At 41.0% G+C, this 72,089-nt stretch overlaps 1 protein-coding gene across 3 annotated transcripts; it reads right to left on the bottom strand.

Moving 5' to 3' along the window:
- Positions 1-54,490: 54,490 nt before the first annotated feature.
- LOC112235485 (endoplasmic reticulum junction formation protein lunapark-A-like) lies at positions 54,491-66,555 on the bottom strand. 3 transcript variants are annotated; one of them, XM_042306894.1, is made up of 13 exons: positions 66,453-66,555; positions 65,469-65,569; positions 60,649-60,690; positions 59,866-60,053; positions 59,719-59,777; positions 59,592-59,632; positions 58,178-58,258; positions 57,849-57,900; positions 57,491-57,739; positions 56,375-56,465; positions 56,150-56,220; positions 55,696-55,848; positions 54,491-55,569 (listed from the first exon to the last, which is right to left on the bottom strand). In XM_042306894.1, the coding sequence occupies exons 2-13, from the start codon at positions 65,493-65,495 to the stop codon at positions 55,400-55,402; spliced, it is 1,224 nt and encodes a 407-aa protein (XP_042162828.1). In that variant the 5' UTR covers positions 65,496-65,569; positions 66,453-66,555; the 3' UTR covers positions 54,491-55,399. The 3 variants fall into 3 exon arrangements, with proteins under 3 accessions (XP_042162828.1, XP_042162830.1, XP_042162829.1); XM_042306896.1 differs by having other exon boundaries at positions 54,491-55,542; XM_042306895.1 differs by lacking the exon at positions 66,453-66,555 and adding an exon at positions 66,332-66,430.
- Positions 66,556-72,089: the final 5,534 nt, after the last annotated feature.

Raw genomic sequence — 72,089 nt, 5'->3', positions numbered from 1 at the left:
TGTGATACAGTGAATTACAAGTGAAATAATGAAATAAGTGTCTGTAAACAATTGTTGGACAAATTACTTGTGTCATGCACGAAGTAGATGTGCTAACGGACTTGGCAAAACTATAGTTTGTTAACAAGAAATTTGTGGAGTGGTTGAAAAATGAGTTTTAATTACTCTTTAATGAACCTAAGTGTATGTAAACTTCTGACTTCAACTGTACATGTGCAGTGCCTTCGGAAAGTATTCAGACCTTGATTTTTCACACATTTTGTTACATTACACTCTTATTCTAAAATTGATTTTTTTTTTTATAATCCACAGCAATCTACACAATACCTCATAATGACAAAGCGAAAACAGGTTTTAATAAATTATTGTATTTACAAAAAAAGCATAAATACCTGTTATTTTTAATCAATTTTATATTCAGGCTGTAACGTAACAACTGTGGAAAAAGTCAAGGGGTCTGAATACTTTCCTATTGTACTGTATGGTGTTCAGTGGCTTGCTTAAGTATTCACCCCTCTTGGCATTGTTCCTATTTTGTTGCCTTACAACCTGGAATTAAAATACTTTTTTTGAGGGTTTGTGTCTTTTGATTTACACAACCTGACTACCACATTGAAGATGCAAAAAAAATGTTTGTGAAACGAACAAGAAATAAAGCAACAAAAAAAAACTTGAAATGATTTAGCCATTTAAAAAACTCTATTTATGACATAGCCCTCACTGGCTATCATGTGACCTGAGCTTGTCCTAGGTGTTGGACTCAAGGACAGTTGCTGCTATCCATTGGAGCGCTGCAGTTGGATTCCCAGAATTCTGGGGAGGGGTTTCGTGAAGGGTCAACCCACGCTTTCTCACATTAGAATTCGCCCATTGTTCATTGTTTAGCCCACAAAACAGAATTCTAATTCCAAAGGCTCAGCTAGTCCACTTTATCTTTCTCAAGACATCCCCAAAGAAATCCCTAATGTTTATGGGTTTTTTGACGAATGCAGTAATTCCCATTCCACTTTGTAAAAACACTAGGAAAATCAGCTCCAAGTGATTTTAATTTTCCAAAGTATTCCCACGCATGATAGAGATGGTGCCGGAGGAGATGGCTGCCGTTTTACGGGCTCCTAACCAATTGTGCTATTGTGTGTATTTTTTCACGGTATTTGTAACTTTCTTTGTACATAATGTTTCTGCCACTGTCTCTTATGAACGAAAAGAGCTTCTGGTGCTGGCACTAAGACGACACTCAACGAGCTGTATAAGGCCATAAGCAAACAAGAAAATGCTCATCCAGAGGCGTTGCCATTCAACAGCAGGGAAACTCATATCCGTTTAACTTAATTTCTATCAGCATGCTAAATGTGCAACCAGAGGGAAAAAAACTCTAGACCATCTTTACTCCACACACAGAGACACATACAAAACTCTAGACCATCTTCACTCCAAATCAAATCAAATCAAATTTTATTTGTCACATACACATGGTTAGCAGATGTTAATGCGAGTGTAGCGAAATGCTTGTGCTTCTAGTTCCGACAATGCAGTAATAACCAACAAGTAATCTAACTAACAATTCCAAAACTACTGTCTTATACACAGTGTAAGGGGATAAAGAATATGTACATAAGGATATATGAATGAGTGATGGTACAGAGCAGCATAGGCAAGATACAGTAGATGGTATCGAGTACAGTATATACATATGAGATGAGTATGTAAACAAAGTGGCATAGTTAAAGTGGCTAGTGATACATGCATTACATAAGGATGCAGTCGATGATATAGAGTACAGTATATACGTATGCATATGAGATGAATAATGTAGGGTAAGTAACATTATATAAGGTAGCATTGTTTAAAGTGGCTAGTGATATATTTACATCATTTCCCATCAATTCCCATTATTAAAGTGGCTGGAGTTGAGTCAGTGTCAGTGTGTTGGCAGCAGCCACTCAATGTTAGTGGTGGCTGTTTAACAGTCTGATGGCCTTGAGATAGAAGCTGTTTTTCAGTCTCTCGGTCCCAGCTTTGATGCACCTGTACTGACCTCGCCTTCTGGATGATAGCGGGGTGAACAGGCAGTGGCTCGGGTGGTTGATGTCCTTGATGATCTTTATGGCCTTCCTGTAACATCGGGTGGTGTAGGTGTCCTGGAGGGCAGGTAGTTTGCCCCGATGATGCGTTGTGCAGACCTCACTACCCTCTGGAGAGCCTTACGGTTGTGGGCGGAGCAGTTGCCGTACCAGGCGGTGATACAGCCCGCCAGGATGCTCTCGATTGTGCATCTGTAGAAGTTTGTGAGTGCTTTTGGTGACAAGCCGAATTTCTTCAGCCTCCTGAGGTTGAAGAGGCGCTGCTGCGCCTTCTTCACGATGCTGTCTGTGTGAGTGGACCAATTCAGTTTGTCTGTGATGTGTATGCCGAGGAACTTAAAACTTGCTACCCTCTCCACTACTGTTCCATCCACACACAGAGACACGTACAAACCTCTAGACTCTAGGCTTTACTCCACACACAGAGACACGTACAAACCTCTAGACCATCTTTACTCCACACACAGAGACACGTACAAAACTCTAGACCATCTTTACTCCACACACAGAGACACGTACAAACCTCTAGACCATCTTTACTCCACACACAGAGACACGTACAAACCTCTAGACCATCTTTACTCCACACACAGAGACACGTACAAACCTCTAGACTCTAGGCTTTACTCCACACACAGAGACACGTACAAACCTCTAGACCATCTTTACTCCACAAACAGAGACACGTACAAACCTCTAGACTCTAGGCTTTACTCCACACCCAGAGACACATATAAACCTCTAGACTCTAGGCTTTACTCCACACATAGAGACACGTACAAAGCTTTCCCTTGGCCTCCATTTGGCCAATCTGACCATAACTCTATCCTCTTGATTCCTGTTTACAAGAAAAAAATAAAGCAGGAAGTACCAGCGAGTCACTCAATGAGGAAGTGGTCAGATGATGCAGATGCTAAGCTACAGGACTGTTTTGCTAGCACAGACTGGAACATGTTCCGGGATTCTTCTGATGGCCTTGAGGAGTACACCACATCAGTCACTGGCTTAATCAATAAAGTGCATTGATGACGTTGTCCCCACAGTGACCGTACGTACAGTTGAAGTCGGAAGTTTACATACACTTAGGTTGGAGTCATTAATACTTGTTTTTCAACCACTCCACAAATGTCTTGTTGTAAAACCATTGTTTTGGCAAGGTGGTTATGACATCTACTTTGTGCATGACACAAGTCATTTTTCCAACAATTATTTACAGACAGATTATTTCACTTATAATTCACTGTATTACAATTCCAGTGGGTCAGAAGTTTACGTACACTAAGCTGACCGCTTTTCCTTCCAGTTCTCTGCTGCCAATGACTGGAACAAATTGCAAAAATCGCTGAAGCTGGTGACCTATATTTCCCTCACTAACTTTAAACATCAGCTATCTGAGCAGCTAACCAATCGCTGCAGTTGTATATAGCCCATCTATACATAGCCCACCCAATCTACCTACCTCATTCCCATATTGTTTTTATTTCGTTTTCTGCTCTTTCGCACACCAGTATTTCTACTTGCACATAATCATCTGCTCATCTATCACACCAGTGTAAATTTGCTAAATTGTAATTACTTCGCTACTATGGCCTATTTATTGCCTTACCTCCTCACTCCATTTGCACACACTGTATGTATACTTTCTTTTTTTTCTATTGTGTTATTGGCTGTACGCTTGTATATTCCATGTGTAACTCTGTGTTGTTGTTTTGTGTCACACTGCTTTGCTTTATCTTGGCCAGGTCGCCCATTCCGGTGTAGCAACGAAATCCCTAGTTTCAAAGCTCTGGAAGCTGTGCGGTGCGATTATTTATTTTTTTCCCAACATTTTCCCCCATGGGGCCAGCCTCCTAGAAAGTCAGTTTCAGCCAATGAGTTTCAGCCTCTCACCATTTGAGTGACAGCTAGCAAGATGCAGACACAGCAGAGCAAAACAGCAATGACGTGGTGCACATGTCTGCACATACAGCATGTGATGTATTAAGCCGTTTTTGGGGACCACGTTTGGCTCGTGAGCACTACTTTCAGAACTACTGGCTACAAAGTACACAAAAGGACCGGAGAATCTCTTTAAGGGGGTATATTTTGTCATTAAAATGTTTTTAAAAAAAATTGTATTTGTTATCCTAGGTGGCCTTCTATCGTGCCCTTCTAAAACCCCATTCTCTACTCTCCCTTTTCTTCTTCTCTGGTTTATCTGAGCTGTAATGTTCTCTCGTTAGACCAGCAGTGCCCTCACCCGTAGCAACAGAGGGAAGGCCTGGGGGCACCACTGGAATTAATTACATACAGCAATGGTGTTTGTCATGCCAAATGTATCCCTGGCCACGTAATGTGCCTCATGTGAACTGATCCACACAAGCTGAACTGTCTTAGAGCATCTAGTCTTCCTCTTCTGGGAGTGGGTACAGGGGGTGCTCAGTGTGTGTATGTGTGCGTGTGTTTGTGTGTGTACGAGGGAGTCCACGTGTGCTGAGGGGCCTGCCTAAATCCTGGGCTAGAGGCAATGTTTGCTAACAATGGCCCCAGCAAATCCAGCGTTTCAACCATAATGTATGCCCCCATCCCTCCAGAGAGACGTTCAAAGCCTGTCCTGACATCTTCCATTGTGTCATTTTGGTGATGATAAACCTTCAAGTCAGTAGCCATTTGTTCTATATCTTGGTGTACATGGCAGTATAACACATGTTCTAGTTAAAAGTTTAGCAGACGCTCTTATCTAGAGAGACTTAAAGGAGGAATTAGGGTTAAGTGCCTTGCTCTAGGGCAGGGGTTCTTAAACTTTTTCAGCCTGGGACCCAAATGAGACATTTTGTGTTTTCATGGGAACCAAGCTTAGGAAAATATGCAACTAAACATACATATCAGTACATTTCATTGCCATTAGGCCCAAAACAAATGCAAAATAGACAAAACCAAATAACAATTCAATTAAATATCCATATAAATACCTATTCATGTTTATTTCCCCCCATTAAAAACACTCTTACATATCTGTCTAGGTTGGAACTGTTGCTGTTAAAATACAATAAATAATTTTCATTCTGAACTGGAATAAATGGATTGATCACATCGCACAGATGTATAACAGAACACACACAGGCTTTTTGATAGTGCAACCCTAAGTAACAGTACAGATGAAAAATGATCAGGCCTACTGTAAATCTTACTGTAGAATTGTTGCTGAAAGTTAAGAATAGATTTATTATTGTATTTGAATAGCAACAGTTCTAACCTAGACTAGTTTTCAAAAATACATTCTACAGTAAGATGTACAGTAGACCTGATAATTTTTCATCTTAATCTGTACTGTTAGTGCAACCCTATCAGTAGCTACCTCAAACAAAAATGTTTCTGGATGGATTTTCCTCAGGTTTTCATCTGCCATATTAGTTCTGTTACACTCAAAGACATCATTTCAACAGTTTTAGAAACTTCAGAGTGTTTTCTATCCTATGCTACCAAATATATGCATATCCTAGCTTCTGGGCCTGAGTAACAGGCAGTTTACTTTGGGCACGTCCGTCATCCAAAATTCCGGGGGAAAAAACCTCCAAAACAGGTTTTAAGAAAAATCTCTCTGTGCCCTAGAGCAGCCTATCAGGGATTGGAACCAGAGACCTTTCAGTTACTGCCCCAACACTCAAAACCACTACTGTATTAACGCATGGGAGAGGTGTATTGTGGAACTTTCAGCTGAGCTGAAAAATACTTTAAAGGGGAAATTTGCAATTGTTTCATCCACTTTTGGACTTCTGAATGAATGATATGTACCCATTGATTCTTGAAATATATAACTTATAAATGCCTCATGAGCTTTGTTCAACTGTCACACCCAATCAGAACCCAAAACAGAAGCTTGCTTCACTCCAATGTTTGTAAACAAAGTAAATGTAAACAAACACTATAGGGCCCCAAAACATGGTTAAAACTATAATGGTGATATCATGGATTGTCAGTCCTTGCATCCATAGCTTTTTACCAAAACAGAGGTGTGGAAAATACTTTGCCGTTTTGAAAAAATCTTCATTGTTTTCCTTAATCCAGCCATTTATATGGCTTGTTATATCAAAAGGACACGAGGCCCTCCCAAATGAACACAAACATAACACTTCATTATCTTTCCGCTTGTACAGCAGAAAACCTAACACCTTACTTCTTTAACCATATGAAAGGGAAAACACTAAATAAATCTGTGCTAGCCTATATTGTCAAGGCAAAAGAGGGACGAGTACAGTATTGTCAATCACATCTTCAATCCTACAAGAACATAATGGCTTCTTTGATTAAATAACCATCCAACAATTAGTTTACTGATTATGAATGAATGACCTATCCCTCTGAATGGCCTCTCCATTGATGCTTTGAACATGCAAATATAAGCACAAAATCTTTGTACACACACACACAGCTACTCCCAAAGGGACCGCGTTCAGTCCTAGTATTGTCATGCAAACCTGGTTGTAAGTAATAATGTGGCCTTTAATGACAGAATGATGAGCCTGCCAAAGACTGGTCCTGCCCTATACTGTCTGCATGTCCCTACCGGCAGCCGCTCAGATGCCCATCTGGGACATATTAGCATATCCTCGTCAATCCACAGTCCACTTGAACATAATCCATATTTTGGGGGCAATGTTCAACAGTGAACCTGCAGTACAACGGTCATATGATACTATGACACACTTCAACCAGCTCACATCAAGCATGCTTGGCAGCGAAGCAATTCAGAAATGCAAATAAGCAGGACACACTGCTCTCTAACTTGTACCTAGAGGGACAAATCCTTTTTTGACTTAAACATCTCCAGACTGTTGCTCTGGTATTCCTCCACGACTGTTCTTGTGATTTTTATTCTGAGTGCTAGAGAAAGAATTAAAAGAGCATGCTGTCTGTCTGCCTGAGTGTCACAGAGGCACGGGACAGTATGCTTCACCTAGCAGGGAAATAATGTCATATACTACTAAATACACATTTGCTCGGTCTCTTTTCCCTAAAAGGCACAGGCTGGGTAAATTACCTTAAAAGCCCTTTGTTAAATCATTAGTACTAGTAATCTAGTAGCCCTTACGTCACAAGGTGGCTTCTTACAGGGCATCTTCTTACTCTTTCGTGCAAACATCTCCATTATAATATCTTCTTGTGATCTAAGCACTGAATCATCAAGCAGATTTCTATCATTGACAGTAAAATACAGCAGTGGGTTGATGGTATCTTTGTCATCTGGGAGGATGGTTACGTCAGCCTGTGTCATCACGTACGTCTTCTTGCACACACCAGTGTCTTACAAGATACAGTTTTCTTGTCATATATTCTCTGTTAGTATAAGTTGATCAATTACACATATGGATGGTCAAAGATAAAACATAATAGGTAATGGAAAGTTCACGGAAAGGTTGACACCCAACCCCAATTAAGAGTAAAGGGAAATGAATCACATACATGTTCAGTCATTGGTACAACACATCATGCATAAGCCAAGTGGGTAATGAATTTAACATGTATTGGATCAGTCCTGCACTAAGAGTAGAACACTATTCACTCTGGTCATTAAACCTTTTATTTTATTGCAATAAAAAAAACAAGGTCAGCCTGGTCTCATAGACTAGACGTAACAGTATACGTAAATCCGGGATGCTAAAATTATTATGATATGTAACATTTGGTATGGTTACATGAGACAGTAAAGAAGGGCGGGCATATAAACTGAACCTCTAGCAACCCAAAGGTTATCTCATCACGGACAACTTCAGCATTTTAGCTAATTAGCCATTTTTAGACTACTTACTACTTTTTAGCTACTACTGGAACTATGTTAGATAACCCTCCCCCTAACCTTAACCCTTTTTTGCTAACCCTTCCCTAACCTTAACCCTAGCCTTAACCCTTTAACCAACTCCTAAACTAACCCTTTAACTTAACCCTAACCTTTACCCTAATCCCTAGCCTAGCTAACTTTAGTCACCTAGCCACCTAGCTTGAATTCAAATCAAATCAAATCTAATTTTATTTGTCACATACACATGGTTAGCAGATGTGAATGCGAGTGTAGCGAAATGCTTGTGCTTCTAGTTCCGACAATGCAGTAATAACCAACAAGTAATCTAACTAACAATTCCCAAAAAAACTACTGTCTTATACACAGTGTAAGGGGATAAAGAATATGTACATAAAGATATATGAATGAGTGATGGTACAGAGCAGCATAGGCAAGATACAGTAGATGGTATCGAGTACAGTATATACATATGAGTATGTAAACATATCACACGTTTTTCATATTCGTAACATATGTATGTTTCGCAAGTTTGTAACATTGCACGTTTTACAAATGTGTAACATATAATATGAAATGGGTGAGGGACATCCACAAATTAATACTTACCATACGTAACACATCATTCTAAATGAAGTGTCTCGAATTCTCTGAGACCAGGTTGCTAATGAGGATATGCCTGTTTCTATTAACTATTTCCAACAATATAATTAATTGTTGACAATTCCTATTTAATCAAATGATGTCATTAACATACTGACATCACAACACTTTCTTTGTTTTGATGTTGAGGGGTTACTTTTAGAAAACCATCACACTTTAACATTTAAAATAAATGTGCAATGTGATCTTTGTCCCTGTATTTCATTGATGTGATTCTTTGTTGGGTACACTAGCCAACAGAGAGAAATACAACAGAATTCTGCTAGCCACTAGAAAGCGATGCCTATAATTTTGTATTGTATTATTTATTTAACCTTTGTTTAACTAGGCAAGCCAGTTAAGAACAAATTCTTATTTACAACGTCGGCCTACCCCCACGGCCAGACACTCCCCTAACCCGTACGACGCTGGGCCAGTTGTGCACCGCCCTATTGGACTCCCAATCACAGCCAGTTGTGACACAGCCTGGGAACAAACCAGGGTCAGGTAGTGACATTTCTAGAACTGCAATACAGCGACTTAAACTGCTGAGCCACTCGGGGAGGAGGAACTAAAGATTTCTGATGTCATCTCAGAGAACTTTCAACCCAGGAATTTCAAACCCTTCTGTCAAAGAGGGAACAGAGATCCAGGGATCATGACATTTACTCGGCAACAGCGGTCTTATAGTCTTATAGCTCTGAGCTGGGTGGTACTCAGGCTGGGTGGTACTCAGGCTGTATTCCGCTGCTTGGCAGTCAGAGCCAGAAGCAGTTTCACTTTCACATGCCTTTTTTATACATAAAACACTGTGAAATGTATTATTTTTTCTTCAGCATTCACATTATTCTGGAAGAAACCCTTTTTAAAGGCATTGTTCGTGAAGTTAATCAAACTCAAATTGTCGTCTAAAACTAAACCGAGTGGAACAAAAAGCAACATAAAAAGGGTAGAAAGGATTTAAACCTGTCAAATGTCAGATCTACCTCGTGGAGCTCATTGCCAGATGTGACTAGTTAGAGACGGACTCAAACAGTGGCCGAGCTATTTTAATAAGATTCATACCACTGTGCAGACGGGCGTCCCATGCTTAATGTAATGTATTCATACACACCTCTCTCATTTATTTCACAAAGTCAAGGAAAGGACTTCCTGTGTTTGACTACTACCTCGCTTTCACCTGCAGAGTAATCACAGGATGAGAGATATTAAGCATCAAGGTAACACACTTCAACAGCTCTAACAATCCTCCTCAAAAAAACTATGAAACAAACCATGTAAATTGCCCAATTTGAACTGCGTTTTGGGAGAGGTGAGCAGACACCCTGCAGTTGACGCATATCCTCTGAATCAGCACCCCCATGAGGAGTGGGGAGGGCCTCCTCACCTCCGCTGACCCAGCACCCCCACGAGGAGTGGAGAGGGCTTTCTCTCAGAGGGGTGTCATGCTGCCTGTCATCAAGCTGGTTAAATTGCACTACCAGTATGTAAGCAGCAGGGGTCAAATGAGTCCCAGTGTGGTAACATTAGACCCAGTGTGGTAACATGACACCCAGTGTGGTAGCATGACACCCAGTGTGGTAACATTAGACCCAGTGTGGTAGCATGACACCCAGTGTGGTAACATTAGACCCAGTGTGGTAACATGACACCCAGTGTGGTAGCATGAGACTGAGTGTGGTAACATGACACCCAGTGTGGTAACATGACACCCAGTGTGGTAGCATGACACCCAGTGTGGTAACATGACACCCAGTGTGGTAACATTAGACCCAGTATGGTAGCATGAGACCCCGTGTGTTAGCATGAGACCAGTGTGGTAACATTAGACCCAGTGTGGTAACATTAGACCCAGTGTGGTAACATTAGACCCAGTGTGGTAACATTAGACCCAGTGTGGTAACATTAGACCCAGTGTGGTAACATGACACCCAGTGTGGTAACATGACACCCAGTGTGGTACCATGACACCCAGTGTGGTAACATGAAACCCAGTGTGGTAACATGAGACCCAGTGTGGTAACATGACACCCAGTGTGGTAACATGACACCCAGTGTGGTAACATGAGACCCAGTGTGGTAACATTAGACCCAGTGTGGTAGCATGAGACCCAGTGTGGTAGCATGAGACCCAGTGTGGTAACATTAGACCCAGTATGGTAGCATTAGACCCAGTGTGGTAACATTATATCACTAGCCACTTTAAACAATGCTACCTTATATAATGTTACTTACCCTACATTGTTCATCTCATATGCATACGTTGATACTGTACTCTATATCATCGACTGCATCCTTATGTAATACATGTATCACTAGCCACTTTAACTATGCCACTTGGTTTACATACTTATCTCATATGTATATACTGTACTCGATATCATCTACTGTATCTTGCCTATGCTGCTCTGTACCATCACTCATTCATATATCCTTATGTACATATTCTTTATCCCCTTACACTGTGTATGACAGTAGTTTTTTTTGGAATTGTTAGTTAGATTACTTGCTCGTTATTACTGCATTGTCGGAACTAGAAGCACAAGCATTTCGCTACACTCGCATTAACATCTGCTAACCATGTGTATGTGACAAATAAAATTTGATTTGATTTTGATTTGATTTAGACCCAGTGTGGTAACATTAGACCCAGTGTGGTAACATGACACCCAGTGTGGTAACATGACACCCAGTGTGGTACCATGACACCCAGTGTGGTAACATGAGACCCAGTGTGGTAACATGAGACCCTGTGTGGTAGCATGAGACCCAGTGTGGTAACATTAGACCCAGTGTGGTAACATTAGACCCAGTGTGGTAACATGACACCCAGTGTGGTAACATGACACCCAGTGTGGTAACATTAGACCCAGTGTGGTAACATGAGAACCAGTGTGGTAACATGACACCCAGTGTGGTAACATGACACCCAGTGTGGTAACATGACACCCAGTGTGGTAACATGAGACCCAGTGTGGTAACATGAGACCCAGTGTGGTAACATGACACCCAGTGTGGTAACATGACACCCAGTGTGGTAACATGACACCCAGTGTGGTAACATGACACCCAGTGTGGTAACATTAGACCCTGTGTGGACTGCGGGGTGTAGCACGTGGTGGACCACAGTCTGAAAACCAGCCAGTAATGACTGCAAATCTGTCCTGATAAAGATGGAGGGGGGGGGCTGTTTTTATTTAAACACAAGACATACACACACACACACACTGGATAAAAGGCCAAGTGAAGCCCCCTCTGTTTAACCTTACAGAGAGTGCAAGGTTTTGCTCGTTTGCTCCATACACTGATCGATATATCTACAGCACATCAATAACCTTTATCTATAACAAGGCAGCTGTGTTTGGTAGGGTCCTAAAGGATATATAATGTCCATTTCTACAAGCACATAATTAAACAGGCCATGAGATTGCTGTTAAAAACACAAAGCCCACATGACTTCCCCTGGCCTCAGTTGGACAGACAGCAGAGGGAGTTAACCAAGCTAATTAGGAGAGGCTGACATATTGAAGTGAGCTGCGGCTCGGGCGCCAGCTCTATCACATATGTTTACTTTGTGGCGGGTGAAGTGGCTCTTTTGTTTATGAATTGATGGCGTTTCGCTCGGCGGTCCCTTTGGGGAGAGACAGTGACCTGCAGAGGTTTTCGCGGTTCTCGCTCTGTCTCTCCAACGCCTGCATTTCCAGCTGTCCCACTCCCTGCCCTTCCTTACCCTCCCCCTCTCAGAGCCACAAAGGCCCAGAGAGATGGGCAACACCTGTAAAGGAGTGGGCTCCTTTTCCCAGGAACCCACAGGCAGCCTACCCACCTGCTACTGATCTCTGGCCCTGCAGGCAGCCTACCCACCTGCTACTGAGCTCTGGCCCCTGCAGGCAGCCTGCCACCTGCTACTGAGCTCTGGGCCCTGCAGGCAGCCTGCCACCTGCTACTGAGCTCTGGGCCCTACAGGCAGCCTGCCCACCTGCTACTGAGCTCTGGCCCCTGCAGGCAGCCTACCCACCTGCTACTGAGCTCTGGGCCCTGCAGGCAGCCTGCCACCTGCTACTGAGCTCTGGGCCCTGCAGGCAGCCTGCCCACCTGCTACTGAGCTCTGGGCCCTGCAGGCAGCCTACCCACCTGCTACTGAGCTCTGGGCCCTGCAGGCAGCCTGCCACCTGCTACTGAGCTCTGGGCCCTGCAGGCAGCCTGCCACCTGCTACTGAGCTCTGGGCCCTGCAGGCAGCCTGCCCACCTGCTACTGAGCTCTGGGCCCTGCAGGCAGCCTACCCACCTGCTACTGAGCTCTGGGCCCTGCAGGCAGCCTGCCCACCTGCTACTGAGCTCTGGGCCCTGCAGGCAGCCTACCCACCTGCTACTGAGCTCTGGGCCCTGCAGGCAGCCTGCCCACCTGCTACTGAGCTCTGGGCCCAGCATCTTAAACATTCATTGTGTGCCTCTCAGCACGGGACTTATTGATATAAATAGCTGTGCACAAAGTGTTTTCTCTTGATCTGGTGCAGTAGATCTGTGGGTGATTATATTCAATGTGTGGCTCTTTCAGAGAGTGATTAAATATGAGCAGGCTGGACACAGGATAAATGACAATCACTGACAGTGATTACTGTTAAAGTTGCATTTAGTAGATTGGCAGAAGTAAAAGTTGACCTACATGATTTTGGCACCCTATTTTAGTATTTGATTTCAAATGTATTTAAAAATATATATATATTACTGCTCAATAACCTAGTCATTTGACATGATTCAGTATTTTTAGCAAAAAAAGTATCCTTGAATATTCTGTAGCCATCCATGTGGCAAATATTAATGATAACGTAGAACCATCCATGTGGCAAGTATCAAGCACAACCTTAGCAAAAGTAATAATGAATACAGTCAGGTAGATAGGTGATGTCCATATTTGAGATCTGATTCTGCAAATACTGTTCAAATTAAGACAAGTGATGGACATATTTTATTTTGATGATTTTATTAAATCACACAGACTGAGTAAGATTAGTTCATTAATATTTACTTATAAATGTAATTACAATTGAGTTTGTTTAAATACGAAAAATCTGAGAAACCGTTACTCTAAAGAACAGGGGAAGCATTACAGGGCCTGAAGATATAAGATTTCACTAGTTTTATTGGTGTGTAAACAAAGCTGCTGAAAAGTCCATCTCTTTCACCTAAACCTAGGAGGCAACAGATTAATCTTCCCCCATTAAAGATGACAATGCAATTTGGTGAGAAGTTCAGTGTAAATAAATATGTTGAGGAGATACTATATCACGTTGCTTCCATGAGTGATGCCATTACAGCAGGACATTTGTTTCCATACACACTGGAAGCCATTCAAGGGATGGCATCTCCTTCATGGGGTGAAAGAGTAATCTTGGCCCGACTAGGAATTATCAGGACGCACACACATTAACTTTCATCACAAAAGTAATTTCAACCACAAGGAATATTGAGTCTCCTATCCTGCCCATAAAAGGGAAAAGGTATTCAGTTGAATGGATAACAGGAGTTTGGTCTCCGTTAGACATTATAGAAAAACAGATACAACCATCTGGTACCTTACTATTTAAACAAAATTACAGTAAAATATTATTACTATGTCAACAAAATTACAGTAAAATAGTATTACTATTTTTTTTTAATTACAGTAAAATATTACTAGTTCAACAAAATTACAGTAAAATATGATTACTATTTCAACAACATCACAGTAAAATATGATTACTATTTCAACAACATTACAGTAAAATATGATTACTATTTCAACAACATTACAGTCAAATATGATTACTATTTCAACAACATTACAGTAAAATATGATTACTATTTCAACAACATTACAGTAAAAGATTATCCTGACTTAATAAAACAGTTTCAATAGGGAATGGCCCCCCAACATGGTAAACGTTCAGGTTGTTTCACTATAGCACTCCTGAATATTCAGCAGTTTAAACACTTCAATCCAGACCTTAGTTTTGCTGGGGAAACAAATCCTACACTCAAGTGGCTGCATTGATTTTGCTGTAACTTATCTGATGGTTGCACTTGCATTAACACCTGCTAACCAAATCAAATCAAATGTATTTTTATAGCCCTTCGTACATCAGCTGATATCTCAAAGTGCTGTACAGAAACCCAGCCTAAAACCCCAAACAGCAAGCAATGCAGGTGTAGAAGCACGGTGGCTAGGAAAAGCTCCCTAGAAAGGCCAAAACCTAGGAAGAAACCTAGAGAGGAACCAGGCTATGTGGGGTGGCCAGTCCTCTTCTGGCTGTGCCGGGTGGAGATTATAACAGAACATGGCCAAGATGTTCAAATGTTCATAAATGACCAGCATGGTCCAATAATAATAAGGTAGAACAGTTGAAACTAGAGCAGCAGCACGGCCAGGTGGACTGGGGACAGCAAGGAGTCATCATGTCAGGTAGTCATGAGGCATGGTCCAAATCAAATCAAATCAAATCAAATCAAATTTTATTTGTCACATACACATGGTTAGCAGATGTTAATGCGAGTGTAGCGAAATGCTTGTGCTTCTAGTTCCGACAATGCAGTAATAACGAGCAAGTAATCTAACTAACAATTCAAAAAAAAACTACTGTCATACACAGTGTAAGGGGATAAAGAATATGTACATAAGGATATATGAATGAGTGATGGTACAGAGCAGCATAGGCAAGATACAGTAGATGATATCGAGTACAGTATATACATATGAGATAAGTATGTAAACCAAGTGGCATAGTTAAAGTGGCTAGTGATACATGTATTACATAAGGATGCAGTCGATGATATAGAGTACAGTATCAACGTATGCATATGAGATGTCCAAGGGCTCAGGTCCTCCGAGAGAGAAAAAGAAAGAAAGAAAGAGAGAATTAGAGAGAGCACACTTAAATTCACACAGGACACCGAATAGGACAGGAGAAGTACTCCAGATATAACAAACTGACCCTAGCCCCCTGACACATAAACCACTGCAGCATAAATACTGGAGGCTGAGACAGGAGAGGTCAGGAGACACTTTGGCCCCATCCGAGGACACCCCCAGACAGGGCCAAACAGGAAGGATATAACCCCACCCACTTTGCCAAAGCACAGCCCCCACACCACGAGAGGGATATCTTCAACCACCAACTTACCATCCTGAGACAAGGCTGAGTATAGCCCACAAAGATCTCCGCCATGGCACACCCCAAGGGGGGGGCGCCAACCCAGACAGGATGATCACATCAGTGACTCTACCCACTCAGGTGACGCACCCCTCGCAGGGATGGTATGAGAGCGCCCCAGTAAGCCAGTGACTCAGCCCCTGTAATAGGGTTAGAGGCAGAGAATCCCAGTGGAAAGAGGAGAACCGGCCAGGCAGAGACAGCAAGGGCGGTTCGTTGCTCCAGAGCCTTTCCGTTCACCTTCCCACTCCTGGGCCAGACTATACTCAATCATATGACCCACTGAAGAGATGAGTCTTCAGTAAAGACTTAAAGGTTGAGACCGAGTTTGGGTCTCTGACATGGGTAGGCAGACCATTCCATAAAACTGGAGCTCTATAGGAGAAAGCCTTGCCTCCAGCTGTTTGCTTAGAAATTCTAGGGACAATTAGGAGGCCTGCGTCTTGTGACCGTAGCATATGTGTAGGTATGTACGGCAGGACCAAATCAGAGAGATAGGTAGGAGCAAGCCCATGTAATGCTTTGTAGGTTAGCAGTAAAACCTTGAAATCAGCCCTTGTTTGACAGGAAGCCAGTGTAGGGAGGATAGCACTGGAGTAATATGATAAAAAAAATTGGTTCTAGTCAGGATTCTAGCAGCCGTATTTAGCACTAACTGAAGTTTATTTAGTGCTTTATCCGGGTAGCCGGAAAGTAGAGCATTGCAGTAGTCTAACCTAGAAGTGACAAAAGCATGGATACATTTTTCTGCATCATTTTTTAACAGAAAGTTTCTGATTTTTGCAATGTTACGTAGATGGAAAAAAGCTGTCCTTGAAATGGTCTTGATATGTTCTTCAAAACAGAGATCAGGGTCCAGAGTAACGCTGATGTCCTTCACAGTTTTATTTGAGACGACTGTACAACCATTAAGATTAATTGTCAGATTCAACAGAAGATCTCTTTATTTCTTGGGAACTAGAACAAGCATCTCTGTTTTGTCCGAGATTAAAAGTAGAAAGTTTGCAGCCATCCACTTCCTTATGTCTGAAACACATGCTTCTAGCGAGGGCAATTTTGGGACTTCACCATGTTTCATTGAAATGTACAGCTGTGTGTCATCCGCATAGCAGTGAAAGTTAACATTATGTTTTCGAATGACATCCCCAAGAGGTAAAATATGTAGTGAAAACAATAGTGGTCCTAAAACGGAACCTTGAGGAACACCGAAATTTACAGTTGATTTGTCAGAGGACAAACCATTCACAGAGACAAACTGATATCTTTCCGACAGATAAGATCTAAACCTGGCCAGAACTTGTCCGTGTAGACCAAGCTCTTGGAGACTTACCCAGAAACACTCATAGCTGTAATCACTGGCAAAGGTGAGTCTAACATGTATTGACTCAGGGGTATGAATACGTACGTAAATGAGATACTGTATTTCTGTATTTCCTTTTCAATAAATTTGCAAAAATATTCTATGAACATGTTTCACTTAGTTATTATGGGGTATTGTGTGTAGATGGATGAGGGAAAAAAAGATTACGTTCAGCAGATGTCTTATCTGGTTTAGCTCGGCTACAGCAGTCAGCAGATCTCTTATCTGGTTTAGCTCGGCTACAGCAGTCAGCAGATGTCTTATCTGGTTTAGCTCGGCTGCAGCAGTCAGCAGATATCTTCTCTGGTTTAGCTTGGCTGCAGCAGTCAGCAGATGTCTTCTCTGGTTTAGCTCGGCTGCAGCAGGGGGCTCTGTTCTTTGTGTCACTTCAGCATAGCTGTCTTGCTGGACTGTTGGTCTCAATGGTGCAGGTAGGTGCTGTCCTGTTGGCATGGGGGGTTGAGTGTGGGAAGTAACGAGATGGGGGTGCTGTTCTGTCAGCATGAAGGGTAGTGGGGTGGGGTATTGAGTGGAGGCCAATGGAGTGGGGGGTTGCTGGCCTCTGGACAGGGTTCTGGTCTCTCTGGGTGGAGAGCTGGGCTCTCTGGGTGGAGTGCATGATCACTCTGGTGAGGTGTTGCTCTCTCTGGGCGTAGTGCTGGTCTCTCTGGGGGAAGTGATGGTCTCGCTGGGCGGAGTGCTGGTCTCCCTAAAGGAAGTGTTGCTCTCTCTGGGTGGAGTGCTGGTCTCTCTGAGGGAAGTGATGGTCTCGCTGGGTGGAATGCTGGACTTTCTGGGGGAAGTGTTGCTCTCTCTGGGCGGAGTGCTGGGGTCTCTGGGCGGAGTGCTGGAGATTAAATTGTAATTTTTGCAGATGGGTATCTCTCCGTGGACATAATGGCTATTTGTGCCATTCCTGGGGCCACATGTCCCCTTATGGTCTTTAGGTTGATCCTTCCCGTGTGGATTATTATTGTGTTCACTCCTATTAAAGTGTCCTCTGAAATTATTTTGAGTCATGGGGCACCATTTTTTCTCACCTCCATGCCAGGTAGTAGTTATCTTTCCTGTAGATGTTTCCTGTTGGTCACAGAGAATGACTCCAATCCCAGGTTCATCTTGGAGCTGAGTTGAGGTGGGCGTGTTGGATGAGCTAGCAGAGGTGGTAGAGAGATTGTAATTTGTTAGAGAGCGATCTGAGGGAGGAGGGTTGGTGTTGGAAGGAAATGGATCTTCTGGAGGAGACAGGTTGGTGTTGGGTGGAGAGGGATCTCCTAGAGAGATGGTGGGGGTGAGTGGGTGGAGCACGATGGGAGGTGGGCTGGGGTTAGTGACCCTGGGTAGCTTCTCCTTCAGGGCCTGTGTGGTGTCCTCACTGTTCGTCTGCTCCTTCAGGGCCTGTGTGGTGTCCTCACTGTTTGTCTGCTCCTTCAGGGCCTGTGCGGTGTCCTCGTTTCTAAAAGCTCTCTTCTCATCTCCTCCTTGATCTCCTCTACTTTTCTCATTGTCACTGTCTTTATTTCAGAGAGTACATCTCTTATTTCCTTTCTTTTTCTCTGGAGGCCTCTGACTTTTGCTGTCAGGTTTTCTATCAACCTGGCAGAGTTGGTAACACAGCTGCTCCATCTCTACATCAGTGCTGGTAGAGGGCTATTTTATCAAGAAGGAGAGTGATGGAGTGCTGCATCAGATGACCTGGCCTCCACAATCACCCAACCTCAACCCAGTTTAGATGGTTGGTTTAGGATGAGTTGGACTGCAAAATGAAGGAATAGCAGCCACCAAGTGCTCAGCATATGTGGGAACTCCTTCAAGACTGTTGGAAAAGCATTCCAGGTGACTACCTCATGAAGCTGGTTGAGAGAATGTCAAGAGTATGCAAAGCTGTCATAAAGGCAAAGGGTGGCTACTTTGAAGAATCTCAAATATAAAATATATTTTGATTTGTTTAACACTTTTTTTGGTTACTACATGATTCCATATGTGTTATTATATAGTTTGGAATCTATTATTCTACAATGTAAAATAAATACAACTCTTAAATGAGTAGGTGTGTCCAAACTTTTGACCGGTACCGTATATATAGTCTCATATCATAGAATGCTTATGTAAATAACATATTTCGTTTTTTATTTTTAATAATTTTGCACAAATTTCTCAAAACCTGTTTTCGCTTTGTCATTATGTGGTATTTTGTGTAGACTGATGATTTTTTTGATGATGTATGTAATCAATTTTAGAATAAGGCTGTAACATAACGAAATGTGGAAAAAGTCAAGGGGTCTGAATACTTTCCGAAGGCACTGTATTATGTTTCAACACTCTGAGAGAGGAATTTGCTTGCTTGGTGGGCATATAAGGCATGAAGTCACTGCTTTAACTAGCATTGATGAACTGGTTGCTTATGCAGTAATAATTAACTTCCATTATATTACTTTGTGTGATTACTTTCTTAATTGCCTGAATTATGCATCAATGTAATATCTATTAACTAGCCTCAGACATTAGACACTGTGTCAGACACATTTCAGGCGTTTTTCTTGACTTTAATTAAAACACTAGAATAAATGAAACGTTGTAGGATGGATGTCTTGCAGTGATTTCCTGGGTGCTTAAATATGCTATTTATTATAAAAGCATGTACAATTCACTTTCTCCTCTGGAACGAAACCACAATATGCCAATTACCGTATGCAAGTTGCTTAGCCGTGTCTTTTTCAGAATCTACATTAATACGTTGGTTGAGTGGGACTCATTCTTGCATTTTGCGAATACATTACCATGTCATTTTTTTTTGGGGGGGGGGGGTTACATTTTCAGATCTGAACAAAAATCTACCGCCAAAGAAAGATTATAATGAACAGAACTGGTTCATGTTTTGACCATGTTATTCTGTTCTGTTTCAGGACTGGGGAGCTGTAACAAAGGACCATTGCAGCCAATGTGAACAGTATAATATTATATCCAAATATGACACAAGTGAGGGAGATACGACACTAGGTTCATTGTCTGTGTTTCAAACTGACCATTTAAATCTTATAAAGGGATTCGTTATTATACCAGATTATAAAGGGGTTAGTTATTATACTAGATTATGAAGGGGTTAGTTATTATACCAGATTATGAAGGGAGGGGTTAATTATTATACCAGATTATGAAGGGGTTAGCTATTATACTAGATTATGAAGGGGTTAGTTATTATACCAGATTATGAAGGGGTTGGTTATTATACCAGATTATGAAGGGGTTAGTTATTATACCAGATTATGAAGGGGTTAGTTATTATACCAGATTATGAAGGGGTTAATTATTATACTAGATTATGAAGGGGTTAGTTATTATAAGAGATTATGAAGGGGTTAGTTATTATACCAGATTATGAAGGGGTTAGTTATTATACTAGATTATGAAGGGGTTAGTTATTATACCAGATTATGAAGGGGTTAGTTATTATACTAGATTATGAAGGGGTTAGTTATTATATCAGATTATGAAGGGAGGGGTTAATTATTATGCCAGATTATGAAGGGGTTAGTTATTATACTAGATTATGAGGGGGTTAGTTATTATACCAGATTATGAAGGGGTTAGTTATTATACCAGATTATGAAGGGGTTAGTTATTATACCAGATTATGAAGGGGTTAATTATTATACTAGATTATGAAGGGGTTAGTTATTATACCAGATTATGAAGGGGTTAGTTATTATACCAGATTATGAAGGGGTTAGTTATTATACCAGATTATGAAGGGGTTAATTATTATACTAGATTATGAAGGGGTTAGTTATTATACCAGATTATGAAGGGGTTAGTTATTATACCAGATTATTAAGGGGTTAGTTATTATACCAGATTATGAAGGGGTTGTTATTAAGGGGTTAGTTATTATACCAGATTATGAAGGGGTTAGTTATTATACCAGATTATTAAGGGGTTAGTTATTATACCAGATTATGAAGGGGTTAGTTATTATACCAGATTATGAAGGGGTTAGTTATTATGCCAGATTATGAAGGGGTTAGTTATTATACCAGATTATGAAGGGGTTAGTTATTATACTAGATTATGAAGGGGTTAGTTATTATACCAGATTATGAAGGGGTTAGTTATTATACCAGATTATGAAGGGGTTAGTTATTATACCAGATTATGAAGGGGTTAGTTATTATACCAGATTATGAAGGGGTTAGTTATTATACCAGATTATGAAGGGGTTAGTTAATAGACCAGATTATGAAGGGGTTAGTTATTATACCAAATTCCCTGACCATGTGACCTTCATACTGCAACACATTAATTAACACATCAACAAAAAAATCCATCTTTCTCAATTTTTCTCTGCTTCGTAAATAAACAAACATTTGATTTAAAATATGACCTCCATGTCTTGAATTGGAGACGATTAAGAACGTACCCATCTAAAGACCGAATCGTTACATGAATTGACATTTCCTTTTTTCTCCTCTTGTATCTTAATTTCACCCTTGTTTTAAAAAAACGTGATATAAATTCCCACATTAAGGGGGAGATCAATAACACTGTGATCAACAGTGGCGCACGATGAAAAGGCACAAGAGAACAAACTCCACAAACAGTAAAAGGAAAAAATGCTTAAAAAAATGGATGGTATTGAAATGGATGCAGAAGTCAGCCATCGAGATGCAGCAATGGCAGCCACCTTGATCTCTTTAAACTGATCTAAACTCGTGCAAATCCACCAGACTGGTGTTAGGCCTGGCAGCACAATTAGTCCCTGGGTTTTTAAATGCTCTCCAGGGCTGGGAAGGGCTGTGAGATGCTGGCGATGCAAAGGTTAGACACAAAATCATGGCAGCGTGTGGATGCTTCACAGACCTCATGATAGTTTCAGTCTGTCATTATTTACGTCTGACTAGACGCGTCATGTCAGCTACCTACAGAGGCACTTTTAACGTGAAACCTCTTTCCTTCTCCTATTGTTTTGCACCAGCAGAGTAGGATACCATTATTCCCCTGCTTCACTACACTTTGGTGAAGGTTGCCCCTGTCTCTCAGAATCAAAGACAGATCCTCCACCTGCTATTATACATGCCTGTGTTCTAAAGGAGAGACACAAAACTGACATTTCACACACACACACACACACACACACACACACACACACACACACACACACACACACACACACACACACACACACACTAGCCTACAGCTGAGAAGATTATTTGATTTTATTTAAATTATTTAATATTGAAATACGAGAGTTGCTGTTGGAATTTTCAAAAACGAGATCTGAGGGTGGAGACTTACGCCTGCAGTATGAAGCTACATAAGGGCTTCATAGACTCAAATAAAACTATTGTTTCATCAAAAACTGCAATTATTTTCACCTGCAGTATGAAGCTACATAAGGGCTTCATAGACTCAAATAAAACTATTGTTTCATCAAAAACTGCAATTATTTTCATTAAACATTTATAACAACAAGACTTTACTAGTAGGTCATTCAGGCATTTCTTGTTTCTCCTTGCTACTAACAGTCTTTATTTCAAAAGGGTTGTCCTGAGGGTCAATATGCTGCTCATTGATCATTGATCCAAGGGCTATCTATGAATCAAGCCCCCCCACACACACACACACACACACATAAAGATCATTAAACTGACCACTGCATGTCTGCAAAATGAATTTATAATTCACTGGTAGCACTCTCCAGAGATCCTGAGAAGAGCATATTGAGAGTAGGAAGAAAGCAATAGCCTGGCAATAACGGACACTGCATTTATATAATAGTAGTAATAATGGACTGCATTTATATACCACTTTTCTATGAGTACTTTAGACTCTAAAGGGCCAAGGAGCTAGCCTTGATGTTCCATCCCTATGCTCTGTGTACGTGATCCCAGCCTAGATGAGCCTTAATGGGCCTGCTTAGCCCCATCATGACCCAATGAGTGCCGGCTGTGGAGTGGACGTGTCTGGCATGCGTGTTCCCAGCAGGGAGATGGGGCCTTATTGAGGTCACCACTACAGTAGTCCAGGGGCTCTCTAAGTGAACCAAGGAGAGGATGATAAACTCTGTCCAACATTTTCTCTCTCTTGTGCTCTGACCATGGCCTCTGCTCTGACAAACCTCAGCACTCAAATTAAAGTGTCATTTTTGTAACAGAAATATAGACATTGACAATACAATGCAAATATGGAAGCAATATATATGTATATATATATTAACATTTTATTCTGTAAAACAATATGATCTATAGCCAAGAGAGGAGGAAATCAAAAATATAAGGCAACCTTGGACCAGAGTGAGAATCGTAAACCAATACTTGCTTAAGCATAGTAAAAAATAAAAATAAAGCTGTTTTTGCCTCCTGAGATTTCAGTTCACATAAAGTGACATTATTGCCCTGTGCTATAGCTGCCTAATGGTCAATGTAGCATTAATTCAGCTTCAGATGAAGAGGCAGGACAGTAGATTGAAGAAGGGCCCAAAGTGTATGAATTATGCATCTTATTTTACCCTACCGCTGCAATAGCATGTACCACAAAACAATGCAGTTGAAATTGGCTTGCATCCGAACTATTGAACAATTTCCCACGTGGTTCTTGGCCACCTCAGATGTGAAATTGTATTTAGCTTGGTCAAAAACAACACGGCGGTCCATGAGGTTTGCATGTCCACATCCAGCCCTTGTACAGAATGCAAGTGGGGGATAACTGAAAAGAGAAGTCTCCTGGCTGCTTTCACAGAAGCGTATCATTGAGGTGGATGGGAAATGGACTTTCCTTCAGAAATCGAAGGCAGATACATCTGATTGACTGGCCCAGTAAAGCCATTCATATAGGCTGAACAACATGTCAGAATTTGTTTTTATTGCAATCATGCAGCTCTTATTAATCAGGAGTGAAAATGAATGAACGAGAGTACTCAAAAGGCAATTTACAGGAAGGCAATGCATTTTGAGTTAGTATATGCTGCCAAAAGCCTTAGCTGTGGGTAAAACAAAAAAACCTGCTTCAGTACAGGGGGAGGAGAGTAAACATACCATAGAAACATATACAATCATTACTCATCTCATATGTATATTCTGTTTTCTATACTATTCTACTGTATCTTAGTCTGTTCCGCACTGACATGGCTCATCCATATATGTGTATATATTCTTAATTCATTCCTACTTAGATTTGTGTGTATTGGGTATATGTTGTGTAATTTGTCAGATATTACTAGTTAGATATTACTGCACTGTCGGAGCTAGAGTCACAAGCATTTCGCTAAACACTCGCCATCACGTGTATGTGACCAATACAATTTGATTTCATTTGAATATATACACGTATTACATCAGTAAGCACATCATCGAGCCCTGAAAGCTGATTGGCTGAAAGCCGACCACATTCTATTACACATTACACCGTGTCTTAGGAAACTATTCAGACCTCTTGACTTTTTCCACATTTTGTTAGGTAACGGCCTTATTCTAATATTGATTAAATCATGTTTTTCCCTCATCAATCTACACACAATACCCCATAATGACAAAGCAAAAACAGGTTTTTAGAGATTTTAGCTAATTAATTTAAAACCAAAATATCACATTTACATATGTATTCAGACGCCTTTACTCAGTACTTTGTTGAAGCACCTTTGGCAGTGATTACAGCCTCGAGTTTTCGTGAGTATGATGACGCTACAAGCTTGGCACACCTGCATTTGGGGAGTTTCTTCCATTATTCTCTGCAGATCCTCTCAAGCTCTGTCAGATTGGATGGGGAGCATCGCTACAAAGCTATCTTCAGTTCTCTCCAGAGATTTTTGATCGGGTTCAAGTCTGGGTTCTGGCTGGGCCACTCAAGGAAATTCAGAGACTTGTCCCGAAGCCACTCCTGTGTTGCCTTGGCTGTGTGCTTAGCTTCGTTGTCCTGTTAGAAGGTGAACCTTCGCCCCAGTCTGAGGTACTGAGTGCTCTGCAGCAGGTTTTCATCAAGGATCTCTCTGTACTTTGCTCAGTTAATCTTTGCCTCAATCCTACATTTTGGCAAACGCCTAGCGGGCTGTCATGTGTCTTTTACGGAGGAGTGGCTTCCGTCTGGCCACTATACCATAAAGACCTGATTGGTGGAGTGCAGTACAACATGATAAGTATTCTATTTCAAGATTCAGTTCCATTTTTAAGCCATTGAGGGCCGTCTGCTGCTGGTTGCTAGTGGAACCATAACCTGCTGCTGGTTGCTAGTGGAAACATAACCTGCTGCTGGTTGCTAGAGGAGCCATAACCTGCTGATGGTTGCTAGTAGAAACATAACCTGCTGCTGGTTGCTAGTGGAAACATAACCTGCTGCTGGTTGCTAGTGGAAACATAACCTGCTGCTGGTTGCTAGTGGAAACATAACCTGCTGCTGGTTGCTAGTAGAAACATAACCTGCTGCTGGTTGCTAGTAGAAACATAACCTGCTGCTGGTTGCTAGTAGAAACATAACCTGCTGCTGGTTGCTAGTAGAAAGATAACCTGATGCTGGTTGCTAGTAGAAACATAACCTGCTGCTGGTTGCTAGTGGAAACATAACCTGCTGCTGGTTGCTAGTGGAAACATAACCTGTTGCTAGTGGAAACATAACCTGCTGCTCGTTGCTAGTGGGAACATAACCTGCTGCTGGTTGCTAGTGGAGCCATAGCCAGCTGTTGGTTGCTAGTGGGAACATAACCTGCTGCTGGTTGCTAGTGGGAACATAACCTGCTGCTGGTTGCTAGTGGGAACATAACCTGCTGCTGGTTGCTAGTGGGAACATAACCTGCTGCTGGTTGCTAGTGGGAACATAACCTGCTGCTGGTTGCTAGTGGGGCCATAACCTGCTGCTGGTTGCTAGTGGGAACATAACCTGCTGCTGGTTGCTAGTTTGCATACCGCACCAACAGGTCCACAGATGACGCAATCGCCATCACACTGCACACTGCCCTATCCCATCTGGACAAGAGGAATACCTATGTAAGAATGATATTCATTGACTACAGCTCAGCATTCAACACCATAGTACCCTCCAAGCTTATCATCAAGCTGGAAGCCATGGGTCTCATCCCCGTCCTGGGCAATTTGGTCCTGGACTTTCTGACGGGCCGCCCCCAGGTGGTGAAGTTAGGAAACAACATCTCCACTTTGCTGACCCTGGTGAGGGCACTCGGAGTGTGGTGTCAGGAAAACAACCTCTCACTCAATATCAACAAAACAAAGGAGATTATCGTGGACTTCAGGAAACAGCAGAGGAAGCACCCCCCCCTATCCACATCGATGAGACAGCAGTGGGGAAGGTGGAAAGTGTTAAGTTCCTCAGCGTACACATCACAGACAAACTGAAATGGTCCACTCACACAGACAGCGTGGTGAAGAAGGCACAACAGTGCCTCTTCAACCTCAGGAGGCTGAAGAAATTTGGTGTGTCACCCAAAACTCTGACAAACCTTTACAGATGCACAATCGAGAGCATCCCGTCGTGCTGTATCACAGCCTATTAAAGTGGCCAGTGATTGGGTCTCAATGTAGGCAGCAGCCTCTCTGAGTTAGTGATTACTGTTTAGCAGCAGAACGGCCTTAAGATAGAAGCTGTTTTTCAGGCTCTAGGTCCCAGCTTTGATGCACCTGTACTGATCATCAAGGACAGAAACCACCCGAGCCACTGCATGTTCACACCACTACCATCCAGAAGGCGAGGTCAGAACAGGTGCATCAAAGCTGGGACCTAGAGCCTGAAAAACAGCTTCTAACTCAAGGCCATCAAACTGCTAAACAGCAATCATTAACTCAGAGAGGATGCTGCCTACATTGAGACCCAATCACTGGCCTCTTTAATAAATTAATCTCTAGTCACTTTAAACAATGGCACTTTAAATAATGCCACTTTAATAATGTTTGCATATCTTACATTACTCATATCACATGTATATACTGTATTTTATATAATGTATTGCACCTTGCCTATGCCGATCGGCCATCGCTCATCCATATATTTAAATGTACATATTCTCATTCACCCCTTTAGATCTGTGTATTAGGTAGTTGTTGGGGAATTGTTCAATTATTTGTTAGATATTACTGCACTGTCGGAACAAGAAGCACAAACATTTCACTACACTCGCAATAACATCTGCTAACCATGTGTATGTGACCGATAAAATTTGATTCGATTTTGATTTGATTTAGTGTAAACATAACCTGCTGGATGCTAGTGGAGCCATAGCCAGCTGTTGGTTGCTAGTAGAAACATAAACTGCTGCTGGTTGCTAGTGGAAACATGGCCTGCTGCTGGTTGCTAGTGGAGCTATAAACTGCTGCTGGTTGCTAGTGGAGCTATGAACTGCTGCTGATTGCTAGTGGAGCTATAAACTGCTGCTGGTTGCTAGTGGAGCTACAAACTGCTGCTGATTGCTAGTGGAGCTATAAACTGCTGCTGGTTTGCTAGTGGAGCTATGAACTGCTGCTGGTTGCTAGTGGAGCTATAAACTGCTGCTGATTGCTAGTGGAGCTATAAACTGCTGCTGGTTGCTAGTGGAGCTATAAACTGCTGCTGGTTGCTAGTGGAGCTATAAACTGCTGCTGGTTGCTAGTGGAGCTACAAACTACTGCTGGTTGCTAGTGGAGCTATAAACTGCTGCTGGTTGCTAGTGGAGCTATAAACTGCTGCTGGTTGCTAGTGGAGCTATAAACTGCTGCTGATTGCTAGTGGAAACATAAACTGCTGCTGGTTGCTAGTGGAGCTATAAACTGCTGCTGGTTGCTAGTGGAGCATGGCCTGCTGCTGGTTGCTAGTGGAGCCATAACCTGCTGCTGGTTTCTAGTGGAGCTATAAACTGCTGCTGGTTGCTAGTGGAAACATGGCCTGCTGCTGGTTGCTAGTGGAGCCATAACCTGCTGCTGGTTTCTAGTGGAGCTATAACTTGCTGCTGTTTGCTAGTGGAAACATTGCATGCTGCTGGTTGCTAGTGGAACTACAACCTGCTGCTGGTTAATAGTGGAAACATGGCCTGCTGCTGGTTGCTAGTGGAGCCATAACTTGCTGCTGGTTGTCGTGAAGCCATAACATACTGCTGGTTGCTAGTGGAGCTATAACCTGCTACTGGTTGCTAGTGGAAACATGGCCTGCTGCTGGTTGCTAGTGGAGCCATAACCTGCTGCTGGTTGCTAGTGAAGCTATAGCCTGCTGCTGGTTGCTAGTGGAGCTATAACCTACTGCTGGTAGCTAGTGGAGCCATAAACTACTGCTGCTGGCTAGTGGATCTATAGCCTGCTGCTGGTTGCTAGTTGCTAGTGGAGCTATAAACAGCTGCTGGTTGATAGTGGAGCCATAACCTGCTGCTGGTTGATAGTGGAGCTATAACCTGGTGCTGGTTGCTAGTGGAGCTATAAACCGCTGCTGGTTGCTAGTGGAGCTATGAACTGCTGCTGGTTGCGAGTGGAGGCATAGCCCGCTGCTGGTTGCTAGTGGAGCTATAACCTGCTGCTGGTTGCTATTGGAAACATGGCCTGCTGCTGGTTGCTAGTGGAGCCATAACCTGGTGCTGGTTGCTAGTGGAACCATAGCCCGCTGCTGGTTGCTAGCAGAAACATAAACTGCTGCTGGTTACAAGTGGAGCCATAACCTGCTGCTGGTTGCTAGTGGAGCTATGAACTGCTGCTGGTTGCTAGTGGAGCCATAGCCCGCTGCTGGTTGCTAGTGGAGCTATAGTCCGCTGCTGGTTGCTAGTGGAGCTATAACCTGCTGCTGGTTGCTAGTGGAGCTATAAACTGCTGCTGTTTGCTAGTGGCGCTATAAACTACTGCTGGTTGCTAGTGGAAACATGGCCTGCTGCTGGTTTCTAGTGGAGCCATAACCTGCTGCTGGTTGCTAGTGAAGCTATAAACTGCTGCTGGTTGCTAGTGGAGCTATAAACTGCTGCTGGTTGCTAGTGGAGCTATAACTTGCTGCTGGTTGCTAGTGGAAACATGATCTGCTGCTGGTTGCTAGTGGAGCTATAACTTGCTGCTGGTTGCTAGTGGAAACATTGCCTGCTGCTGGTTGCTAGTGGAACTACATTCTGCTGCTGGTTAATAGTGGAAACATGGCCTGCTGCTGGTTGCTAGTGAAGCCATAACCTACTGCTGGTTACTAGTGGAGCTATAACCTGCTACTGGTTGCCAGTGGAAACATGGCCTGCTGCTGGTTGCTAGTGGAGCCATAACCTGCTGCTGGTTGCTAGTGGAGCCATAACCTACTGCTGGTTGCTATTGGAGCTATAACCTGCTGCTGGTTGTTAGTGAAAACATGGCCTGCTGCTGGTAGCTAGTGGAGCCATAATCTACTGCTGGTTGCTATTGGAGCTATAATCTGCTGCTGGTTGTTAGTGAAAACATGGCCTGCTGCTGGTAGCTAGTGGAGCAATAACCTGCTGCTGGTTGCTAGTGTAGCCATAACCCGCTGCTGGTTGCTAGTGTAGCCATAACCTGCTGCTGGTTGCTAGTGGAAACCTAACCGCTGCTGGTTGGTAGTGAAGCCATAACCTGCTGCTGGTTGCTAGTGGAGCCATAACCCGCTGCTGATTGCTAGTGGAAACATACACGTCCAGTGCTGTCTAACACAGTATGTGGTGTTGGGAAGTGCTTTTGTTCTCGACTCGTAATCATAACCTGGCATCTAATTGTCTTTGTGGCTTTGAAACTTCAGGGTCCTCCCCAGAAAACGAACAGGGTGTTATGACTGATATTTTATTAAAACTTTAGGAGTGTGTCCGTCTCTGGATGGGGTGGAGGAGGAGTGGGACGAATTAGTGTTGACAGTAGCCACTTAAAGCAAGAAAATTACAGGCCCTCTGGGAACCAGCATCCACATGGGGCTTCCAGCCTGGGGAAAAAAACACTCCATTTCACTTGAGATGCAGTCGCCTTTTTTAACAGGGCAGGGGGGATGTCAACAGACCCTCCTAAATGAACCAATAAAAGCACATGGGGAAGAGGATTAACCAGCTGATGTCACAAAGTGCTGTGTTTTGGGAAACACCTCCCCTAATTGGATCAAGGCCCAAAACACAATGTGGACGGACTACATGAGCAAAACATTTCCATTTTTTTTTTAGCACGTTTACTAATGGACAAAAATAGTGTGCTTTGTGTTTCTAATGCCATGTTGAAATCACTGCAGTCTACATATATAATCATGTTACAATTGTACTGTCCTTTAAAGGTGTGGTGGCTTTTGAAGCAAAAATCTGAAGCATGGATGACTGTCTCTGCTGGCCACATAAATCATTTTCAGGGTGACACGTCTAAAAGACGTGAAGATATCCTTCAACATACTTTAACCTTTCGTCTCCGAACATCTTATTTTCCAATTTTAATCTGATAGGAGATCTACTTCCTTGTTTCTAAGCTTGCCCTCTAACCTAAATTATTGCCACCCTTGTTAAAGATGAGCAAAAATATACGGTATAAAATAAGCAACATACATGCATCTAATATTCATTTAATTCCCGCTTAATTCGTTGTCTGTTGGCTCCTCCATTATTATTTTACTGTCCATTTAGTGCAGAGCTTAATGGTTCATAAATGACCATGTAAAAACCAAAGCAGTAATCACTGACATCAGGGGCCTTTAGTCTCCAACTCATTTCTCAGCAGCTGTGAACAAAAGCACAATTTAATGCCTCGATAATCTGAACAGGCAATGTCAAGGCCTCCTCAGTACCCACCCACTAAATGCTGAACAAAATGAAAGCTAACCATGATGTGTATTAGATTTGAACTATAGCATTTGTTTTGGTTGCCAAAAAAGCTTTCGAGGATTGGTCATCTACTCTTCTTGGCGCTTAAACTTTGACCTAGATCCTCATCTGCCCCTAAAGCAAACCCAGCCACATATAGGTATATCTCTGTGGTTTGACATTTCAAAGGGCAATTTCTCTTTACAGAGAGATTGGTTAATGGATGTGGCAGGTAGCCTAGTGGTTTGAGCGATGGGCCAGTAACCGAAAGGGTTGCTGGATTGAATCCTTGAGCTGACAAGGTGAAAATTTGTCGTTCTTTCCCTGAACAAGGCAGTTATTAACCCACTGTTCCCTGGGTGCCGAAGACACTGATGTTGATTAAGGCAGCCCCCCCGCACATCTCTGATTCAGAGGGTTTAAAGCGCAAGACACATTTTCAGTTCAAGGCATTCAGTTGTACAACTGACTAGTTATCCCCCGTTCCTTTCCTTTAATGTATACCGAAACAAGAGCAGATACATAGTTCAATATAGCTACGTCCATGCCAAGCAGAGGCTCTGTGAAATCCTCCGAGGAACTCAGGGGCACCACCCAGACTGTCACTGTCCACAACAGGCCTGTGTACACTGTGTGTCATGTCCTAAACAGAAAGCACAATCCAATAGTCAAGTATCAAGCCAACACTTTGGCATTTCTGTATAGGCAACTGTGATTATTGCCATTAAAAGAAAACTAACTGTATGAAAACAAACTGTCCACAACTCTCAATGAATTGTCACCACTCTCAGGAAACTATTAAATGAATGGTACTTTTTTAAGCATGATCCATGATTTTTTATTTTTTTTTGTTAATAGAACTTAATGCTATCATTACAGCTTAACTCACTGGTTAATTACAAGCTACAGTAGTTCCTGTCATGCACCAAGAACATGTAAACACTTTGTGTGTCATGATTTGAAAATTAGCTCGCTCTTCTCCAGAAATACTGCCAAATGAAGTCGGGTATATGAGCTTGGACCACCAGAGCTTACAGCTTGGTTTGTGACTGTGAGTCCATGTGTTTTCAAATGCAAACAGAATTACAAAAAAACTATTTACATCCAATATGCATTGCCTTGGGACCAAACTACTTCATCCAATAGGTCTACTTAGAGCGTAAAATGCATTATTTCAAGTCGCATACATTATGTTTCCCCTCTGAATCTGACTGTGTTCATCATTGATTAGACATTGATCATTAATTAAGATATGACTTGTACATGTATTGTCTAATTCAAATCTCAATTTAAGGGGCTGGTTTACAAAGATAGCTCATTCTGACCAATAATCACTGTGTACAGTAATGGCAAATGTTTGTGCAATCTTTTTTTTTCAGTTTAGAGATTTACCTTTTATGTACGTTATGAACATACAGGACCAGGGAGAATGCACTGGAAAAGACTGACTGAAATTAGAGTCGGAACGCATCTACATATTACCCCCCAAAAATGTCAAATGGAAAGATATTTTTAGTAGTTGGCAATGTTAGTAGAGTTCAATTAACTTGAGTTAGCAGATGCACCGTTATTTTCGTGATTTCTTTCAGTTCACCTAAAAGTATCTTTGTGTGCCAGATCTATCGCCTCTTCTAGAAGACATGATTGGTTAAATGAAACCATTCTAGAGAAGTCTGTCTGGGTACAGCTGAATCAAAACTTCTACTTTGTAAAACAACTGACCTTGTGGACCTGATTGGGTGGGGATGTAGAATCACTGTGCCTTATGGAATAGAACACATAGTTAATATGTCACAAAGGATTTAAAACATATATACAATTTGTCTTTTCGGCATCTATCCCTGCCTTCAGAGGCAGGTCTCTACCTCCTGTGACAAGTAACGGGGATGTGAGACGAGTATAGTCATTTGCAATGGGCAACTAATTCATTAGTGGAGAAAGTGAGGGTAAAACATTGAGGGATTTGCATTTAATCAGATCTCTTAGGAATCCATGTGGTGAACCAATACCCCAATGAGTTCCCTTTAAAAAGGCAGGAAAATAAGATTGGCGCTAGCTATGCTTTTACCCTCAAATCAAGAGGAGTCTGGGGGATTTACTTAAATCTAAGAGCCATTTGCATCTGTGAAAAGTTCATTTCTCTTGATCTATTAACTCTGAATAAAGCCACCATTATTTATGCATTTGTTCATTTAGAAATTCTCCGGCTCCTAAACTAAAGAGCTGTGCCCAAATTTGGAACTCACCGATGACCAATCACAGAGGCGCTGCAGAACTGGAACAACCAATGGATCCTTGACAGCATTGTAAATCAGGACCTCGGAGTATAATTTAACCTCAAGCAAACATTGCTTGTTTATGATATGGTGCCTGGGATGGAGTCTAAGAGGAAAACCTTCCTGTAAATCTGGATAACATTTTATATGCTCATGGAGACACACACTGGCTGATTCAAAGTTGTTCAGGGCTCTCCAGAATTCCACAGGAAAGCAGGCCTTTCATATCAAGTAATTGGCGTTGTATAATAAGCAAGTTGATGTTTATTGTCATGAATCTTGCCCTGGGAGCGGATCTGGGTGATTTCCCCTAGATGACCCAGCTGCATGTAAAAAAAATAGGCTAAATATATTATAAAAATTAATGAAAACAAAAATGTACTTTTGGTCTTCATTTAAGGTTAGGGTTTAGCATTAGAGTTTGCATTGTGGTTAAGATTAAGGTTAGGGTTAGGTTGAAAATCAGATTGTATGGCTTTGTGGCGCATGCCAGCTAGTGACCACTCTGCAGAGGTGCTTCCAGAAGAAGGAGCATGATGGAAAAACATTAACCTGCATAGGATGAGCTCTCCACATGCCAATTCTCCACGGGTGTGCTTTATGGGGACATCCAAACATGTTGTCATTGGTCTTAATGCATGCTGAGTAGAAAAACCACGGCACTGACAGGGAGGCATGGGAGAATTGGGAGACGTGTCCTACTATAACACTGTCGTAACCATATGTAACAGCAGTTAGGGTTAAACTGGAACACTAATGCACTTACCGAAAACGTTTTAATATTTCAACATTTAGTATGCATTAGGGTGCTTTCAAAATGTAGCCTACCGGAGTTAGTTAAGTTAGCATTCTCAGATGAACTTGCTGTTTTGCAGGTTGATAAGCTGACTGATCAATAAACAAACATTTCTAGTTAGTTGTCTGATAACCTGCTCAGAGAGTGACCACATTAAAGCCTAGACGATACATCAAACTCACAGTGACTGATTCTGATATCTCAATAAGCACCTAGATAGCTGTCACTCCTGCACTTCGATATCATTCCCTGGCTGGCCTCACCGGGAGCTCAACGCACCTGCCTTGTGCATTTTCCCATTTCAGCAGCTGGGAGCTAAACATCATGCATGTTAAATTAGGTGTGTTTCGGGGTCTTGGGAACGCTGTTGAGATTGTTTATCAATAGTTTCCATACGGACATCTTTCAGACCTACACAATATGTAATATTCAGGCTACTAATACACGGATGTAATGTTCAGGCTACTAATACATGGATGTAATATTCAGACTATTAATACACGGATGTAATATTCAGGCTATTAATACACGGATGTAATATTCAGGCTATTAATACACGGATGTAATATTCAGGCTATTAATACACGGATGTAATATTCAGGCTACTAATACACGGATGTAATATTCAGGCTATTAATACACGGATGTAACATTCAGGCTACTAATACACGGATGTAATATTCAGGCTACTAATACACGGATGTAATGTTCAGGCTATTAATACACGGATGTAATATTCAGGCTATTAATACACGGATGTAATATTCAGGCTATTAATACACGGATGTAACATTCAGGCTACTAATACACGGATGTAACATTCAGGCTACTAATACACGGATGTAATGTTCAGGTTATTAATACACGGATGTAATATTCAGGCTATTAATACACGGATGTAACATTCAGGCTACTAATACACGGATGTAATATTCAGGCTACTAATACAGTGGACAGTGCTAAAACAATGAGCTATGTACAAGATAAGATAGCACACATAACTTACATTAGTATTAGTATTTCAATCATTTTTTCTTTCATAGGTAAAACATATGTTCTACCTGTTGGGTGTGTGATCAAAAGCTGTGCCTTTTTCAACATTCCTCCACATTCCTCATTCCTGAAGAAAAAAAATGAAGATGTGATAAAAATCATAAAACAAGAAGGATTTTCTTCCACTTTCAGTATGTGACTATAGGTCTGTAGGGGGGGATGTGAGGGGCGCTGTTTTTTAAATTTTATTTTAATTTTTTTAAGGAACTCAGGCTGTCTTTAAACTTACTCTTGAAAGTAATTGGGTAGTGCATCATCAGTTCCTCAATCACGTTAGTCATTGAATAAAAAATGAAGAGCTATAAAAATCATAAAACAAGAAGGATTTTCTTCCACTTTCAGTATGTGACTATAGGTCTGTAGGGGGGGATGTGAGGGGCGCTGTTTTTTAAATTTTATTTTAATTTTTTTAAGGAACTCAGGCCGTCTTTAAACTTACTCTTGAAAGTAATTGGGTAGTGCATCATCAGTTCCTCAATCACGTTAGTCATTGCATACCTTAGAGAGCTATACTGTATAACTTGTTAGAAAGTTCCCGATCAACTAGCCCATGTCAACCAACTGTTTTTATTCAGTTTTTTTTACCTCTACAGGATTGGTGGGTCCCCTCCAGGATGGTTGATTTAACGTAGACTAATGTAATTAGCATGAGGTTGTAAGTAAAAAGAAGATTTCCCATGACATAGACATATCTTCCCACTCCAGATTACAGAGGCTCCCCACTCCAGATTACTGAGGCTCCCTTATCCAGATTACTGTGGCTCCAGATTACCAAGGCTCCCCACTCCATATTACTGATGCTCCCCACTCCAGATTACCGAGGCTCCCACTCTAGATTACCGATGCTACCGGCTCCAGATTATTGACGCTCCCTGCTCCAGATTACCGAGGCACCCCGTTACAGATTACCTAGGCTCCCCGCTGCAGATTACCAAGGCTCCCCGCTCAAGATTACAGAGTCTCCTCGCTCCAGATTACAGAGACTCCCTGCCCCCGGATTACTGAGGCTCTCTGCTCCAGCATATTGTACAGATTTATTTATTTATTTGATTTATTTAACCTTTATTTAACTCGGCAAGTAAATTAAGAACAAATTCTTATTCACAACGACGGCCTACAGATGCAGCTTCTCTTCCAGATGGTGGGTACATAGATATATCATTATGCCTCCATTGTCTACACCTCAATTGTTTGGGGGTCAAGAGAACTGCATCAAAGAGGAACCCGACTGCAATGCATTAAGAAAGATAAACAAAACCTATCAAATACATTTCTACAATGGAGGTCCCAGAGTGAAGGAGAGCAGAAAGCTGAAGCCATATCACAGTCATGGAGTCACCACTCATACATTTACATTTGAGAGGAAAGCCTTAGTTTAGACAAAATAAATACTTAACCCCATTTAGAGTGTGATAAAAAATATACATGTGTTTTCCGTTACAAGCATAGATTTTTTTTTACAGCTTCTCAATATTAATTTAGATTTTGCTGGGTTATAGCAAGAGATCTACAAGAGAACATTTTCCAGGGTTAGGTTGATCTAATTACACTAGATGAATTGCCCATCCACTTGCTGTAATCCATATTTCAGTGCACGCTCAAACCCTTTCAGATAGTCGGCAACTGCTGGAGAAACATCATACCGCAACATGCTGACATCATCAGTTTGGTTTCCAGGGGAACTTGGAGTTCATTTGACTGGCCATGCCTCCTTTTGTGAACAGCTGAGATCAGGACACTACAAGCAGAGGATAACGCCCCTGCCCTAATCAAACTTGACATTCCACTATGGGGAATAATACACTTAAATTATAATAGAGAAGGTCACAACGTTGTTGTAAGTCATAAAGGCAGTATCACGTGAGTGGTGGCGGTTAGCAAGGGTAGTAAATGCTTAAAGAATTAGTGCATTGACACCAAACTAAAAACAATAGTCTTTATTTAATCTGCCCTCCGACATTCTATGAACTCCAAATTGAATTATATTTTCCTGCCTGATTAAAATTGAACTGTTAAATACCTTTTCAATGGCATTGCTATGTATGTTGTTTTTTTAATTTGATGGTCCATATCATTCACCTTTTATTTTCTTGGGTTACAAAAAAAACAATTATATTATAAATGGTCCCTGAAGTTCTCGTTTCCTTTTTTGACCCCTTTTTTGTGATATGCAATTGGTAGTTACAGTCCTGTCCCATAGCTGCAACTCCCCTATGGACTCGGGATAAGCGAAGGTCAAGAGCCATGCGTCCTCTGAAACATGACCCTACCAAGCCGCGCTGCTTCTTGACACACTCCTCTTTTAACCCAGAAGCCAGTCGCACCAAATGTGTCAGAGGAAACACCGTCCAGCTGGCGACCGAAGTCAGCTTGCAAACGCCCGGCCCGCCACAAGGAGTTGCTAGAGCGCGATGGGACAAGCAAATCCCGTCCGGTCAACCCCTCTCCTAACCCGGAGGACACTGGGACAATTTATTTGTTGCCTCATGGGTCTCCCGGTCACAGCCAGCCTGGGTCGAACCCGGGTCTGTAGTGACGCCTCAAGCACTGCGATGCAAGTTCTCAATTTCAATAATAAACCCAGGCTCGTTGTCTGTCATAAAGGATAATGGATTCTACTTTATGATCATTAACATAGACTTGGCAAATGTTGGAGCAACAAATTAAAGTTATTATAACAGTCCTTTGAAATTAACAAGAAAGTGGAAGTTAGCCAAATCAAGATAATTGCAAAACTGAATAGATAACAGTAAGACAACTGGATAGGCCTAGTCCACCACAATAGGTGGTAAAACACACCAGAATAATATCAGGAACACAACTGGATAGGCCTAGTCCACCTCCAGAGGTGGTCAGCCCAACAGGAACAATATCAATAAACAAAATGTTTATTTTTAGCATCCAGACATTTAAAGGCAATCTCCGTGTTAGGATAAACAAGCTTGCATTTAAATGTCAGGTCTAGATGGGGTCAATGAGATCCTCTTCAGCATGACCTTTCTGAGAACACTAGGGCTGTCTAGGTCACATGCTCCAACCTGTCTGTAGGGTGCACATGGTGACTCTTGAAATCAGACACCAGCCAGGAAAGGATCTTTACACACGGCTGTTATAACTACTCTAAGACAACAGGAAACCTCTACAGGGCTTTACATAGAGTTAATATTGTAAAGTTGTTTTGTCCAATATTATCATAGATGTAACATGTTACTTCACTGGTTTTGTTTTAAATCAGCAGGTCATGACAGAGGAGTACTGTACATTTCAAGTAAGTTTTCCCTCACAATTTTTTATTTTTATAAGGGCTCAATTAAATCTGTATAGCAGAAGATCCACATTATAGCTCTATTGAAATTTAAAGGCAATGTTCAGGCATTCACGCAGACTGCATTCATTATAAACACAGCACATGTCGGTTCACTTGGAAATCGCCTTTACATTTTAATGTGGATCTTCTCCGAATACGGATTGAATCCAGCCCTAAGTTAACTAATAAAGCTCAATATTGGTGTTCCATGAGTGCAGTGTTGGTAATAGTTCATGTAAAAGTAGCTATTGGGTCCCGTGTGTTTAGTTGAGATGGTTATTAAACCTTTTCAACACAGTAGGAAACCCCTCTTCTCTGTCCTGTCTGATTTCATGCAGATGTTCACTTTTGACAGAGATTGTATGGCATAAATCACTTCTTCCTGAACATTCAACCCACCCTGAAAGGAACCTCTGGTAGGCATGGGACATTAAACCACATGGTGAACAGCAGAATAAGTGGCTGTATGCCAGCATGTGAAAAACCCACTCGCTTGTGTTTTAGAATTCATTAATCTGCTGTATATATATAAAAAATATATATATTTGCCCATCTCCAGCAGTGTCATGTCTGAGGAGAATGAGCCTGGGCAGCACAAAGCCAAGCCCCCCTCATAGTGTCCACTTTAACTTGCCTGTTGTTAGGACCAGGTCCACATGGGGCCAGATCTGATTGGAAAGCCCAGAGGGAGGCGTTCCGCTAAGCCACTGGGGCATTGTTAGTGGCTTCAAAATGACCAGAGAAGAATGGCTGATTATACAACCACAGCCAGTGCTACTAACAGGAATTCTATTTGAATTTCTAACATAACAGATGTTTGCTGGGCACCTCCATGGAGTGTGAATACAGAGTTATGCTAATTTGCCAGTGTTATTCCCTTCAAGTTAGCTCACACAGAACACACAGTTAGCTTGGAACCCTCTGTCAAACTAATCATTGGCCTTTATGGTATTAATTAAACATTTTTCTCCCCATCTCCTTTTGAGACCCGGTATCTGTTGGTTGGTAAATGTAGTTACTGTGGCCTGTTAAGGAGCTGAAATCCAAGGAACCCTAATAGTCATGAACTATTTATCAGAAAGAGAACAATAGGCCAATTAGGTAGTGGGCAGACAGTTGTCTTGATTCTCCACTGACTACGTTTTGATCACCATTATACATTGCTAACAGGGCAGAAACCGCTAAGCAGGGTGTCCTTGGAGGGTTGCTATTGCTCACTCCTGACTGGCTGGGTGACAGGTGAAAGAGGCCAGTGATGGTTCTAAGCTTGATGAGGTTAACCAATCAGTTGGTATTTATTGCTAAGGCTCATGATGTCACAGCTGGCTCCTTACTACTGTGATTCAATCATTAATTAGGCAAAGAAATGTACAGCGAGCAATCGTTGTTTCATGAGTCCATTTACCATTAAATATCACAACACTTGACTAACAAGTCTACACCATTATGTTCCAATACGTGCTGAAAGGAAGAGATGTTGGCCACTCTAATAGGTGTATATTGACATGTTGTTTTTTTTATCTCTCAAGACTCCAAGGGACTTGATGAATCAGGGAGATATATCAAAAGGCCTATCATCACTCAGATCTTCTGTGTAAAATCATTAGTTTAGACATAGATGGCTGGAGTTTTCACAGTTCTCCCCATCATATTTTTTTTTTAAGTATGCACCATGCAAGATCATTTTGTAACTTAGCAACTATATTGTCATACTTGAGATAAAAAGTCAAGACAACTTAATAGAAAATGACTCAAGTAAAAGTGAAAGTCACCCAGTAAATTACTACTTGAGTAAAAGCCTAAAAGTATTTTTGCTTAAAATATACTTAAGAATCAAAAGTAAATGTAATTTCTAAAATATACGTAAGTATCAAATGTAAAAGTAAAAGTTCAAATCATTTCAAATTCCTTATAATAAGCAAACCAGATGGCACCACTTACTTTTTCATTTCTTTTTCACAGAAAACCAAGGGCACACTCCGACACTCAGACATAATTTACAAACAAAGCATGTGTGTTTAGTGAGTCTACCAGATCAGAGGCAGTAGGAATGACCAGGGATGTTCACTTGATAATTGTGTGAATTTGACCCTTTTCCTGTCCTGCTAAGCATTCAACATTTTCCTGTCCTGCTAAGCATTCAAAATGTAATGAGTACTTCTGGGTGTCAGGGAAAATGTATGGAGTAAAAAAGTAAATTATTTTCTTTAGGAATGTAGTCAAATAAAAGTATAAGTTGTCAAAAACATAAATAGTGAACAGATACCCTAAAAAAACGACTTAAATTGTACTTTAAATAATTTTTTTACTTAAGTACTTTACACCACTGCGATTAGCTATGCTTTGCAGTTTTGCCTTTTGATGCAAATATTAAGCATGATATCACATGAAGTTCACACAAACACACGGGTGCTTTAATAATCGCATTTAGCCTTGTTCCAGAAATGTCTAAGGCTCCCGAACCCCCCTATTTACGGTGTACATTATTACAAACTCTGGAATATGTGTACGGAGTAGGTGTTTTTGTGATAAGGTAAGTGCAGAATAATACCTTTTAAAAACATAATGCCAGCATTACTTATGCATGGATGCCTGGAGCAGGGGAGTGATTTTCGGGTAGGATGTTGCATGCACTGACACGTTTAACAATAATTGAGAGCCAAACTTTGTCCAGTGCGCCAAAGTCTTGTCCAGATTATTGTATATATATATTTTTTTTTTAAATGTAACCTTTATTTAACTAGGCAAGTCATTAGAATAAATCAGATTTACCGGTCTAAACTAGCCCATGCAATTGTGTCCCTGTCTAGTGTCTACTGTGGAAAACTCCAGTCCTGGGGGGGACCTGATTGTTGACAGGGCATTCATACTTCTTGCTCTTCACGGAGCAGCAGCGCAGAGCTGTTCCGAAGGAAGTTGTCAAGGAAGTGAGTCTATGTTTATACAAAACCTCGCACCCTCACCTACTGCCAACCAGTCATGTCAATGCGGAGCTATATGGAGCCCTCTGCACTGTCACAACATTTGAGAGGCGCATGGCCATGTGTAACTGATCTCAATTTGGCCTCTGCGTGCTGTCCGAGGCGTAGCAATTTCTTTCCACCATCTATACCGCGCCTCCAACCATATTTTCGGATCGAGCATAAATTGTATCTTAATCAGCTGTGTTTGCTAGGGATGGGGGAAAAGTGTGACACCACTCCGGCCCCCAATGACTAGAGTTGCACATCCCAGGGCTTGGTTTTCCAAAAGCACTTAAGGCGAAGTTCATCAAAGTTCAGGCCTATTTTCAGGCAAAGGTAGCAATATCTCTGCGAGCTGATCCTTCGTCAGTATTGTGAAATAATTTTAATGTTAAGGTAAGATTTGAATGGACAACACTGATCCGAGAGCAGCACACCCTTTTTTTCGATCGTATCAGTATCGAAACACGACGCATCGACCGTTCTCTCTGCCTGGTGATTTGGCGAACGCATGTTACTTCTTCGGTGGTTGTAGGAAAGCCTATTCCAGCCCTATCGGGAAACCGGCCCTGGACTACTGGAATACATTTCCACAGTTTTAATAATACATGTTCAGGGCCTCGTTTCCCAGCAGCGATGTAACTTAAAGCATTACGATGATCTTACCAGGTGTATGTTTATTTACCAGACAACTTTTTAAGTGTTTCCCAAACAAGCACGTGGAGAGAACTCTCGCTAAGTGCGTTGTTAGGCCATGTATCGATACTGAGCGTAGGCTATCTAAAGAAACGCAGCGTTGCTCTCGGACCAGCTTTCTCCATTCATATCTCACTTTAACATTATAATTATTCCACAATACTGACGACGGATCAGTTCCTAACGAGATATTACCGCCTATGAATGCAAATAGGCGTTTGATGTGGCTTATTAGTTTATGCTTTACCCAATAATAATGCACTAAATCACAGCATTGACACATCATTGCGCACATGTTGTCACACATCATGAAACACATTGAGACAAAAAAAATTACAGACAGTAGACTATAGTCGCAAAATGGAACTCAATTGATTGAACATGAAATATGATTGAAATAGCCTATATAGGCCCTATGTATATTTTAATGAAGTAATCTCGGTTTTCATTTGAAGCATAATTGTATTCTTCAGTTGTTTGTAACAATTGCAAAGTACTTTTGCAACTTTGTATTTGTAGTTATCTTCGTTCTGAAACGGTCGGTAGTGAAGGTCAGACAGAACTTCTTGATTCTGTTTAGCGGAGAGCTTCTGTGAACAAAGTGAAGGGCAAAAAAGGGTAACACTTCATTTAAAGGGGTCGATATTACTGTAACAAGTACTGTAATTCATTGTAATAATTCATAGCTACACTGTAATAACAACATGTAATTAATTGGTGGTAATTACAGTCTGCAATTACTGGGGTGTAACAACGATTGCTTGTTACCATGCTTTGTTACAAATAACGTTTCTGATAGCATCCCAACACACCATATTTCAGTCTGCACAAACCACATAATTGTTATCCAATTGAAAAACGACCACCTCATTGACACAACTCTGCAATAAAGGGGTCTGGAGTCTGATGCCCAGGCCCAATGGCAAAAACGGTTCACATCAATAAATACTTTAAATTGTTAAATATTTGAACGATGCATTTGACAATGTCGATTAGTTTAACAATCAATTCGTATTTTTTAGACACATTAATAAAACGTTATGGTTGAAATTGTGAGTCATTCGGGCTTGTCAAATTGTAAGCCTTATTAAGCTTGGTTGAATAATGGTTTATAAATCCACTTAAAATGGTCATAAAACAAACCCTTATTCCATCATACAACCTTGCAAGGCTTTCACTGTTGAGGAACATTCCTGATTTGGGGTGGGATGCATTGGTGCAATTATTTATTTATCCCAGGAATCAAGGCATCATGTCAAGATCTGACCATCTGCACAACACATTTGAAATAACATCTACCTGACATGTAACAGTGCGCAATGAAAGTCGTGAAGAATGTCAGTGTGCAAAATACAAACATGAAAGATTGCTGCATAAGAAACAAAGTGTTGTAGATCAAAAATATAAACACATGAGAGAGAGAGTTTTCCATTCAACTTGTTTTGCTTTTTTGGGTACATGAATTCTGGATGATTTAGCATAGGTAGTTAGCTAGTGTTAGCATAGCAAACGTTAGCTGGCATTTTGTTGGGTCCATGCAATCTGTTTAGATTTTTGGGGGTAAACTATCACGCTAGCTTGCTAGTTTTCTAACCTTGACTAGCTAGCTAGCTAAAGCTGGCAAATATGCTATGGTCGCCACTCGCTTGCTAGCTAGTTAACGTTAGCTGGGATTTGATGGTCGTATCTTCCTTGAACCTTTTTCTCAAGATATCCGTTAGCCAAGAGTATCACGTGAGACACCCAGCATGTTAACGATAGCTAGCCAGCTAGCTAGCTACTTCTGTCAACACAATGTGAATCATGTTAGTTCCATTTCAATGCAGTATCTACATAAAATAATTGACTGCAAAATCTGACTTCCAAGTAAATTTTGGTGGTTCATGATATACTATATTTAGGAAAATGAAATACCACATTTGTCAGATTTTACACCGGGCCATTACAACAGATCAAAAAACGTTGACCAAAAGTGTTGTTACTGCGCTTTGCCTTTGTAGAGCAGTAGGCTGGCTATGAATTGACTATCGTGACAAGGGTTCCAGTAGTTCCTTGACTATCGTGACAAGGGTTCCAGTAGTTCCTGTTTCAGTGAGGTATTTGTTGAATATACCTTCAAGTGAAGGCTCTCCCCAGAGTATTACTCTCACAGCCCAATTTCAAATTCCATCATTAATTGCATTAAGCTTTATTTATTCAGCTAAATGCATTTCTGATTAATAACTGATGAGCATTATGGCCTCAAAGACTGTTAAGTTATTAATTATGGTTGGCAATGTCTGTAAAGGACTACCTGGTAAGTATTCATAGCAATTAGTAGCAAGGCAGCACAGAGTTAATGTCCATGAAGACAACAACATTAAACTGTTTTCCCATTGAAGCTTTATTGACATAATTACATTCATGCATATTGTCTTGGGTCCATCACACTGTAGTAATAAATACAACAGTGTTTACATGTTCAGATCAGTACTGTTCAGTACAGTATGTGCAGGTAGAAGCAAAGTCACATTACAGACCACCTTTTAAACGTTTAACAAGTTCAATCAATACTGTAGCATATTTTTACAGTAGACATTATGCTTGAAGCAGTTCAACCAAAGGTCAAGGACACAAGCAATGGACTCAATTATATTGGTTCCTGATTACCTGAAATGTGTCCTTGTATGTTTACATTTTAGCAGACACTCTTATACAAGTGCACATCTACAGGATTTTCCCGTAGTCGGCTTGGGGATATCAACCAGCGTTCTTTCAGTTACGAGACCAATGCTCTTAACCACTAGGCTACCTGCTGCCCTAAATGACACTGTGGTGATAAAGAACAATAAAAAGCTTTAACTCTTTCATTTGGGAAATGAAAATCAGGGAAGCAGCTCTTTTATTTATCTGTTGTTACAATTCAGCACATTTTCTGCACATTTGTGGAACTTTTTTTTTCTATATCTTTATCTCATAAAATCTATATGCAACAAACGGAGATGGATTGAGTCATGCATGGCTGGCTGAGTCATCCAGATAAATGTGGCACATGTGCATGACTATCATGCTGGCTTGCAGCACAGTGGGTTAATCTGTACAGCTGCTCTCTTTAATGGAACACCACATCAAGACTTTGTAGCCACCGTGTCTGGGACCGTGTCTGGGACTGAAATTATACAGCTGTTGTTTGAAATGTAACATTTCTCACCTATCCTGATTCAAACTCAAAGTTCCTGATAAATATTGTACACAAAGCACTTTGTCAAATAATCAAATTGCGAATTGCGGAAAAATACAATTCATTGTTTCCATCCGAAATGTGAAATAAAGGCACATCGGATTGGAATGATTTTTCCTTAATAAATGGATTGTACATGTTGTTCACATCTAATGACAGAAATACAGTACAGTGCACATTACAGTATGCCACTGTTAAGTACAGTATTGCAAAGGAGCACTTACCCATGGCAAGCAGCTATCCTAGCTCAACTGTGTCCCAAGGTGAGTGAGACATGTAAAATAGAATAGACAGGACCCTCTAAACCCCATAACGGTCTCTGATGATTTATAAAGCTATAACACACACACCCACCACATCACACACACACACTGTTTCCATCTGGTAAAGCGGCTGTTGTGATTCATTTGTTGATTTACACCCTCTATTTTTCTACCCATTCAAGAGAAATAATGTATGGAAGCAATCTAGTGACAGACATTTTGGAATATCTATTTGAAATCATTTCAGCTCAAGCCATGGCAGTTTGTCTTCTAAGGGGAGAGGAGCAAAGGTCTGGTAAAACACAGTAACCGCCATCACACTTGAGTGAGTTTATAGCAAGCTAGTCCCAGGGCCTTTAGGAGATTACTGTTCCCTTTTACTTTCGAGGAAATATTGCATGTATCACAGATTTATATCAATGATACAGCAATAGATTATGGTGTTGGTATTTAGTTTACCATATATTGTTTAGATAGGGGCTCATGTTGAATCGTTGCTAATTATTTTTCTCATAGTTTCCTTAATCTTGCTGGTATTAGATTTGATCTTTGTTTGTTTGTTAGGAAGAACATGTGGCAGTATTGGCTTCCTAATAGCCAACACCGGGAAAACAAATCCAAGGAGCCTGTTATGCACCGCTTCCATAAGCATCCCTGATTAATAGAGGTCTTTATGACAGAAAGGAAAATGATCTGCTGCAGGGATAAATCAGAAGAGGAGTAGGACATTGAACTTAGATATCATCTTGTTAGAGGCTTAATGCTCTTCTTCCTGTCACATTCGATAGGGCCATTTTGGAGAATCCTGCGGAGGTATAAAAAAATAAAATAAGACAATTAACAATGACAGTGTGGTAATAGATGAAGCCATAAAATGAACTTGCTGCCTGAAAGATCCTTTGTATGATTTCCACAGGAAGTCGTGTCAGCGCTGTGTGTTAGTCCAGGCCAACCATTCTCCATTCCCATCCAGAACCTTGAGATCTGTGCTGCCTGATTCTGGAGCACAACAGATTTGTCCATAAAAAAAAGTGTCTTGGGTAGAAAAGTCTGGAAATTATATGTGCTATAATTATTACAATTATAGAGAACATGAAGGCACTTTGGCATCTCATATATCAGCATACCCCAAATCCAAAGGTTGTGAGTTCAAATCCCAGGTGAGGTCACATTGAAAAGTCAGAACTAAGTGATCATGTTAAATGTAATCATATTGTCCTCGATTAAAGATTTGTACACTATTTTAGATGAACAGCGTACCACTTACCTTAAACCCAATACGTCCTGGCTTAGCAAATGCAGCTAGTTTAGCCTACTCAAACAGAGGGATGCTATGTTAGCTCGCTGGCTATGACTATCCAACACATGTTTACCAAGTTCCAACTGAATCATCTGTTGTTGTTGTTTCATTACTTTCTTGTTGTTGCTGCCAGGGTGTCCGTTGGTGGCAGCATTTTGGGTATTTTGCAAGAACAAATATAGTTAAATAGGTTTTCTAAGAATTGTATGAGCCATTGAAGTTTAAGAGTAGACGTTTGTTTGCAGTATGATGCTAAATTCTACTTCATCCCTTGTTAAGACATATAGATCTCTTCCGTTTGTTGGCCTCTGTTTACAATGGGGTATTTTTGTTGATTTATCCTTTATTTTATCAGGGCATTATAGTTGTGTGTGTTTTTTGCCCACTTTTCTAGCTACAGTATAAGTATTGGGTAGAAACCCCCTCCGTGGTGTGTGTGAACGAACTCTGGAACTCTTCCAAGTTGTCACAACTTCAGCCGAAGTCGGTTCCTCTCCTTGTTCGGGCGGCGTTCGGCGGTCGACCTCACCGGTCTTATAGCCATCGCCGATCCACCTTTCATTTTTCCATTTGTTTTGTCATGTTTTCCCACACACCTGGTTTACATACCCTCATTACTTGACGTGCATATAACCCTCTGTTCCCCCCATGTCTGTGTGTGGTTTGTTTGTTGTAATGTGTATGTGCACTTCAGACTGGTTTGCGACGGGTTATTTCAACCCGTATTTTGTTGTTCTGGGTGCAGTTTGTTTTGCTGCATTAAACTGCTCCGGTTGTTACCCATTTCTGCTCTCCTGCGCCTGACTTCCCTGCAGCAAGTTACGCACCTTTTACACAAGTCAAGGTAAGCTTTTGGTTTGACTAATTTATTGACACCGGGACCCGCCGGTGTAACTGCTAAACTGCTTACTGACTGTACACTGTACTGCATGATTGTAGCGGGTTTACTAGAGCATTAGTTCTATTAGCTATGTTGACTATGACGTTACTTTAGCTAATATGGTGATAACGATGTGGGCTGTGTGTAGTGGTTATGACATGGTTTGGCTTGGAAAGGTTTTTCCGCCTGGTCACATACAGCTGATGTGTTGTGCATTGAAGTCCACAAGCAAAGGGAAAAGGTGAGAGGAGGATAGTGCATAGAGGCGAGAAGGAATACAACGTGGCTGCTATGAAAATGAACCGTGTTTACGTGTGATCAGGGGTCTATTCATTCCGCAGATTCTGTTGAAAAGAGTTTCTTAAACGGAAGCAAACAGAATGAAACAGGGATAAACATACCTGACTTTGTCCAACAGAAACTCTCATTTGCAACTGTTGGACTAATGATTACACCCTAGATCAGCTAGATGCCGGCAAGTGTGCAAGGCGGTATTGAATGTGTCAATGTCTGTCACCTCAAAACATTCTCTCGACCTGTCTGCACCGACATTGTAAACTTTCATTCATAAGCTAGGTCATAGCAACCTCTTGATGGGTATAGGGAAACATGTTGTATCATGTAGTAGCCTAAATCTATCGATGTTACATTGAGCTGAGTGAGTGGAATATGAATGACAGTCATCCAATATGATGTAATAGAAATAAGGCCATGTTCATGAAAAAAAAAGTTTTGTCCTCCCTCATCTGAAATGGCACCGACCGTCACTGGTGTTGAACATGCAGGAAAACTTCTGTTAAGGAAACCGTTATCATGTATTTGAATGGAAGCCCTTAACTCTAGCATTTAACCTTCATAATGTTACTGACTAGGCAGTCTAAGGTTCCACATGAGTTGTTGGGTGTAGAATTTAGAATGGAGAGAGACTGTTTCTAAAAAGCCTTATCCCTGAAAGTAATTCTTTGTATAAATGAGTTGCCAGTAGTTTATTGCTTATGCAATGCACTATATGAGATGCATTCATTAATAAATGAAATATGGAGAAAAAAATAGAAGTGTGGTTACCTAATTGTATTGTGTGGTTTCAAATGATAATTGTATTTCTTAGATGGTGATTACCTTTTGTTAAATGTATTTGTCAAGTAGCATTTAAAGTCCAAGTAGCCAAGAACGAATGGCCAGAAATCAACTGTTCAGAAACAATCTCATATTATAAACCATCAAGGCAAGCTCTTGTATAATATTCTAATTAGATTGTAATGCTTCCCTGAAGGAGATGGCGCTGATATTACGGTGTAATGATGCTGTTGTCAACAACCCAATGTCGATCTGTAATATTCCGGGCATGTTAATTGCTTTTGTGACACTCGTCTTCCCATTTATTTTTCACATTGTCTCACATACACTCTTGGATGAAAAAAAAATTGAATCATTCATAAGTAAATGTATATATTTGTATGATCTACGTTATGATGGAGAGAAACATAGTGTAGGTTTAAAGTCAATTTTGTATTATCATTTTGTGACACAGTATGGTATTTTTTAGTATTCAGTACAGTGGATAGATGGTTAACGATAAAGGTATTTTGAGGAACATTATGAATTGCTCACATTCAGGTGCAGCAATGGAAAATGGACAAGCCATGATGCGTGTGTCAAGTGACTTGTTCTGTGCCTCTGTTTCATAGTCTGCATCAAATTGCGAGGTTGTTTTCCTCCAGGGTTTAGGAGGCCACGCTCTTTCATTTCGTCCGAAAATTGTTCCGCAGGATTTCAATCTCTGGCTGCTAGCTTTGACAAAACGCAATATCAAGAAAAACGTATGTTTCTTATCTGCTTTTTTTTTCAGGGTATAAATAAAAGATCAGCATAAATTTGAGTCCAGTGGATCGGAATGCCCGTGTGAGCGAAGAGTGTGAAAAGAGCGATAGACCTTAGGACAGCCTGCTGCAGGGCTACATTTGGTTTCGCAGCACAGAATTAACCTTGGCACTGGGGCCTTGTATGTCATTTGTCATCCTTGAAAATCAATTAGTGGCTCACTGATATCACAGAGCTGTGGACAAATGGAGACACAAAGCCTCCATAAGTTGTATCCCACTTTGTATATCTATTCCTTGGAGTGGCTTACATAACATGTGAAAGAGGTTGCCCTTGAGGTCAGTTGCAGACAATAATTATTTTCAACCGGCTGATAGGCTGTGACTTGTATGGTGGTCCGAGTCATTCATTTACCTTACAGAGAATGCCCATCAGGAGCATAAGATATAAGATAAGATAAGAGAAACTCATTCATATATGTTCTCTATTTAAGGTTTTTTAGACATTATTGTCATAAGCAAGGTTATGTTTTATTATTTAATGTGTTTTGAAATAGTGGTCAGGGTGGATTTGTTCAAACCTCTATCTGTTCTCTGACAGGTGACCTAGTGGTTAGAGCGTTGGACTAGTAACCGGAAGGTTGCAAGTTCAAAACCCCTCGTTCTGCCCCTGAACTGGCAGTTAGCCTAGGAACAGTGGGTTGTCATTGAAAATAAGAATTTGCTCTTAACTGACTTGCCTAGTTAAATAAAGATGTATAACCATAATGGTGTTTTTACTCACTTCATCTGTTCCCGGGGTGAAGCCTTCCACAAAGGAGAAACTGAAACTGATGCGCATTCAAAACGCTCTACACAAATAGTCATTTTACTGACTGTGCAGTCAGAAGTGGCAGTGATGTATATAAAACAATGCAGCAGGTAGAAACACAAAATGAATGTTCAGTGTTCTACTCTGAATGTGAAATGTCGATTTACATTATTTAACATGCCACGCTCACTGAATATGAAATGTAGAGTTACGGTATTCAACATGGTACTCTGGAACCTTAAGGGTGTGTTTCTTAAATTCACGCTGGAGTGCCAGAGGCTAGGCGTTCATAAATCCAGGGTTTTGTCAGATTGTCGGTTCATAAACTCAGTGCGTTTCGTTCTTGGAGCGATCAGAGCACACCGGACGCTCTGGCCGGGGAGTAGGGTTTAACCGAGAATTCTGCTTTCACAACGGAAGTCAAGCACTAGTTGAGAGAACATCTCACTCTGACCATTTTACTCTCCCATGCAGAGCTGGTTAGGCTGTTTTAATGTTATCTAGAGTGTTGGTGACTGTAATGCTACGTTTAGACAAGGCACGCTAAAACCACCGACTTGAACTCGATCAAACATCTCTGGAGAGACCTGAAAATAGCTGCGCAGCGACGCTCCCCATCCAAACTGACAGAGCTTGAGAGGATCTGCAGAGAAGAATGGAAGAAACTCCCACAAATACAGGTGTGCCAAGCTTGTAGCGTCATACCCAAGAAGACTCAGGGCTGTAATCACTGTCAAAGGTGCTTCAACACAGTCCTGAGTAAAATGTCTAAATACTATTTTTGCTTTTTCATTATGGGATATTGTATGTAGATTGATGAGGGGAAGAAAAAAAACATTTTAATCTATTTTATAATAAGCCTGTAATGTAACAAAGTGGATAAAAAGTCAGGGGGTCTCAATACATTCTGAATGCACTGTAACTGTGCTGCTGGTAACAATTATGTTTTTTGGCCGACATTAACACCGATCATATTCATTGGGTGTTGTGCTTTCTTATTTTGCACTCTGGCACACTCAGAAGAGAGTGTGCCATAAATCAGGCCCTAATATATGGATTTCATTTCACGTGACTGGGCAGGGGTGCAGCAATGGATTGGTCTGGGAGGACATAAGCCCATCCACTTGGGAGCAAGGACCACCCACTGGGGAGCCAGGCTGTGCCAATCAGAATGGGTTTTTCAGCACAAAAGCATTTATCACAGACAGAACTAATCCTCAGTTTCATCAGCTGTCCGGGTGGCTGGTCTCAGACGATCCAGCAGGTGAAGAAGCCCTGGGCTGGCATGGTAACACGTGGCCTGCGGTTGTGAGGCCGTTTGGACATACTGCCAAATTCTCTAAAAAATGTTGGAGGCAGTTTATGGTAGAAAAAAGTGAATACAATTATCTGGCAATTGCACATTCCCTCAACTTGAGACATCTCTGCATTGTGTTGTGTCAAAACTGCACATTTTAAAGTGGCCTTTTGTCCCAAGCACAAGGTGTACCTGTGTAATGATCATGCTGTTTAAATAGGATTCTTGATATGCCACACCCGTCAGGTGGATGGATTATCTTGGCAAAAGAGAAATGCTCACTAATAGGGATGGAAACAAATGTGTGCGTATGACACAGTTCTGGGATATTTTTTTTCCTCCCTCGTGAAACATAGAAACGCAACATGTCTAGTGTTGGTCCTATTTTATATTGTGAAAAAAAAAAACGTGTGATGTTGACCCCACCAACCGTTGATGCTGTATCTCGGGGGGGTGTAGTGGGCAACTTCGTTGCAGTGATGACTCTCAAGCCATCAAGAATGGCTGGGGTTGTCAACACTATTCTCTTACGCTGTCTGAAATGACCAATGAGATAAAATAAGCTTCCTAGTGAACATTGACTGTTTTAAACGTTCTACTGAAAGTCCAAACATTGATAGGTGAATTGGAACAGGGGCAAGGTGGTTGACAAACCAGCAAACTAACAGCTCATTTCAACAAAATGGAGACTATGGTTTTACCTGTTTTGGTCTAAGATGTAGTGACATGCAATACACATTTCTACAGATTCATTAATGAAATTCTCCCCACTTCAAGATCTTACATGTGTAAGTGACAGTAAGAGCAATCACTCAACCTTTAAGAACCATACAAATCAATAGAAGCATAAACAAAATGTCCTAATCAAAAACTCCACCAGTTAAACATTGTTTTGAACCTTTAATCAAAATCAAATTATGAAATTAGCATTTTCACAAGCATTTTAAGACACTTGGGTGCAGAGTACATCTGTTCTCTCGTGTTAAGCAATGCATAGATAAGTAAGCACTCATTGTACCTTTACTATGCAAACATGTGGTTAACTCCATATTGTGATTGGAAAACCTGTTCAATACTGGTATACAATGACAATGTGGAGAATTACTTAGAAAAAAAATCAACCGCCCCTGGTTCGATTCCAGGCTGTATCACAACTGGCCGTGATTAGGAGTCCCATAGGGCATCGCACAATTGGATCAGCGTCGTCAGGTTAGGGTTTGCCCGGGGTAGGCCGTCATTGTAAATAAGAATTTGTTCTTAACCGACTTGCCTAGTTAAATAAAATGATTGGCAAAACTTGAGCACACTGCTAACCATTACATTTTAAAACAATACACAGCTCCAACATGTATTCACGTGTTGAAAACATATTCTATTCAACTTTTAAAATCCTATGTACGGTATAAGTAGTATCCTGGCAGGCTGCTTGGTCTCAAATGAAAATTATCTTTATCCCCAGTTTTTACAAGGCAGCCAGTGATTCTCCCTTTGGCTCGCCATGATCGACATAAAAGTTAGTCAAATAAATACTTGCTCTACAACTGTCGTTTATGTACCTTGAAGTTTGAACTGAGTGAGCAAAGACATACCCGTAGCAGCATTTTCTGCATCAGCGGGAGATATTAGTTGGCCGACCTCTAATACCAACCCTTAGGGCCGATTTTAAGTTTTCATAATCGGTATTTTTGGATGCTAATTACATTGCACTCCACAAGGTGACTGCGTGGCAGGCTGACCACTTGTTACGCAAGTGCAGCAAGGAGCCAAGGTAAGTTGCTAGCTAGAATTACACTCAATCTTAACAATCACTAGTTAACTACACATGGTTGATGATATTAATAGGTTAACTAGCTTGTCCTGCATTGCATGTAATCAATGCACTGCCTGAATTTATCGAATCACAGCCTACTTCGCCAAATGGGTGATGATTTAACAAGCGCATTCGCGAAAAAAGTTGAAAAACAGTTGCACCAATGTGTACCTAACAATAATCATCAATGCCTTTCTTAAAATCAAAGTATATATTTTTAAACCTGCATATTTAGTTAATATTGCCTGCTAACATGAATTGAATGCTAACTTTTAAATAGGGAAATTGTGTCACTTCTCTTACGTTCTGTGCAAGCAGAGTCAGGGTATATGCAGCAGTTTGGGCCACCTGGCTCATTGCGAACTGTGTAAAGACCATTTCTTCCTAACAAAAACCGTAATTCATTTGCGAGAATTTTACATAATTCTGACATACCATTGAAGGTTGTGCAATGTAACAGCAATATTTAGACTGAGGATGCCCCCGTTAGATACGGAACTGTTCGGTATTTCACCGAAATAAACGTTTTGTTTTCGAAATTATAGTTTCCGGATTTGACCATGTTTATGACCTACGGTGCGTATTTCTGTGTGTTTATTATAATTAAGTCTGATTTGATCAAGCAGGCTCGTAAGCATTCATTCAAACAGCACTTTCCTGCGTTTGCCAGCTGTGCTTCAAGCATTGCGCTGTTTATGACTTCAAGCCTATCAACTCCTGAGATTAGGCTGGCAATACTATAGTGCCTATAAGAACATCCAATATTCAAAGGTATATGAAATACAAAGAGTATAGAGAGAAATTCATCATTCCTATAATAACTACAACCTAACACTTAACTGGGAATATTGAAGAATTGGGAATAATAACCACCAGCTTTCATATGTTCATGTTCTGAGCAAGGAACTTAAACATGAGCTTTTTTTACATGGCACATATTGCACTTTTACTTTCTTCTCCAACACTGTTTTTGCATTATTTGAACATGTTTCATTATTTGAGACTAAAATTGATTATATAAAGTTAAAATAAGTGTTCATTCAGTATTGGTGCAATTGTCATCATTACAAATAGATTTTATTTTATTAAAAAGCTGATTTAAAATCGGTATCGGCGTTAAAATCATAATCATAATCATAATCCGTCGACCTCTAGTTGGTATAGCTGCTGAGGAGAACATCAAAACAACTCAGTCACATTATGAAACTAATGCTAAGCAAACACATGTGGCTTACTGAAATTTACTATATTTATTTCAAAGTATAAACGCACAACGCACTCGGATGCAGAGTAGAGCAGAACATTTCTCCTTTTAAATACATATGAAAATAAGCACTCCTGATAGTACCATTACTGTGTAAACATGTGGTTAGCCACATGGTGCTTGAAGTATCCAAAACCTATTCAATACTGATCAAAAGGCACTGTATCCCAATACTGTAGTATCTATAAATATCATCAACTATAAATATACAGATTTCATAGAACACCGGACAGTATATTTTTCTGCATTTCTGTAAACATGGCCAGATATTCACAACAACAAAAAAAGTGACAATGTAGCAAATAACTCACGCAAAACAAACTGAAGAAAACATTCCACAAACTGCTTAGCTACATTTGGCCTCTGCATTATTATTATTATTATTATTATTAAGTAATAGTAGCATGCATTAGCATGTTTACCTGTCTGTAGACAACATGGACAGACATCGTCACACAAAACAGACAATATAGTCATGTGGCAAATTGCTTATCCACTTAATATTTAAAAGACTAAACAGGGGGAAAAAAATACATATATAAACATTCTACAGCTGTGCATCAACGCCAAACGCTTAGCTAGCAGACCTACTCTTTGCTTCATGGATGGAAGTGCTGGAATAGTGAATGAAAGTATTGACATCGCGTCAAATCCCAAGAGTATTGCCTGTCCATTATCCCCTACCATCAGGATTCAGTTTATATGCTATCACTATAACAGACAGGAAGAAATAATATTTATTTAAGTTCATACCAAAACCTTAGCCTGTCATTCTGCGATTCTTACTCACAGGATTGATGTTAAGTTATTTTTCTTAACTTTTAAAAACTAAAAAAAAAAAGAATATAGCTCCAGCCTAAAATGATGTTGAAAAAACATTCTATTGAACCTCCATATCGGACATATCCAGTTCTCCATCGGACTTCTCTGGGGTGGCTCGCAGACAGCCTGGGGTTTCTGACCCTTTTGTTTCAGGGGCACTCTCTGTTGGAGTAACTGTCAACTCCTGGATCTCCTCTACAGCTGGGGGAGAAGGCCATTTCTCCTCAACTGAACATTGACAGGATCAATATATCATCATGTTTAACAGGCATTCAAGTAAGCAAGCAATTAGGACAATGTGATTCTTCCAATGCTTGTTGAAAAAAAAAAAAAAAAACTTGGGTAGAGACATACCTGCAGCAACGGGGCTCTCATCGGCTTCAGGTGGTGTTGCGACGGGTGCATCAGTGAGGATCTTCGTCTCGGCACTGATCTCAGAGAGTCGGGGGGCTTGGGGTCTGGCCTTTCTCGCAGGGTTCAGGAAACAACAATATGCACATCTAAAGGCTGAAACGAGAAAAACCACTATGGTCGAAGTGCACTGTCAACTGTATGATTGGCATTTATTTCCATGTAAAACAGATTAATGTGAAGATAAAAACCAATGATATTCCAAAGAAATTGCATCATAAATGTATCAGATCAATGGGTTGCCCTTATTTGTATATTCAATCTAGATGCTTTCATGTGCCAGTAGTGGCAGAGGCTTTTAAGAGCCTGAGGATACACAGTGCTGCCAAATGCTAGAGGGCAAATTAAGGGCATAGTGTTTGATGGAGAGTGACAGATATGTTTCTCAAAATCTTACCAATATATTCAAATTCCTCTTTTAATGCCATGCCGTTATGGGTGAGACACTGCTGACATATGAGGGCATATCTGGGAGGGAGAAAATACATGCAATGAAATCAGAAGATTATTTTTTTGCTGAAGATTGAAAAATGATCACAATACCAATACATTGCCAGTGTTAAAAACGATAGACGCTGACATCTCTAGGTGACAAGACAACACCGCCAAGAAGCTACTCTACCTATTCTGAGGGCCATCGCCGACAAGGTACTCAATAACCCTGTCCATGACGCCGCGATCCCTGGGGAGGACAGGTCTGGCCAGGGGAGGGCCTGGGGGGGTGCAGAACACACATGAACATTAGCTGCACATACAGGTCACAGTATAATACTGAGGACCAGAAGCTTCATAAAAAAACAGCAAGACCCAAATCTACAGTTCGCTGCAGAGGCCCACTATAACATGTTTGAAACGGACACATTTTAATAATGACTTGGAAATGGATCTCACTTGCACAGCACGTATACAAGAATCCCTGCTGTGTTACTGAGCGGTAATTAATATACACTAACCAATAGTTTCCTACTGCTAATTCATATACCAACATATGGAAACTGTAGTGACTATCAACATGTATTTTTTTACAAAAGTGCATGATAGCTTGATACTATATGAAACATTTGCAAGGTGTGCCCATGACAAATGTTTCCTGGCATTAGAAAGGCATTTATTAAGTTTCCAGTACCAATGCCAGAGAACAGATGCAGGCCTTCCCTGATTAATCATGGTTCAAGTTATCCTGGTTGTTGTATACCTCACATGGTAATTACACCATGTTGCTTTCTCTGGGAGAATGTCTAACCGTTTGCAATTCTTATGATGTGTCCAAGGCCAGACTATTGACACAAGAGTAAACATACACTACTCACTGACAGTATAAGCATCATATTTTTAACAGTCTTGGTCAAAGGTTGTATGGTGAGAAATCTTGGTGGGAAGAAAAAAAATAAAATCCACCAAATTCACTAACTTCTATTTCAAAATTCACATCTATCGACTTAGGCCAGACTTTTGACATAATGTAGTTGCCTGGGTATCTTCTCTGGAGCAAACTTGACCGTCAGTTTGTTTTAAGGCATCCCCTACCATAATGGATTCAAATACTACTCAATTGGCCAGAACTACCACCTGTAAAACAAACTATCATTCCTGTAAAAAAATGTAGTAAAATTAAAAATGTATAGAAAAGTCCCATCCCTGAAGGACTAGGAGAAAAGGATGGCTGTAAAAATATAAGTATACATTTTTAAATCACCTTAAGCACATTATGATATGGTCCCCGTGTGCAGCCACTCACCCACTCCTGGAACAAGTGTGCCAGGGGTCATGGGCCTCTTCATCAAGTTCTGCTGAGCAGCCTCAGACAGGATCCTCTCTGGGGGTCCTCCAGGAGCGGAGTGGAGGGGTGGCCCTGCATGGGTGGCCCCTGGGGCCAGAAGAAGACTGGCTGCGGCAGGAGTCACCACCACCGGTGGACGAGGAGGACGGGCTGCGGCAGGAGTCAACGCCACCGGGGGACGAGGAGTGACATGACGCTGACGGAGTTCTAAAGGAGGACACCATGCAGGGATGTTCACCAACAGTAAGCCATGCAAGCCCATGAAAGGCCTTAAATACATTTTTTTTTTTTTAAGATACCTAGGCAACTACATTACCCTGGTGAGGTTTTGGAGTCATAGGCATTTCATTTGGAAGGGATTCTGGCACCTTCAAATTGAAAACAAGATTAAGACAGATGTACTTTCAAGGTTAATTCACAGAATTAGTGGGCTCATAGGCAGATGTAATTGGGGCGGCAGGGTAGCCTAGTGAATAGTAACCGAAAGGTTGCAAGATCACATCCCCGAGCTGACAAGGTAAAAATCTGTTGTTCTGCCCCTGAATAAGGCAGTTAATCCACTGTTCCTAGGCCGTCATTGAAAATAAGAATTTGTTCTTAACTGACTTGCCTAGTTAAATATAAGTTAAAATAAAAAATTCTCACCTTCGCTTTTGAGTCAGGATCAAATCTCTCCAGAATCATTTTGGCAGTTTTATAGGTTTCAGTTTCCATCACCTCTAACAGCTGTTGGACAAGAGCAGTTCATATTTTTAAATGTTAAGGAATTGAAAAGGACACATTGAAAATGAGGTTGATTCAGTACGAGTCATTTCATCAGTCAAGTGCCATAGTGTTGTTCTTCCAGAAAGCCCTGTTTTAGTATGCAGGTTTCTGTTCTAATAGCTTATGTTTGATCGATCTGTTAATTGACTAATGATGTTGATATGACACGTCACCATTCCACACAATTAATTCTGTTAAAATCCAATGACCGTAATGAGACAATGATAACCAATGTCGTATCTTTCACATCGTAATTAATCGAATTAAAAAAAGAGCAAGTGAACAAGCAATTCATTAAGTGACTGGAATAATTAACTGCTTTAACGGGGGGGTGTTCCTGCGACCGCATATACTTTCTTGCATCTGTACAGATGATCAGATCTTGACAATACGTGGAAAAAGTCTTCAACACCATATCAATATGATACAACTACTCAATAAAACAGAATTGTGAACTCCTATGTTGGTGTTTGAAGTCAAGACTGATATTCAACTAGATGTTTCTTATCTGGTCTAATGAAACACTACAAAGACCAGCTACCGACAGAAAGTCAACTGACAGCCAGACCCACATTCTACCATCAATGAGATATTAAAAGGTTTTCAGAATAAAAGCGGTTGTAGTAGGTCTACACATCATTCAATTAGTTGTTTTTGTAGAAACTTCATTTAAAAAGGGAAATACCAAATAGCTTATTGTTCAGACATAATGAGAATAATAATTACATGCACTACTTCGATAATGGAGTGTGAAAATCCATCAGCCATAATTATTGAACGTTATTAGACATGACAAGCAATTACTCAGATTTATTTCCTTCTAGCACTAAACACTATTAGTTTAAGAGATGTTAGCAGAGTGCTTTACCAAGTAAAGTCTTTAGGCCAATTAACAGCTGTCTGCATAGATTTTTAGATGATTTATTAGGAGTAGCAATTATCTAAGCAAAGTACTGTAAAAGCTCGATAATAGCAGAACAGGGCATGAAGACTCCTGCATATCGTCGGTACAAGTGTTCATCTCGAGGTGGTAAATGTCTCAAAATGGCAGATTAAATACACTTACAAATTAGTTACGGGGTGTAAAGAAGTATGAGGATAGTATATAAAGTGCTGACATCCTAGCTCTTTCATTTGACCCCTTCATGAATGATTAGGGGATCCACATTATGTTCACCCTTATCCAGGTATGAGGGGGCAGCTATGCCGGATTCTAACGGCTATGACAGATTCTAATATCAGTCCAGTCGATGTTCACCCAATCAAAAGACAACCACAGAAAAAGTTAACTTACAATTTTTCGTTTTTGTGATTTGAGATCGTCCAATTTTTCATCTAAAAAAAAAAACATTTTACTGATTACACCAAATGAAAGCAGCATGTCATGATGAGGCAGACTAAAGAAAGGCTAAAGCACATACTGTTTTTTTCTGTTCTTCTGTTAAAAAGAGCAATCAGCCCCTTTCGAAGGAGCCATACACTGGGGAAAGAACAATTAGAACAGACAGGTAAGCAACAAACTGCAAATAGACATAGCGATCTCTCTCTCTCTCTCTATAGATACTTACAATAGTGGAAATATCACATACGGAAGGGCCAATATGACCTTCCCAATCATCTGTTCAGGGAGGTACCAGAGATACACAATTATGCTGGCCATCAGGTAGAGAAGAGACGAGTACAGCAGTAGTCTCCATAGCCATTGCTTCAACTGTCTTTGATATAGTTCTCTACATTCCTCACCAGTCTGTATATCCTGTAAATAGAACATTTTCCATATAAATATTCTATAAAAAAAAAACTGACACATTGAATATAGCTAAACTTCCTCTATAATGACAAAAGTTACATTATTAGTAAGAAAATTGTGGAATATGAAACTAAGTTAACCCTATAGATATGTAATAGTACTGTACCTTGTGTATAATGAATAAACAACCAGCAAAGACCACACATCAATTCAACAGCCATATTCAATCCCAGACACATCATATAACTTCTCCATGCCTCCCTCTGGTAATCTTGACAAAAGCCTATTTACTCAATGTCAGGGTGCATTACCAACTTATCTATCCTTTTTTTTTATTAAGAGGGATTAGAAAACACCCTTTGGTTCTTCATGCGATTAGCCACACCCCAAAAATATCATTTGGTGGACAGTGTAGTGACCCATCTTCTGCTGGTGTTAGGAAACATGCGTCCGTCACTCTGCTGGACATCGCCTAGAGTGATCTCAAGCTCGAGATTGGCTGTATAGTGTAACAAGGTCAATCTCTAGAGCAACATCCCCCAAAAAAAAAATAGTCCGGATCAACACCATCTTGACACAAACCCCCCAAAAAAACACATACCTTATCAATTCCTTCCAAAACCTCTACAGTGGATGGCTTTGTCTGTCAAGAGAACAAGTTAAAAGTATCAGAGAAGGAAGACTTGCTTTGAGTTCAGTAAGCTGGGTACTATCAATAGGCTAGGACTGGCAGAGCACAGGACTATTCTCTGGAATTTAGAGGGTTGCTGCAAACGTCTGCCACCTGTGACAAATATATATATATATATATAACACACAGTGCTTTCAAAAAGTATTCATACCCCTTGACTTATCCCACATTTTGTTGTGTTACAGCCTGAATCCAAAATGGATTAAATATATACCCCCCACAATGACAGAGTGTAAACACATTTAGAAATGTTTTGCTAATTTATTGAAAATGAAATATAGAACTTTAAAAATGGACATACGTATTCACACCCCTGAGTCAATACAAGAAGAATCACCTTTGGTAGGGATTACAGCTGTGAGTGAGACATTTCAGCTTTTAATTGAATTAATACAAATCTCAAAACAATTCCAATTTGACATTATACAGATTTGCATGTAGGCCAGGGATTAACCCCCCCCCTCAAACACACAATGACAAAGCAAAAAGAGTAAGACATTTTTGCAAATGTATTTTTTTTTTAAATGAAATATCACACTTACATAAGTGTTCAGACCCTTTACTCAATACTCTGTTGAAGCAGTTGCAATCTACCGCAGAGATTGCTTGCAAAGTTCTGTCATACTTTCCAGGTCTATGCACAAACAGGCCGAGCTTCTAATTTTAAAAATTATTCTCTGCAGAAATAAGTCTCACTGTTGCCGCCTGTTATAGACTCCCATCAGCTCCCAGCTGAGCCCTGGACAACATATGTGAATTGATTGCCCCCCCCCCATCCATCTTCAGAGTTTGTTCTGTTAGGTGACCTAAACTGGGATATGCTTAACACCCCAGCAGTCCTACAATCTAAGCTAGATGCTCTCAATCTCACAAATGATCAAGGAAACCACCAGGTACAACGCTAAATCTGTAAACATGGGCACCCTCATAGATATTATCCTGACCAACTTGCCCTCCAAATATACCTCTGCTGTTTTCAATCAGGATCTCAGCGATCAACGCCTCATTGCCTGCATCCGCTATGGGTCCGCGGTCAAACGACCACCCCTCATCACTGTCAAACGCTCCCTAAAACACTTGTGGGCAGGCCTTTCTAAACAACCTGGCCCAGGTATCCTGGAAGGATATTGACCTCATCCCGTCAGTCGAGGATGCCTGATCATTCTTTAATTTCCTCACCATCTTAAATAAGCATGCCCCTTGCAAAAAAAATGTAGAACTAAGAACAGATATAGCCCTTGGTACACTCCAGACCTGACTGCCCTTGACCAGCACAAAAATATCCTGTGGCGGACTGCAATAGCATCGAATAATCCCCATGATACGCAACTGTTTTAGGGAAGTCTGCAACCAATACACACAGTCAGGAAAGCAAAGACTAGCTTTTTCTAACAGAAATTTGCATCTTGTAGCTCATACTCCAAAAAGTTCTGGGACACTGTTAAGTCCATGGAGAACAAGAGCACCTCCTCCCAGCTGCCCACTGCACTGAGGCTAGGTAACACGGTCACCACCGATAAATCCATGATAATCGAAAATTTCAATAAGCATTTCTCAACCGCTGGCCATGCTTTCCTCCGGGCTACCCCAACCAACAGCTCTGCACCCCTTGCAGCTACTTGCCCAAGCCTCCCCAGCTTCTCCTTCACCCAAATCACAGATGACCTAGAATACGTGGACAACTACAAATACCTAGGTGTCTGGCTAGAATGTCAACTCTCCTTCCACTCACATCAAACATCTCCAATCAAAAATCAAATGTAGAATTGGCTTCCTATTTCACAACAAAGCCTCCTTCACTCACGCTGCCAAACTGACTATCCTACTGATACTCGACTACGGCGATGTCATCTACAAAATAGCTTACAATACTCTACTCAGAAAATTGGATATCACAGTGCCATCCGTTTGGTTACCAAAGCCCCTTATACCACCCACCACTGCACCTGGTCTATGGAATTCACATGACTTGGAGTACAGAAACCCATCTGTTGATCACAGATTGCAGAAAACCAGTCAGCATCTGGTGTGACCGCCATTTGCCTTATGCAGAGCGACATCTCCTTCACATAGAGTTGAGCAGGCCGTTGATTGTGGCCTGTGGAATGTTGTTCTTCAATAGCTGTGTGAAGTTGCTGGATATTGGCGGGAACTGGAACACGCTGTCAAACGCATTGATCCACAGCATCCCAAACATGCTCAATAAGTGCCATGTCTGGTGAGTATGCAGGCCATGGAAGAACTGGGTCATTTTCATCATCCAGGAATTGTGTACAGATACTTGCAACATGGGGCAGTGCATTATCATGCTGAAACACAATGTGATGGCAGCAAATGAATGACACGACAATGGGCCTCAGGATCTCGTCACGGTATCTCGGTGCATTCAAATTGTCATCCTTAAAATGCAGTTGTGTTCATTGTCCAAGCTTATGCTTGCCCATACCCCCACCATGGGGCACTGTTCACAACAATTACATCAGCAAATCGCTCAACCACACAAACTCCATACACATGCTCTGCGGTTGTGAGGCCGGTTGGACACGTTTAAATGTCTTACTCACCGCGGTCTCTCCTTCACTGCAGCCGAGGTGAGTAAGACATTTAAACGTGTTAACCCTCGCAAGGCTGCAGGCCCAGACGGCATCCCCAGCCGCGCCCTCAGAGCATGCGCAGACCAGCTGGCCGGTGTGTTTACGGACATATTCAATCAGTCCCTATACCAGTCTGCTGTTCCCACATGCTTCAAGAGGGCCACCATTGTTCCTGTTCCCAAGAAAGCTAAGGTAACTGAGCTAAACGACTACCGCCCCGTAGCACTCACATCCGTCATCATGAAGTGCTTTGAGAGACTAGTCAAGGACCATATCACCTCCACCCTACCTGACACCCTAGACCCACTCCAATTTGCTTACCGCCAAAATAGGTCCACAGACGATGCAATTCAACCACACTGCCCTAACCCATCTGGACAAGAGGAATACCTATGTGAGAATGCTGTTCATCGACTACAGCTCGGCATTGAACACCATAGTACCCTCCAAGCTCGTCATCAAGCTCGAGACCCTGGGTCTCGACCCCGCCCTGTGCAACTGGGTACTGGACTTCCTGACGGGCCGCCCCCAGGTGGTGAGGGTAGGCAACAACATCTCCTCCCCGCTGATCCTCAACACTGGGGCCCCACAAGGGTGCGTTCTGAGCCCTCTCCTATACTCCCTGTTCACCCACGACTGCGTGGCCACGCACGCCTCCAACTCAATCATCAAGTTTGCGGACGACACAACAGTGGTAGGCTTGATTACCAACAACGACGAGACGGCCTACAGGGAGGAGGTGAGGGCCCTCGGAGTGTGGTGTCAGGAAAACAACCTCACACTCAACGTCAACAACACTAAGGAGATGATTGTGGACTTCAGGAAACAGCAGAGGGAACACCCCCTATCCACATCGATGGAACAGCAGTGGAGAGGGTAGCAAGTTTTAAGTTCCTCGGCATACACATCACAGACAAACTGAATTGGTCCACTCACACAGACAGCATCGTAAAGAAGGCGCAGCAGCGCCTCCTCAACCTCAGGAGGCTGAAGAAATTCGGCTTGTCACCAAAAGCACTCACAAACTTCTACAGATGCACAATCGAGAGCATCCTGGCGGGCTGTATCACCGCCTGGTACGGCAACTGCTCCGCCCACAACCGTAAGGCTCTCCAGAGGGTAGTGAGGTCTGCACAACGCATCACCGGGGGCAAACTACCTGCCCTCCAGGACACCTACACCACCCGATGTTACAGGAAGGCCATAAAGATCATCAAGGACATCAATCACCCGAGCCACTGCCTGTTCACCCCGCTATCATCCGGAAGGCGAGGTCAGTACAGGTGCATCAAAGCTGGGACCGAGAGACTGAAAAACAGCTTCTATCAGACTGTTAAACAGCCACCACTAACATTGAGTGGCTGCTGCCAACACACTGACACTGACTCAACTCCAGCCACTTTAATAATGGGAATTGATGGGAAATGTAAATATATCACTAGCCACTTTAAACAATGCTACCTTATATAATGTTACTTACCCTACATTATTCATCTCATATGCATACGTATATACTGTACTCTATATCATCGACTGCATCCTTATGTAATACATGTATCACTAGCCACTTTAACTATGCCACTTGGTTTACATACTCATCTCATATGTATATACTGTACTCGATATCAGCTACTGTATCTTGCCTATGCTGCTCTGTACCATCACTCATTCATATATCCTTATGTACATATTCTTTATCCCCTTACACTGTGTATAAGACAGTAGTTTTGGAATTGTTAGTTAGATTACTTGTTGGTTATTACTGCATTGTCAGAACTAGAAGCACAAGCATTTTGCTACACTCGCATTAACATCTGCTAACCATGTGTATGTGACAAATAAAATTTGATTTGACATACTGCCAAATTCTCAAAAATGTAGAAATAAGCTATTTGTGCATTTGCACATTTTTGGGCTTCTTATTTCAGCTCATGAAACAGATTCATTTATATTTTGTTATATTTAAAAACCATGCCATTGTCCACACCCTAACTTTGCTAATGCTGCATAAATGTTTTTCTAGGGGAAACACTGGTGCATACAGTTTAGGTATGGGTGGCCCCAGGAATAAAACCCACCATGCTCTACCAACAACCATACAGGACCACTAAAATGAACAAGTTATGCAATACATACCCTAAACCGGGATATTAATACCCCCATATTGAGGTCCGAATAAAGTGGGTATTTTTACACCCCTCTGATTTGTCAAGTCCCTCAGTGGAAGATCTCTCCACCTGTTGACAAAAACGTTGTTTTAATAACGCATACTGGGATGATCTATTAAAACAAAAGGATTACCAAACCATTCTTGTGCACGGAAGTTAGTTATGATGACACTGCATGTTTGGGTACAACTGACACTAAATGAGTCTCGAAGACCAAAATGGTAGCTACCGCAAAAGCATTATTGATTGACACATGACATAGTTACATTAGCTAGCTAAACCCAAAGTGGGTACCATGATGCATGTTTACCAATTGACCTGGCAAGGATTTAGCTATCAAAAGCGTGTGTAGTTTATGATATGAAAAGGAGCAAGCAACAGTTTGATGCGTGTACACAAACTCAGTTTAATAACACTTTGCTATTATGGACCGTCTAGGCTTGTTAGTTAACGCCAAGCCTCCAATAAGTTCAATTGCGTGTTGCTGAACAACGTTAATACTTGTTTAATATTATCATAGACTAAATTGGTATTACGGTACCATTCACATTCTGCAGAGAAACAAGCAAATGCACACTGTGCCACTATCTACCAAACGTGTGCATGAAATAGCTTATAGTTTTAGCTGGCTAGCAAACCAACTTAGTTATTTAACTAACTAGGGCTTTAAAACAGGAAGGCTAGAAACGTGTTCAACGTCAAGCGACTGTAAACTTGCAAACCAATTTCACAATTTTTATAGAGAAAAACGGAGCAACCTAACGACTAAATTTACCAACCAAACAGTGATCTACCAAGTTGCATCGTGCTAGGCAAGACAACTTTATTCACCTTCCTGCATATTGATATTGAATCGCGTTTCGGATGAAGTGGCTGCAGTTCTAGCGTGAAGAAAACACAACAAATCTGCTAGCATTAGCGTTTACAACTCTTTGCTTTTTTTGCAATTTACCTGGACAGTATTTTAGTCCGAAGATCCTCTCTCATACAGAAACAACATTTCCTCTATGTTGGTTATATTAGGGGGCGAAGAGGCGTGGCAACGAGTTACCACAGACACAAAGTCATATACCCCGATTATTTTTTACAATTTATTTTCTTAAAATGTGATTTTAAACCAAACCTTAACCACATGGCTAACCTAACACTAACCTTAAATGAAGACCAAAAAGTTTAAATTATTATTTTTACGAAACAGCAACCCCCTTTTTGACGTCAGACGCCGCGCATACGTGGAGCGTTTGCCCCTCGGCTACTTCAGGATATTCTTCATTAATCTGAACCTGAAATGGATGGGTATTTTCATTTTATTTCATTTATTTTACTTTTATTTAACTAGCCAAGTCAGTTAAGAACAAATTATTATTTACAATGACGGCCTACCAAAAGGCAAAATGCCTCCTGTGAGGACGGGAGCTGGGATAAAAAAAATATATATATATATATAATAATAATAATATAGGACAAAACACACAACACTACATAAAGAGAGACCTACAGTGGCTTGCGAAAGTATTCAACCCCCTTGGCATTTTTCATATTTTGTAGCTTTACAACCTGGAATTAAAATGGATTTTGGGGGGGGTTGTAATCATTTGATTTATACCACATGTCTACCACTTTGAAGATGCAAAATATTTTCCATTGTGAAACAGACAACAAATAAGACAAAAAAAACTGAAAACTTGAGCGTGCACAACTATTCACCCCCCCCCAATACTTTACAATTACAGCTGCAAAAGTCTCAGTCTCTTGGGGTATGGCTCTATAAGCTTGGAACATCTAGCCACTGGGATTTTTGCCCATTCTTCAAGGCAAAACTGCTCCAGCTCCTTCAAGTTGAATGGGTTCTGCTGGTGTACAGCAAACTTTAAGTCACACCACAGATTCTCAATTGGATTGAGGTCTGGGCTTTGACTAGGCCATTCAAAGACATTTAAATGTTTGTCCTTAAATCACTTTAGTATGCTGAGGGTCATTGTCCTGCTGGAAGGTGAACCTCCGTCCCAGTCTCAAATCTCTGGAAGACTGAAACAGGTTTTCCTCAAGAATTTCCCTGTATTTATCTTCATCCATCATTCCTTCAATTCTGACCAGTTTCCCAGGCCCTGCCGATGAAAAACACCCCCACAGCATGATGATGCCACTACCATGCTTCACTGTGGGGATGGTGTTCTCAGTGTTATGAGAAGTGTTGAGTTTGCGCCAGACATAGCATTTTCCTTAAAGGCCAAAAAGCTAAATTTTATTCTCATCTGACCAGAGTACCTTCTTCCATATGTTTGGGGAGTCTCCCACATGCCCTTTGGCAAACACCAAAAGTATTTGCTTATTTTCTTCTTTAATTAAGCAATGGCCTTTTTCTGGTCACTCTTCCGTAAAGCCCAGCTCTGTGGAGTGTACCACTTAAAGTGGTGCTATGGACAGATACTCCAATCTCCGCTGTGGAGCTTTGCAGCTCCTTCAGGGTTATCTTTTGTCTCTTTGTTGCCTCTCTGATTAATGTCCACCTTGCCTGGTCTGTGAGTTTTGGTGGGGGGCCCTCACTTGGCAGGTTTGTTGTGGTGCCATATTCTTTCCATTTTTTAATAATGGATTTAATGGGGCTCCGTGGAATGTTCAAAGTTTATGATATTTTTTTATAACCCAACCCTGATCTGTACTTCACCACAACTCTGTCCCTGACCTGTTTGGAGAGCTCCTTGGTCTTCATGGTGCCGCTTGCTTGGTGATGCCCCTTGCTTAGTGGTGTTGCAGACTCTGGGGCCTTTCAGAACAGGTGTAAATATACTGGGAATATGTGACAGATCATGTGACTTAGATTGCACATAGGTGGACTTTATTTAAGTCATTATGTGACTTCTGGAGGTAATTGGTTGCACTCGATCTTATTTAGGGGCTTCATAGCAAAGGGGGTGAATACATATTCACGCACCACTTTTCAGTTTTAGAAGAAGAAAATAAGTAAGTAATTTTTTTTATTTCACTTCACCAATTTTTACTATTTTGTGTATGTCCATTACATCAAATCCAAATAAAAATCCATTTAAATTACAGGTTGTAATGCAACAAAATAGAAAACAACTTTTGCAAGGCACTCTAAGACAACATAGCATGGCAGCAGCAAAACATTGTAGCAGCACAACTTGGTAGCAGCACAAAACATGGTACAAACATTATTGGGCACAGAAAACAGCACAGAGGCAAGAAGGTAGAGACAACAATACTTCACGCGAAGCAGCCACAACTGTCAGTAATAGTGTCCATGATTGAGTCTTTGGATGAAGAGATAAAACTGTCCAGTTTGAGTGTTTGTTGCAGCTCGTTCCAGTCACTAGCTGCAGCGAACTGAGAAGACGAACGACCCAAGGATGTGTGTGCTTTGGGGACCTTTAACAGAATGTGACTGACAGAACGGGTGTTGTATGTGGAGGATGAGGGCTGCAGTAAATCTCATATAGGCCTCACTCCCCCCCTAAGAGGGTTTTATAAATAAGCATCAACCAGTGGGTCTTGTGACGTGTATACAGAGATGACCAGTTTACGGAAGAGTATAGAGGGCAGTGATGTGTCTGTAAGAAGCATTGGTGGCAAATCTGATGGAACGACTGACAGTTTTGACTTTATTTGAGACTGAGTTTTGACTTTATTTTAATTTCCCATATTGGTAGCCTAAATAATTAACATCTATCTGCAAGAGTCGTGCAGGCCTATTGTTTATTCAATTCCATTTTAATGTGGCCACTGACCATGAAAATCTAAACAATTTGTACTTGTTCAATGCGCTGAATACAAGTGTAGACGTTACCGTGATATGCTTACTTATGAGCCCTTTCCCAACAATGCAGAGTTTAAAAGTACGTCAAATTTGCACAAAAAAAATGAGGAAATAGTAACAACAGAATAACGAGACAATTTATTTATTTGTACCTTTATTTAACTAGGCAAGTCAGGTAAGAACAAACTCTTATTTACAATGACACATACCCCGGCCAAACCCGGACAACGCTGGGCCAATTGAGTGCCGCCCTATGGGTCTCACAATCACAGCCGGTTGTGATACAGTCTGGCATCGAACCAGGGTCTGTGGTGCCTTAGACCACTGCGCCAGTCGGGAGCCCCAGTACAGAGTCAATGTGCAGGGGGACGAGGTACGAGGTAATACAGTATGTACATGTGGGTAGGGGTAAAAGTGACGAGGCAATCAGGATAGATAAACAGAGTAGAAGAGTGTGAAAGGGTGTCTATGTGTGAGTGTGTGGTGTCAATATGCATGTGTGTGTGTTTTGTGTGTGTGTGAGCGTATGTAGTCATTTGTAGTCTGTGTGTGTGTATGTTGTATTGTCAGTGTAGTATATGTGAATAGAGTCCACACGGTAAAAAATGTGTTGTTTCAACTTATTTTCTCCAGTGATCTAGTTGCGTGGCCCTTTTCAAGCTCAGAGTACTTTGCATTTCATGTTATCCTTGCTTTTTTTTAAATGTATTTTGACTAACAATTAACGGTTAATTTGATGTTTGTTAATTTTATATTACTTTAATCAACTTAAACCTTTATGTTAACAATAAATGTGGATTTCTAATAACTAAAGCTACACTATTGTTGACAAATAAGAGAGTTAAGTCCACTGTTTCATTTCAGTGCAACTTACTATTCTCATTTGAATATACTTAAACCTGTATTACAATAAATGTTCAATTAAATGTTGAATTATCATAGCTTTTTGTTGAATTAATTTCACATTTTGTTAAGTCAACTTTCAATTAAATTATTGTAACAAGTAATACAGTTATCATAACTACATTTCAAGTTTACATAACAAAATGGTCTATGCAAGGATTACGTGACTTGTTAAGTGCTCTGAACTTGAAAAAGGCCACGCAACTAGATGACTGGAAATAACAAGTTGAAACAACATTAAAGCTAGAAGTTATCTGAACTAAAGCCAGTTACTTAATTTATAAAATAGTTAACCATTTGCCATTATAACGGGGTGGCAGGGTAGCCTAGTGGTTAGAGCATTGGACTTGTAACTGAAAGTTTGCCAGTTGAAGTCCCAAAGCTGACAATGTACAAATCTGTAGTTCTGCCCATGAACAGGCAGTTAACCCAAAGAGTTAACCATTTTCAATCCTTGTTCAATCAACATGCACTTAAGTCAAGCCTACTTCATATTGAGTTGTTGTAACACAGAGTTCTCAACCTGTTTGGCCGGTGATGCTATACCGTGGCTACGAGCAAGTCAAGCAGGCCACACATAAATAAATATCTATACTATTTATGACATAACAGACAAGCTTGCCACAGGCTGCAAGTTGAGAACCACTGTTCTAACTCAACAACATGTAAACTTAATTTAACCCATTGTGTACAGTTGAACAAAGTTCAGATTTATTAAGACGGTGTGTTTTTTGTTTTACTCGCAGTAGTTGAGTTAATTCCTCGGACAGCGATGCTGTTATTTGCCTTCATTTTACAAATCTCAGTTTTGGGAAGACTTAAGTTACCCTATTGTGACTTTCAGTCTCAAACTACAACCGTCTTTTGTTAGAGACCATTGATTTGCTATCATCTCTTCCCATTAACTACAGTGCATTCTGAAAATGTTTACAGCATGTTAGAATTTTGTTTCACACTCAACACCAACTTGTCTTAGAAACCATTCTGACTGTTGTCTTTGCTCAGTGTTTGAATTTTTATTTAGTGTGCCATAAAACCATGTTTCAATGGTGCCATTTACAAATGGGGGAATTGTTTGACAAATGTTCTCGGCTGATATTGGTTAAAAATACCAATTAAATACCAATTAGTGACAGCAGAATTTGGATGCCCGTTTAAATGCACCCAAAGACATGAATCTAAAAATATGCATTGTTAAAAATGTATTTTAATGACAATCAAAATACATTCTAGGGATCAATACATTGTTGCAAATGTATTTGTTTGTTAATACATAATGTAATAAATGTTGTGAAATACACAAAATGACTATTTTGTTGTCATTACAAGCTAGATGGAATTAATTGATTTCAATGTAAGTTGTTGAATTGATCAATGTACTCTTGTTAGTAAATCAATCATTGTCAAATATAAAGTCATTTTTAAAATGGAGAAGCTTTAATGAAGAAGACGGTTCTTCAGACCACGCACTTTTGCAGTACAGTTTTCTGCACCAATCTTCAATAATATTTTCTGAACAACCTCAAACCTTTTGGGTAATCCATGTTCGGACAACAAGTCCAATCAAAATGGCAAACGCATTTGGGACATTGTGAAGCTCATGTATGATCAGCTGCTCTTTGATCAGCTGCTCTTCTATCACAAGGGCAACGTCCACATCGTCCGCTGGCGTTGGGTCATCTGCTGCAGCTCCATTCACAACGACAAAGAAGGGCAACGCCCACATCGTCAGCTGGTGTTGGGTCATCTGCTGCAGCTCCATTCACAACGACAAAGAAGGGCAACGCCCACATCGTCAGCTGGTGTTGGGTCATCTGCTGCAGCTCCATCCACAACGACAAAGAAGGGCAACGCCCACATCGTCAAGGATACCGATTTTCACTCCGCCAGGTGACTTTCTCAGAATCA

This window comes from Oncorhynchus tshawytscha, linkage group LG26 (assembly GCF_018296145.1).
Source record: "Oncorhynchus tshawytscha isolate Ot180627B linkage group LG26, Otsh_v2.0, whole genome shotgun sequence".
Lineage (NCBI taxonomy): Eukaryota > Metazoa > Chordata > Actinopteri > Salmoniformes > Salmonidae > Oncorhynchus > Oncorhynchus tshawytscha.
This window is presented reverse-complemented; position numbering and strand designations above follow the sequence as displayed.

What these genes read in the sequence shown, in the direction of transcription:
- LOC112235485 (XM_042306894.1), bottom strand. Translation starts at nt 65,495, where the DNA reads ATGGGGGTATTAATATCCCGGTTTAGG. An exon ending in TTTTGGAAGGAATTGATAAG is followed by an intron (nt 60,054 to 60,648) that starts GTATGTGTTTTT and finishes TTCTATTTACAG; the next exon opens with GATATACAGACTGGTGAGGA. An exon ending in GACTCCAAAACCTCACCAGG is followed by an intron (nt 57,740 to 57,848) that starts GTAATGTAGTTG and finishes GTCCTCCTTTAG; the next exon opens with AACTCCGTCAGCGTCATGTC.